This window comes from Podarcis erhardii (genome assembly GCF_964252035.2).
Source record: "Podarcis erhardii genome assembly, chromosome: 3".
In the NCBI taxonomy this organism is placed as follows: Eukaryota; Metazoa; Chordata; class Lepidosauria; order Squamata; family Lacertidae; genus Podarcis; species Podarcis erhardii.
The window spans coordinates 42,199,797-42,271,885 of record NC_138507.1 but is presented as its reverse complement, the minus strand read 5'-3'; the positions used below and the strand labels follow the sequence as shown (position 1 = coordinate 42,271,885).

The 72,089-nt window shown below is 44.3% G+C and overlaps 1 protein-coding gene across 1 annotated transcript; it reads left to right on the top strand.

Moving 5' to 3' along the window:
- Positions 1-12,045: 12,045 nt before the first annotated feature.
- On the top strand, positions 12,046-52,156 carry TBX18 (T-box transcription factor 18). Its single transcript, XM_081857120.1, has 8 exons — positions 12,046-12,774; positions 15,079-15,274; positions 18,481-18,582; positions 27,856-28,027; positions 39,055-39,222; positions 39,869-39,933; positions 41,979-42,073; positions 48,009-52,156. Exons 1-8 carry the CDS (start codon positions 12,480-12,482, stop codon positions 48,731-48,733), a joined length of 1,818 nt encoding a protein of 605 aa, XP_081713246.1. The 5' UTR covers positions 12,046-12,479; the 3' UTR covers positions 48,734-52,156.
- The last annotated feature ends 19,933 nt before the right edge of the window (positions 52,157-72,089 follow it).

Sequence of the window (72,089 nt, the reverse complement as noted above, 5' to 3'; positions counted from 1 at the left end):
CCTCATAGCTGAGGGGGGATTCGAACCCTCAAGTTCTAGTCCAACGTTCTAGCCAAACTGGTAGCATAAGGCGCATCACTTCGGCATACGGTCGACCACCCACAGCTCCTTCTGGGTGAAGGCTGGTCTTCCTGTCCCAGAGTCCTGCCTTGATAGGCAAGCTAATCCTAGATACGGCGGCTGACATCATTGCATTTAGAGGTACCGGCTTCCGTAATAATAATAATAATAATACCCGGATCCTAAAAATGGCACGGATCAGAGTGGAAATACCACCGCCTGAATAAGAATTAGAGTACAAGTTCACCTTTACCATGAGGGAGAATAAGAGTTATTATGGCCATACAGTAGTGAGTGGTTAGATAATCGTTTTCTTATCTAACTTTCTAAGCTATGGTTTTCCCAGTAGTGATGTATGGAAGTGAGAGCTGGACCATAAAAAAGGCTGATCGCATAAGAATTGATGCTATTGAATTATGGTGCTGGAGGAGACTTTTGAGAGTCCCATGGACTGAGAGAAGATCAAACCTATCCATTCTTAAGGAAATTAGCCCTGAGTGCTCACTGGAAGGACAGATTGTGAAGCTGAGGCTCCAATACTTTGGCCACCTCATGAGAAGAGAAGACTCCCTGGAAAAGACCCTGATGTTGGGAAAGATGGAGGGCACAAGGAGAAGGGGACGACAGAGGACGAGATGGTTGGACAGTGTTCTCGAAGCTACCAGCATGAGTTTGACCAAACTGCGGGAGGCAGTGGAAGACAGAAGTGCCTGGCGTGCTCCGCTCACGAAGAGTCGGACACGACTAAACGACTAAACAACAACAAAAAATCTAACTTTCTTATCTAAGTTTTCTTATCTATTTCAGTTTGTAAATGAAGTTATATCTGAGCTAGGGACTTTTCACCCACGAAAATCCTACCCATTCAGTGTGTACGTGTGTAAACGGAAGGAAGGTAGGACGGACGCCCAACTGTGCTCAGTGGTGTTCACCTGTTTGTGGATGGGTTTAGGATCGCAGCTTTTAGAAGATGCCACCACGAGGCGCTGGGATGTGACATCAAAAGCAGCAAGAAGCTCCGTTAAGAGGTGGTGATGAAGGAGAAGGAGAGGAAAAAGCAGCCTTTATTAGGAGCAACCAAAATTGTCCCGAAAACGTGGCAAGCTTTCGAGTTCTCCAAAGCTCTTCAGATGCTCCACCAAGCAGAGAGCGAGCTTGGGTGTGGTAGCTGGAAGGTCACTTCCAGGCACTGCAGCCCACTAACTCGGCTTCCTCCACTTTAGGCGTCCTTGGCTCCAGGAGTGCCAACTTGGATAAAATATGGGAGAGGGAGGGAGGAAGTAAGCCCCGACCAGCATAATTGATCCCAAGACCCATGCACACCGTTTGAATGGCAATGCCCGACAACCGAGAGGACGAAGGGACCTCGGCCCCTAGGAGTTGGCTCCTATGCTTGATTCTAATGTCCAGAAGTAATATTTAGAGTGGGTGCCGGTGGCTCTCCTTCGAAGCAAGCTCTTCTGGATCAACAGAGGTTTCGTTTAAGGAGGCGCATTTGATGTCAGGAGTGTTGAGCAGGAAGATATCCTGAATCCAAAACCTAGCGGAAGGGCCGGGTTTACACAGGAAGGCAAGATTTCACACAGGCGATAAAGGGAACTCTGTAAGGGAGAGGGTTGTTGCTGAGTACAGTATTCCCTAATCTAGATCTTAAAAGAGGAGGGCTCTTTGCTGAACCAGCGCTATTCACACAACCGGTGGTTCTCAGTCCTGGCCAGTGGCGTAGCGTGGGGGGTGCAGGGGGGGCCGGCCGCACCGGGTTAGGGTTAGGGGGCGCAAATCCATGGGTTAGGGGGCACAAATTACTTGCCTTGCCCCGGGTGCTGACAACCCACGCTACGCCACTGGTCCTGGCTACTAAGGAGCTTGAAAGCCGTTTTAATTTGTCACCTAAGGTCAGAACAAACCGGATCCCCTACTGAGACAACTTGTCCACAGCTTCCTTCGACTGGATTGCGGGCAGTGTCTCTAAAGAGTTTGGGGTTTGTCTGGTTGGTTCTTCTCCAGGGCAAATTTATCTTCTCAAGTGGGTCAGCCCACCCCTCCGGACCCTCAAGACAGGACTTTGGGGCAGAGGGCCAGGGCCCCTCTCAGCGGAAAAGGCAGCACTTGCGTTTTGAAGGCAGAGAAACGAATAACGCGCGATGCATTGCCAACTAAAGAGCGGAGGGCGTAAGACCGCGGACTCCAAATTTGCAAATGTCAGCGATTTCACCCTCTGTTAGAAATAAGAGATCGTATTTTGCCTTGATAGCCCTGGTGAGTTTCCACCGCCAGAAGCTCTATTAATTCCATTCCTCCAGAGTTTTTATCAGCCAGGAAATGCAGGCGAGAATAAAGAGTTTATTTCCATCCTACAACCTTATCCTGGTCGCTTTGATCCTTTCCCACGGAAGGACTCCCGCGGCGCGGACGGGTCTACTTTTTGAGCTCAGAGTGTCAGGGAGGCGGCAGCCGGCCCACCTTGCAGGGGTGTAGCCTCGGAAGTCAGTCCCGGAAATTGCGAGGCGTGTCCCCCCCTAAAAAAACAAGTGAGAAAATCTGCGTGACAGAAGATTGCTGCGCGGCAGAAGATAGCCCAAGCGGCCAAGCCCCATTGAAGCCAGGAGGGCTTAAACATTCCCACTCAAGAAGCAGGCTGGCTCAACCAACTGCAGCAACAAGGCACGATATTTCATATTTTTATTTTTATTTTTATTTTTATTTTTATTTTTATTTTTATTTTTATTTTTATTTTTATTTTTAATCTTGTTGTTGTTACACCGCTCATCGCCAAAGTAGGCTCCTAGCAGATTTACAAAATCGATCAAATCTCCTCCAAACTAAAGCGAGCTTCCTGTCACCCGGACCCCACGTCCATTCTCAACAATGCTCAGGCATACTGTATTTGCCTTTTGCACGGTGGGCCTCCGCTCGGTAGAGCAGGATGAATCCCACTAGCTTGGTGAAGGGGGTTGCTCCTAAGCAAGGGTAGGAGGAATTAGGAGTCCGGGCTGATTTTGAAAGCAAGGTTCAATCCTGGAAGACATGAAATAATAAATGAGTGGTCTCTGAGCATGTGCATGGTCTCAGCAGGCACTCCGCAATGAGTCCGCCCCTCCTCGCCCACTCCCCTGCTGCTGAAATGGGAGAAGGGCGGCAGGGCTTGCAGTTCATTCTTGGGGACATTCCTCGCCTCTCCTTCCTTCCTTCCTTCCTTCCTTCCTTCCTTCCTTCCTTCCTTCCTTCCTTCCTTCCATCATTAACGGCGAATCACCGTTTCACCTCGTTCATTTCAAGCGGAAATGGAATCTGGAGTCCGTGTGGCTCCAAAGGCCTTGCAGAGTTTGTGCCTGGTTTAGCAGCCACGTGGGGGGAGACACCTGTGCCCCTTCCCTCCGAGGTCTTTGCCCCAAGCCGCAGCCAGATCCGTGTTTAGGAGGAAGACGAGGGCGCGCTTCTCTCGCCCCTCCCTTCTTCCTGCCTCACGTCTGTTGGGACCTACACTGCACCCCGACTCCACAAAGAAGTTAAGGGTCTCTGTTGTTGTTTTAAAAAAACAAAACAGCAGAAAGATCCAGTAGCCCAGTTTGGGCACCAAATCCACCCGAAAAGCCTTCCCTCCCATTTGCTGTTGCAGTGTTTGCCATGACTTCGACGGGACGGGGCTGTGCTTTTGAGGACCGTGATGGCCTTCGCGGCAGCAGCGCCCGGTTGGACGCAGCCGCGGCCTTAAAACTCACCGGCGTCCCTCGCATAGCTGTCAACATGTTTCATTTTTTAAGGGAAATTCCCTTATTCCGAATAGGATTCCTCGGAAGAAAAGGGAAACGTTGACAGCTACGGTCCCTCGGAGCTCAGCGGGACGCAAACAGCTAGGTGAGAGAACCTGCTCATACACTTTCCATCATCCTTGCCTATCGGCCAGGCCGGCGGGGGCTGAGGGAGCTGGAGGGTCACAGCAGGGCTGGGGAGATTCCGGCACAAATCCATCCCTGCTCAGCCATGAAGCTCGTCTTGGCTTGGGGTCAACCACTGTCCGTTTCTCAGTCTAATCTACACTGCACGGTTGTTGCGATGATAAATTGCGGGGGGGGGAGGGAGGGCAAGAGAATTGCGTGCCTTGCTTTAAGCTCTGGGAGGGATTGAAAAATGTGATCAGATAAACATAATAATGAATCCATCGCAACCCGGTTTAATTGGCTTTGAGGGGTGCGAGTCAGGGTGATCCCTGTGCCCTGGGAAGGGATCCTTTGGCCAAACGTGAGCCCGGCTGAGCCCGGCTCTGCTTTAAAGCACCGGGATGCTAAGTAGCAAAACTCGCCGCCGCCCCCTTGCTGGTTGGGTGGAAGGAAGGATCTTCAGATCTTTGCGCGCGTTTCAAAGAGCTCCGGGGGTCTGCCAAGAGCGTCGCTCTCTGGCCCACCCGGGCAGAGAACGGCTGAACCCAAACAACCGCCTGGATCAGAAGGCGGGGCTCCTGCCAAGAGTTACTCATTAGCGTCGGCTGGTCAGGGGGCTCGGAAGTCCCTGCGGAAATCTGCGGGACGCACCTCCACTGGAGCGCAACCGGGAGGAAGCGAAGCGACTCCTCTCGGAATCCTGTTGCTAAGCACACACCGACCCCACACCCGCAGAGTGCACGCATAAGACGCGTTTTGGGCTTAGGCCCAGCGTCCTCAGGATTAGGGGCTGCCTAGGACAAAGGGCTGGGCGGAAAATCGCGCTGCTAAACATTGCCGGCCTTTCCATGGGGCTTGCGCAGGAAGACTGACCCCGCGTGCTTTGTGCAGCAGCAGTCGTAGGATCGTTTGTTTGGGAGGGAGGGTAAGGACGCCTAGGATCGCATTCATTCCACATCTTGCAGGGCAGTGAACCTCACTTCCAGTTGAGGCTGGGCCCTTGGAAACACACACACACACACACACACACACACACACACACACACACACCCTAGTACACCCTTAGCAAAGGGATGCGTACAAGCACTAGAGTGTCTTCTGCTTATTGGACGGAGCAGGCGGTCTAAAGTGATCCAGGATGATGATCCTGAACATGGACGTATCCAAGGGAGGGGGGAGGGAGGGGCAGCTCCCCTCCCCATCAATAAAAAAAATACACAGCAAACTGAGGTTCTGAATAAATGTATTGGAGGAACCAGATGTTGATTCCTCTTAAACCCGCGTATCTTATGGAGGAAACAAATCAGGGATGATACTCTTATTCCATTTACAACGGCGTTGTAGAAACTTTTCCGGGACCCTTTTGTTGTTCCCTAAACAAAAGGGACCTTTTAAACAATCTTTCGGCGTGCTTAGTATGAGTCCTTTATCTGATGCAGCCCGTGTATATAGTACTGTACTAGGAGATAAGCTGCTCGCACCACGAGTCCTGTCAAAGCCTCGGTGCTGACGCTGCTTGTACTGCCTGCGATGAACGCAGCCGAAAGTTGGTTGCTGCTGCGGTCCCGATGAATTCATCCTCGTACAGTTCTCAGATGAGACTGGAGGGGAGAAGACAAAGTTCGAGTTCACCTTTTCCTCCCAGTCATGGAAGTAAATTATATTTTATTCCAACAGATTTGTTTATTTAAAAAAAAACAAACCTCAAGTTCCAATGAACTCAAAGCGGTTTCAAAATATGCTCTCAGATCGGATGTCATTGACTCGACTGCAGGCGAGTGACAGGGGTTTGCAGATTGGGGCCTAACCCGCGGATGGGAAGTGTGCAACGGGACTTACTCGCGTGTAAAGCGGGTCCCGCTCAACGAGTGGGAATTAAGTCCGAGGGGGCGTCCTGCAGATGCACCCCCGTCCCTTGCCGGAGATGAAAAGCACTCGAGCGCATGTTAGATTTCACGCAGATCGCGAATCTGAAGGAGAGAGAGGGAGAGAGGGAGAGAGAGAGAGAGAGAGAGAGAGAGAGAGAGAGTCCTCAGAGGACAAATAGTCCACCAAGAGAAACCGACCCCTCCCCTTTTTAATTTTGATTTCCAATATGTTTCTTCCAGCCTCACGATCTTTGAAGTACCTTTTTAAAAAAATGTTAACGTTCTACCATTGCTTTGTTGGCTGATAGTGAACGTACAACAGGGGAAAGGAGGGAGGGAGTGGAGAAGGAGAGAGAAGCGCTACAGAAGCAAAGGGGAAGGAGGAGGCTTAAGATTCCTCCTTGTTCCAGAGTCTGATTTGGCCCGGGAAGGCGAAAAGGAGAAAGTGTCCTGTTTTCACAACGAGCCACGCCACGTCTCCTGTCCTCGGTTTTGCAGCAGTCTGCGCGCTGCAATGCTTGCTAGCCATGGTCTTACTCGGTCGTGAGCGCCACGGACTTCCATTGGACACACATGCTGGACACTTGCATACAGGATTGCAACCCAGATTTAGCTCCCCATGACAATAATTCCAAAGCAAGCTATAAAATAATAGCTTAACTCGTTCTCTCCCACTTTTACTTTTTTTTAGCTCACCACAAAATAGACAGTGCCCCTGGAAATATTTTGATTGATCTTCCATAATCAGCAGACGCTTTACCTGGGAAACACAGCAGGCAAACAAGGGGTTTGTTTTGGAACTCAGATTCCCCCCCCCCCCAGCCATTAAAAAAAATCTACGCGTGTATAAGATGTATAAATAACAGAGGTAATGTCTGTCGATGGATTTCAACAACATTTACTTCCCAGTCAGTATATTTAGGATGTCAGAAAAAGGCACGTGAACGGGAGATAACATAACATCCATTTTTTTGCGGAGGGGGAGATTTATTTCTTTTTACTAACAGGCTGGCTTCGGCTACAGTCTTGTGCCCCCTTACTTGGGACGTGACCCGAGCTGAATAAAGTGGGACTGGTAAAAACCGTAGGATCGCGAGCTACACGATGCCCTTATACCGATTCTAAGCTAAACGCGTTTAATAGGAGATTTACGGATAAATAGTATTAGTGATGGAATCCTGTTGATAAAAATGACTACCCTTCTTATCGAACTCATTGCAGTTCCCATCTCAGCATTTCATCTCAGTTGTTAAGACACTCGCATGAGGGGAACAGATGCAGCGTTCACAACATCTCATATCGGCGTCGCGCTGCAGTTTAAAGCGACGCGCGTCTCTGCAGGTTCGATCTGCATCAGCACCTTAAGAGACCAGCGGATGGGTCCTTAAAGGTATATTCGTCCCCATCCTCTATAGCAGCAGACTTTGCAAGACTCCTTTAAAACGATTTTTTGGAAACATTCTTTTTTGGCAGATCGTCTGCCTGAAACCATGAAGAGGAGAGTCCGGAGGAATGAATGACAACCTTGCGGGTACCTGCACAAATTGCTTGGCGCACTCTCCCAGCTTTTTTCTCAAAGGGATGCGGAGGCGGAATTCACCTTCCGTTGCACTTGTAGAAAGCCCGGCGAATCCAAGCATCTATTATCTATTATTTTAAAGACAAGCAGGACACTGACAGACAGCTGCGGAGCACCGGGTGGAAAATCTGGGCTCCGGGAGGGAGCAAGTGACTGAAAGATCCCAGCATTTTATTTTGGCGAAACGGGACTCTCTTTAGTGGTGACGAAAGATGAGCCAAGGTGCCTTTCGTAGCACCGCGCAGCCGGATCCTGTGAGTGTGGATTTGGAAGCAAGCCTCCCTGTGTCGGAGGAGGCTGACTCCCAAATAAGTGTGCGTGAGACTGCCTGCCCCCTCCCCCCCCCGCCACCTTTTCTGTCCAGGACCACAGCAGTGAGATGCTATGGTCTATTCTAAAGCCTTTTTCTCCTTCCTTTTTGCTCAGCGCAGTTTCCTTGAGATTCTCTAAGTTCTGTCACACTAACACGTCGCATTACACGCCGGGACACACTGACCTGCCTCGCTGAGTACAAGGTGCAGGGGGCCCTGCTATTTTTTTTGGGGGGGGAGGACGGTACCTCGAAGCCTCATATTTCGGAACAAGGCGCCTCTTCAGCCCTGGAGGGCAAAGTCGGTGAAGAAGCCAGTTCAGCCTTAGTTGTTGAACGGAAATTCGCTTTAATCGTGCCCTGTCAAATGCTTTGCCCCCCTAGTAACTACACACACACACACACACACACACACACAGTGGTACCTCGGGTTACATACGCTTCAGGTTACATACGCTTCAGGTTACCTATGCTTCAGGTTACACACTCCGCTAACCCAGAAATAGTGCTTCAGGTTAAGAACTTTGCTTCAGGGAAATCGTGCAGCGGCAGCGGGAGGCCCCGTTAGCTAAAGTGGTGCTTCAGGTTAAGAACAGTTTCAGGTTAAGAACGGACCTCCGGAACGAATTAAGTACTTAACCCGAGGTACCACTGTAACTATATATATATAAACACGGGAATACATTTGTTTCAAAGTTATTTATCTCCCACTTCCCTTTCTTCTCCTCTTCCCTTTCCTGTTAAGGGGTCTTGTTAAGTCAAACAACGAGAGAGAGAGAGAGAGAGAGAGAGAGAGAGAGAGAGAGAGAGAGAAAGAAAGTTGCGTTCAATTGACATTGCTTTCTGCCGATTGAATGTGTTTGTTACTCTTTGGGTCGATAGCTGAATGGTTAAACTTGTGGAGAATTTCTTAGATGCCCTTTAACACCAGCAAGAGAGACCCAGGACGGAAGGAAGGAAGGAAGGAAGGAAGGAAGGAAGGAAGGAAGGAAGGAAGGAAGGAAGGAAGGAAAGCTCAGAAGAAGTCTATTTTGTCTCTCTCTTCCTGCATAAAGCGAAGCGTTTCCTTGGCACACGTCTGTCTGCTTAAGAGTCACTTTGATTTGCTGCCAAGGAAGCGTGCACAGAACTGCAGCCTCTACAGATAAACTCTGTTGCTGATCCCCGCCCCCCCCCCGAACGACCCTTTATTTCTCCAAGAAAATACTAATAATGATCAACCCCCCGATTTACCCCTCTGGACACAAGACAAGACCGAGGAGGAAAAGTATTTCCCCCAGGAGACCCGTTGCTGCTTTAGGTTCCAGTGGAAAGGGCAGACCGCCATTGGCAACTGCTTGCCCGGGTGACCCCAGTCGAAAAGAGCCGCCCCACCGAGACCCACCAGCGACCTCTTTTCTCTAAGACTCTCGCAGGAGCTTTAAAGCTTAGCGCTCCTTGGGCGTCAGGGCCAAACCGGCTTAAATCAATGGGGCAGGGCTTGGAGCGTAGCTTTGTTGCTTGGCTAGCAGTATTAACAGCCCGATCCATAGCATAACGTGGAGGAAGCTCCGCGTTAAAAATCAGTGGCACTGACCTTTAACCAGGTTTGCTCAGGAGAGTAGTGATTATATATGCATGTGTGTATGTGTATAGATGGGGAGCGAATTATCACCGAAGCTTTTGAACTTCCAGAGTCCGCTTCTTGTAAACGCTGGCCTCTCCAACTGCCCCGGCCGCCAAGGAAGCGACAGATGGATTTACATTTTTTGTGACACGTTAAATTCCATCCTCCAAACGTTCCCATTCGCTCTGTTGCTCAGGCTCCAGAGATGCATCGTTTTAAGAGGAGAAAGGGCAACAATAAAAACAATATTATAAACGAACAGGAGGGAAACACACACGCGCGCATTCAACTTCAGACTCTCAAAAATGTGCTCGGGGAAAGGATTGCTCATCCAAAGAGAGTAAAATAAATAACTACATCGACACACTGTGTAAGAAAATTGCTGCTCCGCTGTGGCTTAAAAGTGGGACAAAAACTGAAACACGAATCCCTCTTAGATTAAACTATGCAGTTCATAATTCATTGTAGAATAAATTGAGTTAAAAACAACAACCCCAAAACCGACCTAGATTATTTCCATGGTGGGTTCCAACTGAGTGTGTTAGGCTGTGAGATTACCTGCTCCAGAGTAATCCCATTAACAACCCTGGGGCTCCTTCGGAATGATCACAGTATGCGAATGGCAAGTCACTGTGTCTGAATGCCTCTAGTTCCAGGCGACCAGTATTATAACCTGCTTAGTTAAAGAACAAAGATGTCCGCCCAACTGCAAAGGTAGCCTCATCTGTAAAAGGGAGAGGTGATATTTGCCCCTGTCTCGGTCTCCTTTGGGGGGAAGGGAGGGAGAGAAATCGAATAAAGGAATCACAATAGTAAATAACAACGTAAGGCCAAGCTGGCAGCGGGGCGGGGGAGCAATAAATAAATATTTAATAAATACAGTTTGGATCTGAAAATGATTACTGGTGAAATAAATCAGGTAACGATGCCACAACTCTGTCAGGGACAGCTCTCTCTCTCTCTGGTGTGATTATTGTACCTAGAAAAAGGCTCAGCTGAAATCAGCAGTATTTTCTTCTAAGAAAATGCATATAGGGGTGTAGAACTACCCGCCATCAAAGGCACACACGTTCACAAAGAGAGCAGAAGAGAGGAGAGAGAGATGGTTTTGAAGCCTGCTCGCAGTGTTGGGATGAAGCCCGCTTGTTGCTTATAAATTTAAGAATTTTAGTGACAAAATTAAATTGGTACTACAAACACCCAGAGCAAGAAAAGAACACACACACACACACATTCTAGGGCTGTTCACCCGACTGGCTTTCTCCAGAGGCAATAAACAAATAACTTTTTTAATGACCATATAACAAAAAAACTTATTTTATCTTCGCTTCTGAGAATGTTCGCAAAGATAGCGTACATAATTTTGAATAAGCATAACGAGGTCCACAGTTCAATTTGGAAAGTGTATACAGTGTGGTTAATTTGTATAATCTGCCCCAGGTTGTATGCTAATCGTTTGGGAAATTATCAATTGAATCGCAAAAAGGGGGGGGGGGTTTAAAACAGAAGAGGTGGTGCATGGATTAATATTTATTTACCAGGCACCATCAGAAACAAATTCATATGAGATTAAAATTATATTTTAACCTTGCAGTCGGTATATTATCCGATGAATTGTATCTATTATTTGATTAAAGCTTTCAGTCCTAGGTCATTAGTTAGACTCTAAGGAGGAATATGAGGGGAAGGGAGACAGTGGGTGGCACTATACCCGCATTGACTTTATGGGAGTCGCAGACTCCTGGGAATATAACTGATGGAAATAAAAGGATCCTGCTTTCACCGAGGAAAAAAAATCCTTATGTTCAATTCACATTTGAAAGAATATAGGAACAACGGTCTGTGCTCTTGCGCAGGAGAACTTCCCAGTAAATGGTGCGCTACGTCTTCAGTGCTCGGGTGCAGTTTTAAACATGTCTAAAGATCCCTCTGTATGGAGGATTAAATATGTAGCTCTTATTCTACACATGTGGTGTGTTTTTTTACTATTAATATTTTTAAAAACTAAACGTTCACTGCTCAGTTTATGCTGGAAAGGAACAAAACAATTGCCCTTAGGAAATATATCCATAAGAATGCATTAATTATTCTCTCCGCCTCTAAATAAAAAATTTGCCATACTTTAAATAAGTTTATATCTCAGTTTATTTATTGTTTATTTGGGGGTTGGGGAGCAAAGTGAAAAACGATTGCAAACGGCTTGCGCTATACCAGCCTGAGCTGTCTGTAATTTTGTAAAACATTCTGAGACTTCTCCTTCTGCAACATTTACACTGCTTGAGCACACATTACACAGTCGCGGTTATTTCCATTTTACGGATGGAGAACTGAGGCTGAAACACCAGGACTCTCCCAGAGCCACCCAACGGGTCTCCCCAAGGAGGTGGCACTAGAAACCAGCCCCCCCTTTCCTCCTGATACCAACCAGATCTGAATTTCTAGATTTAGTTGATTTTTGGTTAAATGCTAGATAAATCCAGCACCTTGCCTGGAGAAAGCAAAGGGCTGTAAGAATATGAAAGAGACGGGGTTACTTTGGGGTGCTAGGAACGGAAGAGAGGGTGGCAGGCACCCCTTAGATTGCTCCCCCGCTCCCCATCCACTTGCATAACCTTCTAAGGAAGAAGCAACCGGTTTTGGGGGGGGGGAGGGTGAGGGGACCCGTAATTTCTGATTGGCCGAGGGCACCTCCTGATTGACAGCCGTTCCGGTCCTTTGGGCTCCGCCCCGTCGCCGTCCCTTTATTGACACTAATGAGCAAGTTCTTCCCACCGGTCTCCTGCCTGGAAGTGCTGACAGATCAAGGCAACAAATTTCAATTACAAGCCCTAATTTGTGTCCGCAGAGCGTTTGTTACCCATGTCAGAGCTGTTTGGCCCCTCAGACGAAGCAGAGCTTGCAGGAAGAAGAAGAAGAGGAGGAGGAGGGGGGGGAGGAGGGAGAGGAGAAGAAGAGAAGCGCTGCTTTTCCAAAAAGGAATAGATCGGGCTTGGAAAGAAAAGAGAAGGGAAAGGGAGAAGAGGAGGAGGGGGGACACGAACCCCAAACCTCTTTGGGCTGCCTGAAGTCGGATGTAAAAGAGAAGGAGGCGACGCGAAGGCGGACGGCGCGGCCTGGAAGGAGGCGATCAGGCGCCCGGGAGAGAGTGGCGGAGGGCTCCCAGCCCGGCCCGGGCATGGCGGAGAAAAGGCGAGCGTCCCCGTGCGCCATGCTGAGCCTCAAGGCGCACGCCTTCTCGGTGGAAGCCCTCATCGGCGCCGAGAAGCAGCAGCAGCAGCAGCAGCAACAGGAGCAGCAGCAGCCGCCCAAGCGGAGGAAAGCGGCCGGGGAAGAGGCGCCACCGGCGGCCGCCGAAGGGGCGAGCAGCTGCGGGAAGGGCGCCGCCGAAGGCGCGGACGCTTTGGCGCCCAGCGCCGAGACGGGGCCGGCCGCGGCCGAGAGGAGCTGCGGCGTCCGGGCTCTGCCTCCCGGTGAGTGAGCGAGGTAGCGCCCCGGCCTGGGGGGTGGGGGGTGGGGGGTGGGGAATGCCCCTCTCGGGCTCCCCTCCTTTCCGTGAAAGCCCGTCTCCCCAGGCGCCCCGCTTCCGAAGGCTCCCCCCCACCCGGTGGGGGGCGATCGTACTTTCCTTGCACCCAAACCGAGTGGCCTCTCCGGGGACAGCTGTCATGGCCCAGAGTTTGCCCTGGGTCCCCTGCTAAGAACCAGGCGATCTTCCTTGTGCCCAAGTGTCCCCCCCCCCCGCAGCTTTCCCAGGTCTGAGTGGGTGGGCGAGTGGGGGAAAATGCAAGATCAACCCTCATCTGGTTGAGTTCAATGGGACTTGATCCCAAAGAAGTGCCCAAAGGCATGCGAACACAAGAGTCTTGTGACGCTAAACCAAACGGGTTACGGTACTTGGTTTCAGACAGTGGGCACAAAATCAGGCCTGCGTAAATCTTACTGGTACAGAAAGGAATTATATACATGAGGGGTTTATCTTTAAATTACTGGTTGTGATAGTACTATTAGATGTTCTTAATTTTATCAGATAATTGCAGATGGTTTAAACCCTTATTTAGCCTGACATATATAGCTCATCCTATTTTATTTTAGAGCTGAGTTAATAAATCATCTAGTTTATACAAAATCCAGTCTTAACGATTTCTAGCTGACATATTTTTTTTTTCTTAATAGGAATGCTCAAGCACACCCACTTATGTCTTAATTGTTCTGTTTAGGTGCCAAACTAATGAACAGATACTTAATAACATTCTCGGTCTTTTTTCCACACTGTTGTTTTCATATCTGCTTCAGCTTTAACTAATTAGAAACACAGAGGTTTTAAGTGCACCCAGAGTCAGAAGATGTTGGGTGTCTTTTATTAAATATCAAATAAACATATACGAATAATAATTATACGGAACAATACATTCCATATAATTTGTTTCTAGTCATTCATTTTTATTATTTTGGTGCCCTCCCACAAAAAAATGGAACTAAAATGACTAGTATATTATTTTAGGGATTTATTTGGCGAGAAAATGGATTAACATCCTTTATAAAAATAAAGAAACCAGTTCCTTTTATATTTAATCCATTTTATATTTAATCCATTTCAAATCCTTAGGATTTATTTTCAAATGTGTTTTGGATTGGAATGCTTGGCTTTCTATTTTAGACTGCAATCCTATGCCCACTTATCTGGGAGTAAATTATAATTGAACTCAGTGGGTCTTGCTCAGTAGCGTCTAGGGTCGCACGGGCAACCTAGGTGTAACCCACAGAAATCTTAAGAACGTCTCTACAGTACAGTTGTAACGCCGATTTTATTGCTACGATCATGTATACTTTTATAGCATTTGGGCCTGCGCAGTTTTGCACCTCATAATCCCCGAGAACTGTTGCAGAACCTGCCCAAAAGTTCCCCAGCGAAAAGGCATGTCGTTCAGCGAAGAAAATAGCCGTAGTTTATGAAAACTCATGCCATCATAAAGATGCTGCAAGACTCTAAATCTTGCAGAAAAACCGAGGATCTTAAAACTGCTGTTGCGCGGAGTTGCGCTATTATGGAGGAAAAGATGAACCTCGAGCTAGATTGGCAGCTCGATCCTGACCCTGGTTGGGGATTTCCACTGACACCGACGGGCCTTCCTCGAAGCGAAGGCCCTCGACCTCCCAGCAGACGGGCTCGAGGAGGCCGGCTTCCCTCAAGCCGCCCTTGTTGACCCCAATCGGGGATTCCTTCTGCTCGGAGGAAGGGCCACGTCTTTCGCAAGGACGCGCGCGCGCCTGCTACCGCCTCCCCCCGACCCCGGCCCCCTTCCGGGGCTCGTCTCCCTGGTGTGTCGGTGAGGGAAACGGGCACTTCTTCCCTTCCCGGCCTTTCTGCAAGCGAATCCCTTTCCCGGCCCTCTTCCTTGTGCGTTCTGGCCCCGCGCAGAGGAGCGCGCCAGGCTGCGCCGAAGCGAGCAAAAACGCGGCGCGGGGGAAGGCGCAGGACGCACGTGCCGCTGGGAGAAGGAAGGGGCCGCCGGCTTGGGCCTTTCTCGGCTTGGCCCCTGATCCCTAGAAGCGCCGGCCTTTCCCGAGAAGGCGCGCAAGGCAGCAGTGAGGGCACGTTGCGCCCCTCGCCTCTCGAGGTTTGGCGCCGGCCTTTCCCGAGTAGCCAAAGACGCGTTAAGGCAGCCATAAGGGCACATTGCGCCCCGCGCCTCTCGAGGTTTGGCGCCTCCGGGCCTCGCGTTTCTTTGCCCGGCGCGCTCTCTAATCCGTCGCCCGCTTTCCCCCTCCTGCAGGTGGCTGCGAGGACAGCTTCCTGAGCGCTACGTCGCCGCCGCTGTCCCCCGGAGGCCCCGCCAAGGCCAAAGGCTCCTCCCGGCCTGCTTCTCCCTTGCTGGCCCCGCCGGTGCCTCGCGTCGACCTGCAGGGCGCCGAGCTCTGGAAGCGCTTTCACGAGATCGGCACCGAGATGATCATCACCAAGGCGGGGAGGTAAGGAACGAAACGCGAAACAACACGAGCAAAGCAAGGCCTCCCGGACCCAGCCAGCCAGGCAGGCAGCCATAGGAAAGAGCGGCCGAAACACTTTGGAAAGAGCGGCAGGCCCGCAGCGCCCTTAGGCGCCTTTCCCGCTTGCGCCAAGGGCGCTGCGCCGCTTGGAGAAGGGCCGAGGTTTTGTGTTTCCTCTCCTGGCAGGGATTTGCCTCCCCGCGAAATTCCGTTGCGAATCCCATGCATCCATTTTGCGCACTCTTGACAGTTCTCTCCCTCACATTCAGCCGGAGGGAGTTGCCTCAAAACAGTACCATTCATCTCTTAATAGCCTTAGTTTATCTGCTTAACAATCCTAAAAGGTGTTTTATTTCCAAGCGGCATTCTGTTACTCTAAACTACTTGTGAGCAGGTCTTTGTAAACTGTTGAATTCTGTGTCCTTTGTTTAAGGTTTGGTTATTAGATAGGTCATTCTGCCCCTGACCTAGAGATACTGATTTTAAAGTAAGTGGCAATAAGGCTTTGCAAACTAACAGCCTGATCTGGAGTACTTGAAATAAAATCACTTGATTTAAAATTGAATTGTTTACAAGTGATGGGGTCATTTTAGAAGTGAGCCATCTGCCTCTTAAGAAGTCTGTATTGACTCTGTAGAAATATATATAAGACATGTGTATAATTACAGTGGTACCTCGGGTTAAGAACTTACTTTGTTCTGGAGGTCCGTTCGTAACCTGAAACTGTTCTTAACCTGAAGCACCACTTTAGCTAATAGGGCCTCCTGCTGCCGCTGCAAGATTTTGTTCTCATCCTGAGGTAATATTTCTGGATTAGCAGAGTCTGTAACCTGAAGTGTATGTAACCTGAGGTACCACTGTACAGTGCCTGACATTTTTAGCATGATTAAAATTCTACTAGATGTTTTCTGAGTAGATTATTGCGGAAGATCAAGTCAAATCCATAAATACAGGAGAACCCACTGATCTCTCTTGGTTTTGCAATGTGGATGGCTTAAGATGTTATATGTTGCAGCATGTTGTTTCACAAGATAGCTTTCTCCACCATCTTAATTAAATACAAAGTCTTTATGCTGCAGAAGCTGGATGTTTAAATTGCCTCTTAATTTCTGTAATGCTTAAAGTTGAGAATACGATCCCAAATCTGTCAATATGTCCTAATGAATTAAGCAAATTGATTTATAAAGCTGGATAGGCCACAGTCATTTCAGATGATATAGAAATATGTGGACTTCTAGGTTTCCTGTTCATTATGTTAAAGGGCATGAATGCTAGGTTCTTAAAATAACTTTTTTTCTTCCCTTTCCAAAGGATACACATGGTAAAAACCTGCACAGTATAAAAGTATCTGAACTTATTAGAAATTACAGAAACATATTTTATTGAATCCATATGTTACCTTCTACATTTTCAGAGGGGCTTTATTAATGATTGAAGTGCAGTCTTAAACAGCACAAGGCAACATTTGTCTTAAAAGTTGTCCTGTCAAAATTTTTCTTTTTTATCTTACAGGTGCACTGAAATAACAGCAAGAACTAGTTAGCAGCAGCTAGTTTTGCCCTCTTTTTTAGTTAGCCATGATGTCAATAACTCCTTTCCCCCTTCCAAAATCTAACTTTGATTTCATGCATTTCCAACAACATCAGTAATACAAGAAAATAGCATTGAGCGTTCATTTGTATAGAAAGAAAAATATAGCATGCCTTTGTGAAAAATATCCTTCAAAACAGATGAATAGAGACAGGTATCGGGTATATGTTAATTTGAAAATAAAATGTATTTTAAACTTCTACAACCTATAACCACTTCAGTGTGATTCTAGCAAAGCTTCACATGTGCACCTTTGTATTAGTGTAGATTTGATATCAATTCCTGTCCCTAAGAAAATGAACTTTATAATATCTAAAAATGAAGATTTTACATATCTTCTGAATTCATAGAACACATCCCTTGGCTTAAACAATCCCTCTGCAAGCCCAATTGACATGAATGGGAGCTGTGCTCTTTGATTGTACTTTGTCTATACTAGTATAATAAATCCTATGGCATTGTCATGATTCTATATTTAGACTGTCATTCCATAGAATTCCATTATAGAATTGCTAATTGTTTGATATTGTTAAATAATAAAAAGGCTGCAGTCCCAAGCATATTTATGCAATCCGAAGAGAAACCAGAGTATATTTATTAGAGAGTAAGTTCCTTTGAAGTTAGTTGGATTTCTTATAAGAAAACAGGTTAGGATTGCACCTCAAGTAACTAATTCACCTTCTAGTGAAATCCTATTCATGTCTACACAGAAGTAAACCCCGTTGAGTTTAATGGGATTTACTCCCAGTTAAGTTTGTATAGGACTGCAACCTTAGACTTAAATTGTAGCCCAATCCTGATTGCATTTCTGCAGAAGCAAATCCCATTCATTTGAATGGGACTTGTTTCTAATGTCATCTTAAGCATATAAGGAAAGTCCCGCTGGATCCGACCATAGACCATTTAGTCCAGCCTTCTGTTTCCCCGCTGGGCAACTAGATGCCATTGGGAAACCCCTGAGCAGGCAGTGGTCACAATGACACTCTCCCTGATTCATGGTTAATACTCTCTTAAAAATATTTTTGATGTGATCTAGGTAATCAGTACAAGCCTCCACTGGAAATAAGAACCAAGCATCACACGTGGTCCTGCTCATGATTTCAATACACAGTTGTGTACATGGGGAAGATGCTCATTGCATACAAAGCCAGTGCTGGATGCAATGATCTATGTGGCTTAGAAATTACTTCAATTTGCTTAGAATCCAAACTTCAGTCTCTGAAAAATCTGTTCTTTTGTGAATTACAGTTACAAATTAAGCACATGTTTTCTTAGAATTACCTTTTTTTAAAAAAAAAAACTGCTAAAAGAAAATCTCCATTAAAAAATGCTTAACAATTGCATCTGAATGATTTGGCAGTTTGCTCTTTGAAGAAATTTCAGGGGAAAAACACAAGTGTTGTTCAGCAAAAAAAATTAAATCCATGGAGGCATGTGCCGTAAGTCTATTTTGTGAATGAGTATAATTATTTAAAAAGAGAAGCTTCCGACAAATAACTTTAAATGAAAAAGAGTTGGAGGTAGATTCCACAAACATGTTGCTGTTTCTGTATTCCGTGTCTGTTTTTTATTAAATGCTCTTTTTTTTCTGTGTTCAGACGGATGTTTCCTGCAATGAGAGTGAAAATTTCAGGCCTAGACCCTCATCAGCAATACTATATTGCCATGGACATTGTCCCTGTGGATAACAAAAGATACAGGTAATTGCAGTATATAAGACTTTGGGATATCAGGAACTGCAAAAGAATATTGCTAGTTTGGAAATTAACAGAAGGTTGTGCTTAACTCCCAAATTCCTATCTTCATCTCCCTGCATGAAAAATAAGTGCCTTGTGCCAAGCGTGTGAGAACAATCAAGGCTTGTTTTATTGAACTGCTTTGTTCATTGGCTCATATTTTGAACACATTCTACATTATCCAAATTGTATCCCCCCCCATCACAAGCTGCTGTTCTTGAGCCCCCTTACTTTGGGAATACTTATTGAAGCTGGGAAGACTGGGGTGGATTGTCCATAACCTGTATAAACCACTATTCTAACCCAGTTAAAGAACAGCACTATGAGAGAATATTGCATATTTTCAGTGGCTATTCAGATAGCAGTTCTCTGCATAAGGTTATTAAACATTGATAAGTAAGTGCAAAAAAACTTAAATTCTGTGCTAAACATATAACTTACTTGAACTATCAAATTATTTCAAGAGAGTGCTTGTACGAGGCACAGGTTCGAGTATAATTGCAGAATAGCACTTTCGGTGGCTTTCTTTGTTTAGTTATTTAACAGCATTTCTGTCTGTGCAGCCATTTGCAATAATTGGCTAGTAGCTATCAGTAATCACTCCTTAAATGCTTTAACATAAGGTCTTGATCATGTAGACCTCGACCAAGGCAATGCACATCTAAGTAATCATTTCCCTCTAGAACTCCTGGCATGAATTTGTAGGAATGGGAACACAGTGACTTCTTTTAGCAATTTAAGAGATGACAGATCTGCATCCCAAGTATATTTGCTGTTGCATTAAAGAAGGGTTGCCCAAATGGTTCTCCCTGTTCTTGCCTATTAGCACTTTTAATGATACCATCATTAGAACAGTTTTTTTTAATTCTTTCGTTAAGAAGCCCAAGTTATCAAACTTAAGGAAGATAGCTTCCTTATGCTTAACTTTCCTACTCCCAGTCCTCTCAGTCTTTGTTGTATAAATAGGTTCAGTCATGCCTTGTATATGGTCTGAAGTTTTTGCTCCTTTTTTAAACCAGTCATCTTACTGTACAGTACGTATTATGTGCCGTTATTATTTCTGTTTTACGTTTAACAAGTTTCTCAGCAAATTGACATTTTAAAAATGAGGGCAAACTTGCAGTTCTGTTATAGACTGAATGATATTAAGGAACAGAGAATGCTTTTTGGTCCAGGCTCTGATATGGACATGGAATTTTGTATAAGCAAAGCCTGTGTCCATTTTTTTTCCTGGCAAAGAATGTTGTGTACGCTCATACCTCATGGGTTTATGGAGCATTTACCACAAGTGTTGTGAAAACTGGGATGATTTCTTTTGTTGTTGATGACTTTCTTATCTGCCCTTCAACATAAGTGAGCTATGGCAATTTTAAAAAGCAACATTAAAACAGTTTAAAGCAAATTACTGTTATAAGAATAGGGTAGGTACTGAAAATATCTCAGGTGTCATAGGCCAAGATGAAGAAATGTGTCTTGAGCATGTGACAGATGCAAAATGAAGGTGCTATGTGAGCCTTTGCATTGACACAGAGCTCTCTGTACACTCATTGGAGAGTGTTACCATTTTTTGCTTGTAGCCATTTCATGAAAGTACCCATGAGACATGCTTCCAACATAATTTACTCATGGTTGTAATACCAGGCTGTGACTCCAGCATTAATTTGGGGAAAGAATCTATGCAGCTTTCTGATACTTTCTTAATATATGGAATATTGCTGCTTTCAGGTGGTCTACGTTTTGACAGAATATATGGATTTAAATGGTTAATTTAACTGTGTCAGAATAATTAGGATCATTACGGTTTTACTTTATTTCATCTAGGTTGTGCCTTGCACTAGCAGGAGCATGGCATAATTACGCTTGCCTTGTGGGATAGTTGAATTTGTTTGCCCTTGCCACATTGTTATTAAATTTCCATCAAATATTTGTCCCTGTATATAAAAGGAAAACACTGGATACACTGTTTAGCGAGTCTTAAAATTGTATAACTGGCTGGATTGTAGTCAGTAATCTTTCCTTTGGCTCAACATAAATTAGAATGTTTTTTAAAGATCAGTGTCTTGGGTCTGAATTGGAATCAGATAACATTTGATGAGTTAGTCTAAGCGTACAAACCTAAATAAGGCTTTCTTCAGAGGAGATCCCATTGAACTTGATAAGTATTCGTGAACGCTCATACATTTGGCATATTTTTTGCAACGGCATATCTCTAAAGTTAGCAACAACATATTTCAAGATTGAAATTAGTAATGAAATTAAATCACCAGTAGATTGATTTGACTGAATTTTATGTCCGCGATTCACACACGCAGATGATTTTGTTGTACATTTCCGTCTTTCTATATGTCAGACGGCATACTCATTTCCTCCCCCCCTTTCCTCTTGAACTGAGGTAGAAAGCTTTTGATATAATGGATTTAATTAAAATTAAAATGACTAATATTATTTTAAATGGCTTAAATGGGACCAGCGCTTTGTAGATTGTGTCCCTAGGATCAGATTCCGAGTTCTTGTGAGCAGAACATGGGACATTTCCTCTGTCTGTGGCGTGTGTGTGTGTGTGTGTGAGAGAGAGAGAGAGAGAGAGGGGTGTTTTTCACTGATTTCTCCCTTTTTCCTGCTATCCCCTTCACCTCCTGAACATCTGCTCTATGGGATAGGGGGCCATCTGGAATAGGTAGTGGTGGAGCTGGATCTGCAAAGGGAAGGGAAATTGATGAATCAGCCAGCAGGAGTGTTTGCTAGGACTACAACCTTTCAGCAAATGGTATGAGCCTTTCCATTTGAAGAAGGGACACTTGGAATTCAAGCCAATGATCCCAGTTCTGCTTCTCTTGATGTCAAGGCCATTATTCAACTATAAACAGTTTAAAATAAATTTCTGATATTTAATAATTAATTATTTAAGCCCCGTTAATGTTTAATGCTGTTGTAAATATAAGAAATGAAATGTTGAGATAGGACCATAGTACAGTATAGTTTGCAAATAGAAAAATGACAGTGATTTTAAAAAAAGTTTCTGTAATAAAATAGATTAGGTTATGACTGCATCACTGCAATAGATCTCCCCATTCCAGTAATTGTGAGGCTCCAGTGCCCAGTTCCAGTGCCCTGAACTGTTTTAATATTCACTGCAGCCCAGCACATAATTCCAGCCTACTTGCAAGAGTTCTGAGTTTGCAGTTGCATATAGATGGGCCTTTGGCTTGTGTATAGGTGTAAGAAGGCATCAATTTCCATTCCGACCTGTGTTTGCTGGGGGCAGTGCTGTTTCCAGTCTGCTGCAGTTCGGCTTCTGACAAAAGCTTCATTATTTGTCTTGCTTTCTTCTGTCACAGAATTTTACATAGATAATTATGCAATTAATTTCGTAATTGCGTTATGTTTACATTACTCTGAACCGTTCATTTCAGTGCAAATGAAACACAGTGCAAATGAGATGAGGGGAGTTATCAATTACGTATCATTTTCAGACTGAAAACAAGAGTGATAGTGAATACTGATAATTATTGCTGGATTGATTTTTGTTCCAGTCATGGGATGAATAAGTGAGCACTGCCAAGTTCTCCCATTTCTGTCGGAATTCTCCGACATCCTTAGTGTTAAGTTGTGGGTTGACATAGCCGACGACACAGCGATTTCTCCAAGTAGCTCTTTATTTCGTAAGCTGGAATAGAACTGACTGCAAACAGCTCAGCCGGCCTGCTTTTATAGGCAGCCGGCTGTCAACATTGTAACAACAACAGCCCAGAGTTCCCGCCTAAAATAACTGACGCGGACCTGAGGGAAAACTATGTACAGTATCCCCCTGTTGGCCCAGGGTGAAACTTCACTACATAACACCCCTCCCCACCGAGATAAGGCGTTAGTTACAATCGTAATGGTTTCCTTATATACAGCACTACGCGTAATGGTTCAATTAGGCACAAAAGCATATCGGTTACATTTCCCATACTTAGACCAACAGTGATACCTGTCCAACAACATAGTCCTTTAAATAAGTTGGGCGCTTGGGAACTCTGCCAGACCGCCGGGGACTGGTAGCCAAGTCCGGAGGGCCACACAGTTCTTGCTGAGGCTGTGGTGCGACCCTAGGTGGCGTTGGAACCAAATCCCCTGAATCCGCTGCTGTGGGTGGAGCCTCCGCAAGTGGAGTGGTCTGAGTCTGTGGTAAGTCTGGCAGACCCTCTGAAGCGGCTTGGTTCGGCTCCACGCTGGCAGTTTGCGAGGGAGGTGTAGGTGGGGCCTCGCCATCTGTACGTGTCTCTTCTGGAGCCGCAAGCGCAGTTGGGGGCACCTCGGTAGTGTCCAAGTCCCCAACCCTGCGCCTAAGCTGGTCTATGTGCCGTCGCCACAAGCGTCCGTCTTCGAGTGCCACCTGGTACGAGCGAGGTCCAGTGACTCCCACTACTGTGGCTGGCACCCAAGGAATGTCCCCCACATAGTTCCGGGCAAAGACCTGGTTTCCTGGGACAAATGACCGTGGCGCGTTGGCACAGCCTGGGGGTTCAGCCACGGCAAAGTCCGGGTGTAGCCGGTCGAGCGGTGACCTGAGGCGGCGGCCCATAAGCAGTTCAGCAGGACTCCTCCCTGTGACCGCATGAGGGGTGATGTGTTGCACGAACAAGTATTCGGCGACCCGCTCATGCCAGTCTCCCCGGTCCAGGCGCGCCAGTGCCTCTTTTGCTGAGCGCACCATTCTTTCCGCTTGCCCGTTGCTGGATGGATGAAAGGGTGCCGTTAGGGCATGGCGGATGCCCAGTCCCAAAAGATACCGCTCAAACGTGCCTGACGTGAACTGTGGTCCGTTGTCAGAGACAAGGACATCAGGACACCCATGCGTTGCAAACAGGCCTCGCAGCACCCGGATGACAGCTTCGGTAGTGGTGGAGGGCATCAGGGCGACCTCCAGCCATTTGGAATAGGCGTCCACCACTACCATAAAGGTCCGGCCGTGAAAGGGGCCAGCCAGATCGATGTGCACCCTCGACCAGGGCGTCTTTGGCGTCTCCCAGGTGTGTCCCTTAGCTGCCGGTGGTGCAGGCCTCGACTCTTGGCACGCTTGACAGGCGGACACCCAGGCAGTGATGGCATCGTCCATATTAGGCCACCAGACATAACACCGAGCCAACGCCTTCATTTTGACAATTCCCGGGTGGCCAACGTGCAGAGCCTCCAGGACGCGCTGACGGAGTCCCTGGGGAATCACGACGCGGTCTCCCCACAGCAGACAGCCGCGATGAGCTGAGAGTTCATGTTGTCTGGTTGCGAAGGGCTGGAACTCCGATGCAAAAGGCCCTTGTGGCCACCCCCTCCACACCCAGTTGAGCACCCGGCTGATGGTGCGATCCTGGGCAGACGCGGAGGCCACAGTGGCAGCTGATACAGGCGCTGCCGGAAGATCCTCAATCAGAAGGAGCGATGAAGCTGGAGCCGGGTCTTCCACAAATGCTGGAAGAGGGCAACGGCTGAGGGCGTCGGCATGGCCCATCGATTTCCCCGGGCGATGGATGAGCCGGTAGTAGTAGGCAGCCAGGAAAACAGTCCATCGCAGCATGCGTGGCGAGAGGACCGGTGGAGTTGGACGATCACCGGCGAGGAGGCCCAGGAGTGGCTTGTGGTCAGTGATGAGGTCAAAAGTCCTGCCATAGAGGTATTCATGGAACCTCTTCACTCCAGCCACAAGTGCCAATGCCTCCTTGTCGAGCTGGCTGTAATTCCGTTCCGTCAGAGATAGTGTCCTGGAAAAGTAGGCGAGTGGTGCTTCTCTTCCATCTGGAAAACGGTGACTAAGGACAGCACCGATGCCAAAAGGTGAGGCGTCGCAGGCAAGGACCAGCGGCCTGGATTCACTGTACTGTACCAGCACACTGTCTGATGAAAGGAGAGCCTTAACCGCGTTGAAGGCCGCCGTCTCCCGATGACCCCAGGCCCAAGGCGTCTTTGTACTAAGGAGTCGGTGAAGAGGCTCAGCCACTGTGGCTTTGTGGGGCAGGAACATGTTATAAAAGTTCAGCAGCCCCAGGAATGCCTGCAACTCCGTCTTGTTCTTTGGGGTGGGGGCCTGCTGGATAGCGCGGATCTTGGATGTGGTCGGGTGAAGGCCGGAGGCATCGATAAGATAGCCCAGGAACTCTACCTGTGGAACGGCGATCTGGCACTTCTCCCTCTTTACCTTGAGCCCGGCCTCTTGGAACCTGGTCAGCACGGCACGGAGGCGCTCGAACAGCTGCTGGTGTGAGTCTGCAGACACCAAGACGTCATCAAAATATGGTACCACGCCCGGAAGCCCTTGCAGGAGACGCTCCATAAGGCTTTGGAAAATGCCAGGAGCCACACTCACCCCGAACTGCAACCGGCGGCAACGGAATGCCCCCCGGTGGGTGACGATCGTCTGAGCTTCAGCAGTGGCATCATCGACTGGCAGTTGTTGATAGGCTTGGGCAAGGTCCAGCTTAGCGAAGACCTTACCCTCACCCAGGGAATGCAGCAGGTGTTGGACAACAGGAACCGGATAAGCGTGCTGCTGAAGTGCCTTGTTGATCGTGCACTTGTAATCAGCGCAGATTCTCACCGACCCATCTGGCTTGACAGGCGTGACGATGGGGGTTTCCCACTTGGCGTGGTCAACCGGCTCCAAAACTCCTTGGGCGATCAGTTTGTCCAGTTGTTCGTCCACCTTAGCCTTGAGAGCAAAGGGAACCCGGCGTGGCTTTAGCTTGATGGGGGCGACTTGTGGATCAAGGCTAAAGGAGATGGGCGTACCTGTATATTGCCCCAAGGTGCCGTCAAAAACCTCGGCAAAGTCTTTGACCAGACCCTCAGTCTCTGCGTTAGAGATGCAGTTGATGCCGGTGACTTCCAGGCCGAGGGCATCAAACCAGTCTAGCCCTAGGAGGCTTGGCCGCTGACCTTCGACCACCACCAACCGGAGCAGGCCCGAAAAATCCTTGAAGGCGATCCGGAACCGGCCAACGCCTACCACGGGAATGTCATTTCCCTGGTAGTCTCTCAGGTGTACGCGGTGAGAGTCGAGTTGCCTTTTGGACACTCTGGGTACCAGTCTTTTGATGGTGCTCCACGACACGATGGACAGGGCAGACCCGGTGTCGATCTCCATGTCACATGGAGCTCCTTCAATGAGCACCGTGACGTTCAGCTTGCGTCGCGTAGGCGAGTCGGTTTGGCCAATCGTGGTTCCAGACGGGCAGCGGCAGTTGGTGAGAGCGAAACAACTTTCCTTGGCAGACTGGAGTGAAGGCTTGGACTTGTGAGTCGATGAAGGGGGGGTGTCAGACGGAGCCGATCGGCAGACCTTAGCGATGTGGCCCCTTCTGGAACACTTCCTACAGATGGCGTCTCTGAATCGACACTTGGCACGGGAATGGTTGCCTCCGCAGCCGGCACATTCCGGTTGGCCCTTGGACTTCTGTTGGAACTTCCTGTGCTCCCGCTTTGTCTGGTGCACGTCATCGCCTTCACTGGAGGATGCCTCATGACTGCTGGCCTCTTCATGATGCACCGGAACTGGCTCCCTAGCAAGACGCGGGCTGCTGCACTTGCGGATCTCCTGGGCGGAGCGTTCAGCAGCTTCTGAGGCCACAGCCTCCTCAATGGCTTTCTGCAGCGTGAGGTCTGGCTTGGCGAGGAGACGCCGTTGCAGATGGATGTCCCGGACCCCGCAGACGATTCGATCCATCAGGGCATCGTCTAAGTCTCGGAACTCACAGTGCATTGCAGCCTGTCGCAGGGCGGTGGTGTAGTTGTTGATTGACTCCCCCTCTGCCTGGTTCCGGTGGTAGAACGCATGGCGGGCAGCAATCTTGGACGGCTTTGGTGCGTAGTGGTTGCGGAGCTTCTCTTGGATCGTGTCCCATGGTGTTGCCTGGACTGCTTCGGGCGCAACCAATGCTCGGGCCGTCTCAAACACCTCAGGCCCACAGAGGCTGAGGAATAGGCCCCGCTTACGATCCTTTGATACTGCTGTCAGCTCGTTGGCTTGGAGGTAGCAGTCGAACTGAGCGAGGTAGGAATCCCATGATTCAGAGGCTGGCGCAAACGGCGGTAGAGGCACAAGTGCAGCCATGATTCCGATGCCGGCGTGAAGGGCGATGGATGGAACACAGTGCTCTAGCCAGAACAGTCAGCTCTGAATTGGTTCTGTCCAGTGATTTCGCTCAGTGATTTCGCTCTGTGATTCAGCTCAGTTCAGAGGCTGGCCGCATCTGGCTGTGCTCTGATGTCCATCCATCCCATCCTCGTCGCCAGTGTTAAGTTGTGGGTTGACATAGCCGACGACACAGCGATTTCTCCAAGTAGCTCTTTATTTCGTAAGCTGGAATAGAACTGACTGCAAACAGCTCAGCCGGCCTGCTTTTATAGGCAGCCGGCTGTCAACATTGTAACAACAACAGCCCAGAGTTCCCGCCTAAAATAACTGACGCGGACCTGAGGGAAAACTATGTACAGTATCCCCCTGTTGGCCCAGGGTGAAACTTCACTACATAACACCTAGATTTTAAAAATACTTTTATAAGACAAAATGTCCATTTTGTCTTGATTGTGTCAGCTGTGATTACTTGTGCCACATTACAATTAAACAGTGTATATTTTCAGTGTGAGAGCAAATAGCCCTTACGATGTTTACTCCCTTTTAGAACTGAATGTCCTAAAATTAAAACACACACAAAGAAGCTAAGGCTGTTTTAGAATGCTTTAAAAAGTTTCACCTTACAGAGGTTTTTTATAACGGCTGAAAATACTTCATAAATATATTCATTGGCTCAGTTTTCAATAAATTATTTTAAATGGATTGACCTATAAGTGAAAATATTATTCTGGTTATAAGATAAAGCTTAGAATTATTGTAATTTTGTGGCCTTTAAAAGATATCTTCCTAGAATTTTGTTTTCAGTTGAAACAATCCATTTGTAATGTTAAATATTAGGCTACAACTTTTCCTGAATTCCTCCTGATATTTAGCTAATTTGTGCAACCCCCAGTTGAAGATTTTCAACAGCTAGTTTAATTTGGGGAAAAGGGCTGAATAAAACAAAAATAGTCCGTACCAAACTGTTTTTCTCCTTTATAAATAAATACTGCTGCCTAGAAGTGAGTCGCTCTTTCTCCTTCCCCCATCTGTTTTTTCTCCCTCCTCTTGCTTCTCCACAACGATTAAGCAATGCTACCACATTATTTCCATTCTTAATCTCATGCATATTGGGTTTCTTTCTACAGGTATGTTTATCACAGCTCCAAATGGATGGTAGCTGGGAATGCTGATTCGCCGGTTCCTCCCCGTGTGTACATCCACCCAGATTCACCCGCCTCAGGAGAGACTTGGATGAGGCAGGTGATTAGCTTTGACAAACTGAAACTTACAAACAATGAACTGGATGACCAGGGACACGTGAGTATATTATTTTCTACAGTGCGCATTTAACCATCAATTGTATTTAAAAAACAACAACAGTTCTTTTTGACCTACACTCTCACATTAGCAAAAACTGATTGATTTTGTGAAGCTTAGGGCAGGTTAGATACAGACATGTTTCCCTTCCCCGCCACAACAATTCATCCGTAACTGTGTGTCATTTCCCCTCGTAGAATGATTTGGACTGTTGGAGAAGCAGAACTGAGCTTCCTAAGTAAGGGCTCATCTGTACTTCTGCTTTTCCAGCTGCCTTTCCCCTTTAGCGCTCAATCAGAACAAATGAAATTGGGTTTTCAGCGGGTTTCTGTTTGTTCTGATTTAAAGCTAAAGAGCGGGTTTTCCCTGGGAAAGGAACAGGGCAAGGGAGAAACTGCTTGGATTCTTGCCTAGAAAACCGCTTGGATCTGTGCTTCCTACAAGCAGAAGTATGGATAGGCCCTAAATTAACTTAACTGAAAGTGCAGATCTACCTGAACACATTGGTATTGTATACATAGTCTTCAGACCCCCCTCTGTAAGGTGAAACAATATGTCTGTACTTAATGTGAACATCTTTGATATCTAGCAGCCTTAACTGGGCAAAATAAAATTCAATTAATGATTTTTTAGAAATAAAATCATTTGTGCGAAAGCCTCGTGAGGTGTTAATAACAGTATTTAAAAGGAGCAACACGAGAGCTACGTTTCCTCTGATAGTGATTTATTACCTACCTTATGGAGCAAGACCTTTTCACAGCTGAAGCTCATTACGTCTGCAACACTGGCGGGGAATTGTGCAGTTAAGTGTTCTGTTTGCAGGCTCCAGATTGTTTAGCTATGACAACACCTCACATGACAAAATACACTATGGTAATATTTCATTTTCTCTTGAGATGGAAGATAGACAGGTGAATTAATACCTTTCAGTTAATCCTTAAAATATCCTGCCTTGGTAAAAAATTATATAAAATGGTTTTGAGACGGGACTCTTTGAGCATTTTGAAAATTCGTTAATAAAGGAATAAATTAACCTCTTTTAAAGAGAACACTGAGGTGGATTTCTAAAAACTGAGGGATGTGATGGCCATCCTAATCTTCCTACAGACATGACCACACTTGTGAGAACACTTCCCTCTTGGGCGCATGAGGGAAGGATTTGCATGCTATGACTTCTTCAAGGCCACCTCTGCCTGTTTTGTAGCCCTGATCCATACTGAATACTCTAAGCACTTTTAGAGTCTGTAATTTTGTTTAATGAAGTTATGAATGAATCTGCTACTTCTTCTTCCACGAGCAAGTTGTTAGCCAAATTGTTGGGAATTACTTGTACAAAATCAGCTTCTTTTGAGTTCTAAGGAAGGATGGAATTTCAAGGTAAATGGTCAGTTGTTTTAGAATGTCTGGGAATACAGCGGTGCTGACTTTAGTTCAGTTAAGGCTGTATGGAATTTTGACGCACATAACTGTTTTGCACTTTGCCTGAGTCTCTCCCCCCCCCCCCCCCGAATTCCACGAGTAACATTTCAGAGATAGGAGTTGGAAATTGGAATGCCTGGCCAATTGTTTTGTAAACGTCAATATGATGTTTTAGAAAATAAACGAACCATCCCATAATACATTTTTGTAAGCCAGCTGAAAGCTAATTTTAACTTTTTGTCTCTGTAACTTTGAGCACTCGTTTGTCTCTAGATTGCTGGGGTTTGATTCTGCAATCATCAGGTGAATTAGATGGAAGAGGAATATTTATTTATTTAAAAATTATATGTATCCTGTTCTTCCTCACTAAGGAGATCGGAACACTGTAAAGTAAAAACAGTAAAATATAACAGGCTATATATATATATATATATATATATATATATATATATATATAAATAAAAAAAACCCAGCAGACTATTTCAGTTTCAGTTCAGCGAGCCAAAATATCTGAGAGAGCATATTAAAAAGAGAGGCTTTAATTTCTCTCCTGAATATAATCGGCAAGGATCGGAATGAATTTCCTTGGGGTGGGATGAGAGAGTTTCAGAAGGGAGGTTTGCTTTTTTCTGCATGGTCACCTTAATACCTGTAGGGACTGGAACTGTCTGGAATGCTTTAGTTCTAGGTCAGAATTATATAGAGAAAGACATTCAGACAAATTGGTTTCCAGCCACTTAGAGCTTTTTAGAACTCACACTTCAGATCGTATCCAGAAATTAATAGGAAGCCAAGGTAGTTAGTACAAAAGTGGTGCTTGGAGTGGGAAAAACATGAACCCTATATTTCACCTCCAAATCAAGTCTGGTTGTTGCATTCTGAACGAGTTCACATTTCTTAACTGCGTTCAAAGGCAGAGCGTCGTGTAGAAATCAAGATATGAGAGGTGACTAAGACACAGATCACCATAGCAAGTTTGAAAAGAGATGCAGCTGGCATGTCAATCTTAATTCTGCAAAGGTGCTTCTGACCGAAGCCTGACAACCCAGGTCCAAAGCTGGGTCCAAACACATTCTCAAGCTACAAGGCTGTGTTAGCAGAGGGAGTGTAGCCTCTTTTATGGCACCAGTTGGATACTGAAACTGATACCTTTTGTACTGAAGAACCTCTGTTTTGCCCAGATTTAGTTTGTTAGTCCTCATCCTGCCCATAACTGACATCTGAGCTAGCACTGATCTAGAACATCTACAACCTCAATGGTATCATTAGAAAGAGAGATGTAAAGCTGAGCAATAGATACAGGTGAATTAACTCTATTTCAGGAGCACTGTTGCATACCTACGGCTACTATGTATACTACTATGAGTGGTATCTCAGGTTACAGACGCTTCAGGTTACAGATTCCGTTAACCCAGAAATAGTACCTTGGGTTAAGAACTATGCTTCAGGATGAGAACATAAATCGTGCTCTGGCGGCGCGGCAGCAGCAGGAGGCCCCATTAGCTAAAGTGGTGCTTCAGGTTAAGTACAGTTTCAGGTTAAGTACGGACCTCCGGAACGAATTAAGTACTTAACCTGAGGTACCACTGCAATAGGATTGGATATTAAATAATAAGGCCACTTGTAAAGAAAGAAAGTAGGGTATAGGGTGCAGTATATCAGGCCCCATCAGTTTAAATAACCTTTAAGAGCCAAACATGGGAGACTCCAAAAATTGAGTTTTATTCAGCAAAGGTTCTGGCGTCTGCAGCTGACCATGCATGAATTGATTGCTTATAATCATTATTTTCATTGGACGCAGCAGGTAGACAAACCTCTGTGAGTTAGATAATGGTAGTCTACAAACAAAGTCTCAGGATGGAAAGAGCAAGTTTCCATATTGTGTGATAATGAGGTTTAACTTCTTTCCCCTCTAAATTGAAAACTCTATCGTGGTTGGAATTATTTGAGCACTCCACTTTAATGAGTACTTCAGCTTGGAGGAAAGTCAAGTAGCTTTTTCCTAGAGTATTTCAAAATACACATTGAACTGATTCAGTCCCAAAATGTGCCTTGAAAATTAAAATATAGGTTTTGGAGACAAAAGATTTTATAAGAAATTCATCTTTCTAAAATTGGAAAGTTTGCAAAGAATGTCATTTATTGTTACCAGAAAATGCAGAAATATAAACCAGAGAACTGGCTGTTCCAACGTGTATACTTTCATTCTTTTGCTTTACAGCAGAATGAAAAAGTGTTTTGAGATGGCTGAAAGATTGCCCATGTAGAAACACACAGGGGAAATTTTTTCTTCTATAAATGCAGGGAGGAAAGTTGGAGGTAGAGTTATACAAGCTGGTATTCAGAACTGTTATACTCTTGCAAAATAAATTACTGAAACATTCTTAGCTCAGCGCTTATTCCCAGTTGAACCAATGATGAGTAAGGATGCATAAATATTTTGTGGATGGCACCCTGCTTGCTCACATTTGGATGAGACAAAGAATATCGCCATACTTACCTTACTCATTACTACAGTTGCTCCTTTCCCTAATTTAGTACAGAAACAGAGATGCAGAATACAGATAATTTAGTCTTTTTGATACAAAAGGTGCCTCCAGTTTTCATTATTATTTTTTCTTCTTGCTTTTTTTAAAAAAGGCAGATCTGTGGCACAAACAGTCCCTCAAATAAGTAATCAATTTGTTAAGTATTACTCTTCTCTGTATTGTTCTTTGAACCAGACATAGCGTAGGAACATATATGCCTGAGTGGTGGGCGTGCCCAACTTACAGGAATTCTGAACTGGTTTTTAGGGGAATGCAATTAATAGTGAATAAAAAAAAATATCAAAATAATGCAGCAGTTAGCCCTTCTTAATATAGTCACTGATGAAAATAAAGCTCTGCAAAACAAAGATTTAGTTTGTATCCACAGCAGTTAATAGGCAACAATGCTAGCACGGACTCTGAACAATTTAGAGGGGCTTAGCAAAGAAAAGTAGTATACTCTAATCTGGCCTTATTTGAAAAATTGACAGAAAAGCGCTGACTAGCAACCACTCAAAACAAACACATAGATATCTGTTTGGTATAACTTTATTGCTTACACAAATCAGCAGCAAGTTGCCTGAAGAAGCCCATCGATTATATACGTCCGTCCACTTACAGATGATATAGCAGCATCACGGAACACAGGGAAGATGAGGTTATTTTGCAAAAGGGAAATAGGGAAAGTTAAAATTTAGATTTAAGACTTTAAATTCAACATTTGAAGGTCACAGATGCTCTAATACAGGCACCCCCAAACTCGGCCCTCCAGCTGTTTTGGGACTACAACTCCCACCGTCCCTAGCTAACAGGACCAGTGGTCAGGGATGATGGTAATTGTAGTCCCAAAACATCTGGAGACCCGAGTTTGGGGATGCCTGCTCTAATATTAAACTCCACTATGTATTGGTCCAATATTTTCACAAGCATTACACACTTTTAAGACTGTTACTTAGGTATTATTTTCTGTTGCTGACTACCTGTTGTGTGTTTTCTTGTTATTTAAAACCAAGGGCAGAATGGGAAGCTTGTATGCCTATATTTTATTTACAGATTTGGAATTTAGGTGGAGGGTTGGTTGCTATATTTGTTAGTTTTCTTTTTCTTTTTAAGACAGTTTTATGGATAAGATAATAAATAAATACAGGGAATTATGTTAATTTTATTGATACTATCTCTGTACGTATAGTATGTATACTTTATCATGTCGTTTAATAAAAGAAAGTTTGAGAACTTCAAAAGAAAACATTTTTATATATTGTATCTGCACTTGTTCCAAGAATTTCAACAGTATTCTAAAATAGCCTCTTTTTGTCATGCTTATGAAATTACAGCTAGGAAGCATGAAAGCATCACTAAATAGAACACAAAAAATCCTGCCAACATATTTGCATTTTTAAAATCTTGCAATATCTTAAGTCTGTGATCCAGCACAAAACTAGTCAGGCTAAGCTTACTAATCTGTTGCCTCAGCTTTTAAGTGGCTAAAAATATAAACTGACAACATTTGATGATAGCAACACCTGTTGGTTGTCATTGACTCCAGCTGGTTGGATATATAGGTGAATGTTCCAGGTGCAACTGGGGTTCTAAATGTGGATTAACTGTTAATGATCCATCAGGTTTTTCATGTGCGGAGGCTACAACATGGGGGTGAAATTATGGCCAGGATCAAAAGATTACCATAACTCCTGCATGGGAAAGCTGGCAACTGTAACTGGAGTTAACTGTTTTCTATTTCAAGACATAAACAGAGATCCCCTTCTATATATCTTGCACAAGACATACCCACAATTTAGCTGAAGCAGAGCAATGAGAGCAGTATTTTTCTGCATGTAATCCTCTCGATCTTGACCACAAATTATAGAGCTGTAAAGTGCAATTTTGACCATCTACTGTTGCAAAGCTAAATGTTTGTGGGTGATGGATATTTTGGGTACATTTTGCAGAATATCTATAGTAATCTGTAACCACACCACTGGATTGGCTAGGTTTTAGCTGATTCAGGTTACAATCCTGTTCTCGTTCACCTTGGAGTAAAACTTGGTGAACTCAATGTAGCTTCCTTCTGAGTGGGAACATACAGATTGGCACTAGCAGACCCACTGATTTCAAAGCTTTCTTTACAGTAAGGGTGCATCTCTATGCTACAAGACAGGAACACTGGAATGAGAAGTAGAAGAGGGAACACAAAGTTTCACAATATATTTCTCTCTTGTCTTTGTTGCTAATCCAAAATTATCGTGTGTGTGTGTGTATGTGTCTGTGTGCACATTTCTGTGTACTCAAATCTGAAGTTTACTAAAGATTGCCTGTCTGTAAAACTGTAGGTGTGGGGGACTGGTTCTTGATGCTATGAAAGTGATGGTGAAATCTAGCTTTACAGGTGCTTTACAAACACTTTAAAAATGTTGTATGCTTTAATAGAAGCTCTTTGTAATTTCGGATTTGGAATCCATCAGGCCATGCACAGCTGATTTTCTAATCTTGCATTATATCATTTATATCATGTATCAGTGTAAGAAAAAAATCAGTGTGTTCGGTAAGGATTATTTCCACGTAAACATGTATGGAGTTGCAACCTCAGTCAGGGAATTCATCTTCCATTGCTGAATTTCATAGTGAAGATAAAAGCTATCTGCTCTCCACTTCCCTGAGCAGTGAGAAATTCCAGAGATGCAACGTTTTCCTAGGTTTGGCGTTGTTTCAAAATAATTTGCTATACGTTTTTTAGTATTTGAGTTCATTTGCAAATATGCATAGGAGAGTGGTGGGTGGTGGAGGATGGTGTGCTGTCACCAGCCATGGGACCTTTGGTCAGTCATGTTGTTGCTGCTTCCCAGGAGAGGGAGGGACAGCACATTGGGGAGGTTGGCATGGTGCTAACACACTGGCCAAGTCAATTGGGCACTCCTGCCAGTCCATTTGCACCGTAACAACCTCCCTGCTGCCTTGCCCTTCCATCTCCTGGCAAGCAGCAGTGATACGACCAGCGAGAGGTCAGGTGAGTGGCAGTGATGCACCACACTGTCCTTTATCGTAGGTGAGGTAGAAAGCAACAGTGCCCCACAGCCCCATAGAAGCTATCCAGAGAGAGACAGCTCCCGAAGCAATGTACAGTGGTACCTCAGTTTACGAACTTAATCCGTTCTGGAAGTCTGTTCTTAAACTGAAACCATTCTTAAACTGAGGCACACTTTCCCTAATGAGGCCTCCCGCCGCTGGTGCCCTTCCACCGTTCAGCTTCCGTTCTAAGACCGAGGTAAAGTTTGCAAACTGGGACACTACTTCCGGTTTTGCGGAGTTCATAAACCAAATAGTTCATAAACAGGTCTGTTCTTAAACCAAGGTACCACTGTATTCATCTGTCTCTCACTCTCACCTGCTTCTCTCCATGTCGTGTTTCCTTCTCTCTCCCCGCTACATACACTTACTTAGATGATATCATCCTTTGGGGAAAAGGAATGGGATATATATATATATATATCCCCTGCCCCCTTCTTGGACTAGTTTTTTTCTTATTCAAAAAATGCCAAAGAGGTCCTGTGTCGACAAGCAATATGATCCGTGTTCATCCATGAAGGTCATTGGGTGACGTTGGGCTGGTCACTGCCTCTCAGCCCAACCTTGAGGCCACCTTGAGCTTCTTGGGGGGCAAAAGTGGGATATAAATGATAATAATTATAAGAATAATAATATGCATGGTGTGAATGTGACTATACACAAAAAGGCATGCTGGGTCGAAGCCAGTGTGTTCAGGACTGCAGCATAATTTCTTACTTTTCAGGGTCCTTTAACAAAGCATAACGTAAAGATTAAAACCTTTCTCGAAATGTAATATTTAACCCAGCAGAAAGCTTTCTTGTATCTTGCTCTATATTAGGGCAGAAGTTGGGAGATCTTACCTAAGCATGCTTTTTGGTTTTCTTCTGATGTAATGGTCTGACTTCAGTCTAGCGAAAGTTCAAGTATCCAGAAAGTTGCTTATCCAAAACAGTGTCGTGTTCCCCAGTGAGGAATTAATTCATATAAAAGCATCTCAGATAGACAATACCTCATTTTTTTTTCTTTTATTTGGGTAATTAGGTTTCATGGTATTTGGCGTCCAGTGTGATGCCAAAAAAGGAGGGCAGTGGGAAGGATGACATACGCTTCTGAATTTAGTATTCTGTGGCTAATAATGAAACAGGAAATTAAAAAATTCCCTCCTTTTTAATTAGATTTTCTATCGCCTGGTGCCCATGGAACTGTTTATATATAATCTCCCCATGGGCTTCCAAAAGTAATAGTTAATGTTTTTGATACTGAACTATTCACAGTCAATTCATATGCAACATAGAATGAACGCAAAGCTTTCTCAAAGTGAGTTTGAAAATCATGATTCATGCAGCATTATTTAGGCATTTGCTTCATTGCACGTGACTCGTTTTGAATTGGAGAAGGAAAGAGTGGAAGTTGCTAATTCAGGAATGAGAGAGGAGACCTCACAGATTCACTGGAAATGTTTTATATAGTCCAAAGCATTTCCAGTTTTAATTATTTCTTTCAGGACTCTGGTTAACCAAAACTGTCTTCTGTACAGTGTCAGTGTAAAAGTTTCTGATCCTCTTTGAGATCTTCTCTTGCTCTTTCTACTTCCAGTTTTAAACAAGGTAACTAAGCATTTTTTGGGCCATTTAGCTAGCTTTTGTTCTGTTCAGCCTCAGTGATTATCACCCTATGCCTACATATAGACGAACCCACATATACAAATGAACAATGGCCGTTCTTCATTCTCTGGGTGGAATCCAGTGTTCCTTCTACTTACACAATAGGATGCCACCTTCCTCTCATTTCCTCCCTTGTCCTGCATAATCTGCTCAAGAGGGTCCCCCAACCATTTGGAGCAGAATTTGAGGGTGTTCAGAAGGTTTGCTGGAAGGAGAGGACAAAAAGGCCTGTTGCACAAGTGAAAGTTCTTTCTGCTTGCTCTCTAGAATGAGGTATGTCTTAAGTTTAATCCTATAGTGCAGCTGAACTTGGTGGGGAGCTTTAGGATTTGGCAAAATCCCCACTCGACCAGCAAAGCACCAGTTACATCATTTGCCACGACACCTTATACTGCCCTAGCCTATCAGGTGAACTTGGGTGGTGCGGATTGGTCCTGTGGGTTCCTAGGGAGAAACTACTTGGGTCCTGAGGTGATTGTGGTCAACAGCATTGTGTTTTCCTTTCCTTTTCCTTTTGGTTTATTGTGTTTAGCAAGCAGCCATTACACACTAATAATAATAATAATAATAATAATAATAATAATAATAATAATATTAACAGGAATACTGCTACTAATCACAGTTGACATTTCTACTCCCCGACCCCTAGTGGATAAATCATTTCCCGTTCCCCCCTCGAGTTTTATTAAGGCTTTACAGATTTGTGTAACAAGAAATTTAGATGTTCTAAAGCAGGGGTAGGCAACCTAATCACCTTCTCAGTCCAGCCTGCGGATGGTCCGGGAATCAGTGTGTATTTACATGAGTAGAATGTGTCCTTTTGTTTAAAATGCATCTCTGGGTTATTTGTGGGGCATAGAAATTCGTTCATTCCCCCCCCCCCCAATATAGTCTGGCCCACCACATGGTCTGAGGGACGGTGGACTGGCCCACAACTGAAAAAGGTTGCTGACCCCTGTTCTAAAGGGTATATCTCTCTCAACATCGGACAGCAAAAAACAAGAGACAACCTTCCCTTCTGTGATCTTAGCAATGGGTGGATATAATTCTTTCTGAAATCGTCATAGAAAGGGCACATAAAAGGAGTATATGAGTTATGTCTTCTATTGATATAGAGTTGCAGCTGCAAACTCTATCCTTCTTAGGAACTCCTTTATGTCGGCCTGTCCAGTCTGCTAATGAAAGGACGTTTAGTCTTGCCTGTGTAAAGGCTATCCTCATTTTAGCATTTGGTAAATCTACCACATATCTTGGCAGGGATAATGGGATAAAAGGAGCATACAATTTATTAGATTGATGGATGTTGGTCTCGGCCACTTGTGATTGCATCTCAGTGTCTCTCAGCCTTTGCAGTATTCATTCTTTAGCTCTCTCAAAACCCTGCATCACAAGAAGGGAGGCAGAGAGTCCTGAGCTCATGGCAAGCATTGTGTTTGGGGACTTGAATCTTTTTCCTGTAGGGAAAGCTGTGCACTTGCTTCTGTGCTGTGGTGGTTTGGGGGCCAGTCGTGGTGGGTTGGCTCGGTTCCTTTCATTTCTGTGCAGTTGGCGGGTGTTATCTCTGCCCCATCCTGGGAACTGGCAGCCATCGGTGGAGTTGCCAAGGACACCGGGGTGTGACTGGCATTTTTCAGGTCTTTTAAAATGTTTCTATCATGTTTCCCATTCCCCTTCTTGGCTGAGCTCATATTGGATACAGCAGCTATTGGGCCTACATAGTGATGGTGTATCCCCGTCGCCCCTTGCTAGTTGGTATAATTGTAGTATAGGATTGCTCTGTCCATAGCTAGTGTTTGGCTTCCCTTCTGTAAATATATCCATGCTGCATATTTCAATAATAACCGTAGTAAGAATTTAAATAGAAAAATTATAATATTGTGTACATGCAATACATGAAAAACAAAACGTAACTAATATTCTTTGTAACTATTTATATGTTGGGCGTATTCAGCGGTTGAGTTTTCACATTTCTTCATGATTCAAGAAACAGAAAGTTCCAGAGTACTTTTTAAAGGCTTTGGACAGATCTGGAGGGAATCCATCTGCAATCTGGCCACATAAGTTCCCCTTTAGCCTCTGGTAACATGGTTATAAAACTATCTCTCATGGGCACTTTGTTGAACTGAAGCCAGGCTAATTTTGAGGTTGCTTATTTATTTCTTTAAAGCATTTCCCCCTAGCTCTTTTGCCGAAAAAGGCTCCAAGAGTAGCTGACGAATATCAGGTATAAGACCAGTTTTGAGATGTGTTACATTGCCTTTAGTTAGTCCTCAGACAGAACAAAACAGGAAGTGTTTAAAATACTGGCATAGAAGAAACAGGGAGTCTTTTCTTGCAAAAACCATTCTTTCTCTCTTTCTTTTTGATGTAGATTATCCTCCATTCTATGCACAAATATCAGCCACGTGTCCATGTCATTCGGAAGGACTGTGGGGATGACCTCTCCCCAGTCAAACCCATTCCTTCGGGAGAAGGAGTGAAGGCATTCTCCTTTCCTGAAACTGTTTTCACAACTGTCACGGCATACCAGAACCAACAGGTAACTTTTGCTCTCCTTCCTTTTTAATGCTCCTGATTTACTGGATTTTCATTTAATTACAAGCAAATGGCTGGGGAAGAAGGAACCTCTGTCTTGATACTAGGTGAGAAAGAAAACCATCTAATGTCTATTAAGCTAGTAGGTCCCAAACCATTTCCCCCTCACAGACCACTTCAGAATTACTGATGTTCTTGGCAGATGATTTTGCCAAGATGACTTGATGATTTTTTCTGCCTGTTGTAGCAATTATAACATGCCGTACTAGGCATGGTATTATTTTAATTGTATTTTTTTTTTTTTTGCTGCTCCTTTTATTTCTTATATTGCTTTTTATTGTATTACAATTAGCATATCATAGAATGCAAATTGTAATGTAAAAATAAATTATAAAAATACAAGAGTCAATACAAATACGATTAAATAACAATATGAGTATTTAATGCAGACATGCCATGGACCCTTGGTGGTCCTATGGGCCAGACTGTGGGAACCCCTGTTTCAAATTATTTAATGGCATCTTAGGGCTTTGAAATATAGTTGTGATTTAGCAATGCAGCAGACATTCAGTATTAACAGAGTGGCTTCTAAGATGTACTTGTTTATATCTCTGGACCTTCGTCATCAGCATATTCTGTTGCCCTTACAGATTACCCGACTGAAGATTGATAGGAATCCATTTGCCAAAGGATTTAGAGATTCTGGACGCAACAGGTGAGCTTTGGAACACCTTGCAATTTATAGAACTCTTGCTGTTGATGATGGGGCTAAACTGTTTTAAATGCTTTAGAGAAGTTTCACCGAATACTTCGTACTCCCTTTTGTATAGTGCCTTGCTTATGACTGGAGAGAGTGCTGTGTGCATTAGGGTTTTTTTTGCATGTGCTTTTGTTGCATTGCTTTCATGAGATTTTATGAGATTTGGAACATAAAATCTACAATGCAAATTTGAATCACTTTTGTATCACAGGTTTGCTAACCCAAAGCAAATGCTGGCTTTAAAATAAATTGTTTTGTAAGAGAAACGATGGCTTTGTGCTTTAAAAGCTCTCTCTTACTGTTGAACACTTGCAAAGTTAGAATTTATATTCTAGATTCTTCACATAGGTCATAGAAAACGATCCTATAAAAATCTTTACTTGGGGGATATGAACATTTCTCTTTCTTAAGTACTTCAGGAGAAAAATAAGATTGCTTTAGTTAAAGAAAATTGGCCATTTGGTAATATGAATTGGAATGGCGGTAAAATGTGAAAATGATTGAAAGCATCTTGTATAAATTATCACCTTGGCTACGCTCCTCCAGGAGGTGGGCTTTTATCTCTACTTTAACTACAAATGAAAAGCCTCCATTAGCATGGGGCGGGGGCAGACTATTTTTTAAATCCACATTTAGCTAATACTTCTGTAACTCCTGCAAAATTTATTCAATGTTTCTGGCAACAAAACCTTAGAGAAGCAGCATCATTGAACTGCTTTCAACTGCTGTGCTGAAATGCAATTCCCATCTTGATTTAACTTTCCAAAGAAAGCAAATCCCATAAGTTAATTGTGCATTGTATGAAGAAGTGTTGTGTTTTGTCTTGGCTGTCCAATGTCTACTGCCAATCAGTTTAATTGAGAGAGCCCCAAGCTGCAGGTGTATTAGAGAAATTGAACAATATGTCTGTTATCACATCACACATAATTTTCTAAACCTCTATCATGCCTGTCCTGCCATCATCTTTATATCAGACTAAAACTCCTTTAACTTCTTCTCATAGGAAATGTGCTCCAAGTAACCATTTATCATTTTGGTTGCCACTTTTCTGGACTTCCCCAGCTCTATAAAATTCAAAAATAGTTTAAAACTTGTATACTTAACTCACATGTGCCATCTGTGCAGGCTTTTAAGTGGGCTTTAAAAATTATTTAATTACTACTCCTTTTAATAATGGTAAGTATTTTAATTGGGCTGCGGTTATTCTGATTTTGCTCTTTTTATGATTTTATAGTTTTATGGATTGCACTGTTAAAAAGGATATTTATTGCTGGGTGTAGTTGTTTTGTGTTGTGGTTTTATGCTTCTGGTTTTAAATACATTGGTTATTATATTATTATTCATCTGTTTTCAAAGAGAGCCTACTTGGAATGAAAGTTTCCCTCAAAGGCAGGGTATAAATTTATTTATTAAATAATTGTAAATGTTTGGGTTTGGGGAAGCATATGCTGGCCAAGAGAAAATGTTTGTATCAAATTTATAAAGAATGTGTCTGAGAACTCTCAGCATGCCTGTCCATAGTTCTCAAAAAAGATCTAGGTCCCATTCTTTTCTATGACTATGTTGATCTATTGAGTTGGGAAAACTGTTGTTGTTGTTGTTTGCCTCTATGCAAAAGATAGCAGATGGACATTCTGGCAATTTCAACAAGTGCTTACATAAAGACACAACATTAGGGAAGAATTTAATGTATTTTTAGCTTTTAAAATATTTGATTTTAGCAGCACCAACAAGGAAGAAAGCCAAAATCATGTGTCTTTGGCATATTCTTTGCGGGTCACAAGCAAGTTTATTGCAAATGGCTGTGAGGTCCAAACAACCACAGCTTGGCTGCTGTTTGATTGAAAATATTGTCTTGAAACCAGATTGTTTTCATGTAATCCTTCTACTATATGTGTGTGTGTGAGAGAGAGAGAGACAGAGACAGAGAGCAATCATAAAGTACTGTGAAATATAATAAGAAATTATTATTCAACTCATGATTTTGTTTTGTTGTTTAGGATGGGATTAGAAGCTTTGGTAGAGTCTTATGCATTCTGGAGACCTTCACTGAGGACACTTACATTTGAAGATATACCTGGGATCGCAAAACAAGGTATGAATCTCACTTGGGAACCTGAAGAATGCTAACGATTACTCACTGAGGGTGCAGTCTTCCTCCCATTTTGGTCACTGGAAAAAATTACATTGATTTGAACGGATTTCACCTTTAATCGCACAATGGCACAATAATACAGTACTCAGCAATTCCAGCAATTTCATACATGAAAAAAAAATCTGTGATGTGCATCCTCGGAAGTAAACTCCATAGAGTGTAGTGGGGTTTTCTCCTAGGCAAGTGTGTATAGGACTTCAGCCTAAATATAATAACACTGTTATGGGCATAAATATAGCTTGTACTCTTATAATTTAATTTCAAAATTATTAATCCATGTTGCGGGGCTTTTTAACTGATGTGCTCGTGCATCACTCTTGACATGTGGGCCAAACTAGAGTCAACCAGTCACATTCTGTAAGCGGCAGCTGGTGAAAATGTTTCTTGAAATGCAAATAGTACCTTCTAGGAGCGGACTTTTCTCTGGACTGTGGCAGGAAGAGAACTTCTCCCTTTCCTGGCCACCTCATACATCTCTGAGGTTTGCATGCTTTTCCTTAGCGGCTGTTTAAGCCACCAAAAAATGGTCCATGCCAATTGCATTTTCCACATAACCTCATCTCAAGCCATGGCTAGCTTAGCTGCAAGTCAAATAAACGTAAGGCTACAGTTATGGCGATAATCAGAAACAGCATGACTTGCAGTGTGTCCCATCTACTTCAGGGGTAGGGTACCAGAAGTGGCCAACCCTCCATGGGCCACTTTGGCAATTGGGTGTCCTCATCCACATGTCAGTCACCTGACATATGATATTACGAGATTTAAAATACAAGCTGCAGTTGCAAAGGAAGAATTGGGAGCGCACTTCAGCTGCACTCCTGATTCTTCTTTTGCAAGTAACAAATTTTCCTGGGCCTGACAGCATATGATGCCAGGCATGGAAAAGTTGGTGCAAGTCATTCAGAACAGCCCGGAAAGCTAGCCACTGAAGCCTTGTGGACTTACTTACACCTGATGCAAGAAGTCTCTCTCTGCCCTGCACCATGGATCTAGTATGTCAGGGTTTCTTCCACCTCTGTCTTGCAATTGCCTCTTCAATTGATACTTGCAGCTACAGCTACAGCTGTGGTGGTACAAGAAAGCCAGGTATATGCAACTTAATCCCAGGCTTCATTGCTCCATTGTAAAATGCTAAGCACCTCACACTTCTGGGGGGCGGGGGTGGGATCTATACTTTTACTTACTTATATACTAGTAAGGTAAAGGTAAAGGGACCCCTGACCATTAGGTCCAGTCGTGGCCGACTCTGGGGTTGCAGCGCTCATCTCGCTATATTGGCCGAGGGAGCTGGCGTACAGCTTCCGGGTCATGTGGCCAGCATGACTAAGCCGCTTCTGGTGAACCAAAGCAGCACATGGAAACACTGTTTACCTTCCCACTGGAGCGGTACCTATTTATCTACTTGCACTTTGACGTGCTTTCAAACTGCTAGGTTGGCAGGAGCAGGGACCGAAGAACGGGAGCTCACCCTGTCGCAGGGATTCGAACCGCCGACCTTCTGATCGGCAAGTCCTAGGCTCTGTGGTTTAACCCACAGCGCCACTCATGTCCCATATATACTAGTACTCTACAATAAATAATTCAGGTCTCTGCCCAAAAGCAGTTTTTAATCTGAAACTAAACAGAAAGAAGGTAAAAGGGACAGTAGGTAATTGGGACCAGTTATATACAGATGTGGTTCACCCAATTTGTGATGCTAGTGCTGAACTTGGGGAGATGCAGGTTCAAACCTCTCCTTACGGGGTGAGCCTGGCCAGTTGCTCGCTCTCTTTTACCATAACCTCTGTCAACTGTCCTCAGGGTTTTTGTAAGAACTAAAAGGCGGCAGTGGGGGTGGGGAGAGACACATTTACCAGTCTGAGCTTTCTTAGATGGAAGGGTAGAATAAAAACACAAATAAATTAACCATGGATTTCCAATCTCCATTTGTATATTTTGAGAGCCTCTTCAGTTAAACAAAACAGTGAAAAAGCTAAACTGGCCCTAAGCAAATGGTATGTTCAGAGTTCATTAGAGGCACCCCCGGATTAATGTTCAGAACATGATGAGATGAGCAGGAAAAATTGCTGTCCATACCAAATGCTGAAAATTGATCTGGGAGCAGTCAGAGCACTGCTTCACTGCACTGGTAACTTGTACCGTGCCTGGAGTTTTCCATGTGCTTTGGGTTAGTTTTTTTGTCATGGGTGTCAGCCTTTAGTCATATTGAGCCACTTACCTCCCACAAGAAGGGGAAGATATAAGGTTACCTTTATTTTGCCAGCAGTTGACTCAAGATGCAAACAAAACAATTCCTGATTGATATTTTAATTTTTATTGTTGCATTTATGATTAGGTGTCAGAGTCAGTATTATTTCACTCTGGTTTTAACATTCTCAATTTAGTATGTCCTGCTTAGCTTGCTGGCTAGTGGAACAAATTATGAAACTTTGCCAATTCTAAGCCTGAATTGCTACATAATTCAGACATTACACATTGACTTAAAAAATGGGTCTGAGCTGAAAGTTCAACTTTAGTAAATGTGTCTTCAGTAAACTGCAAAAACTGATGTATTGCAAATCTTATAAAGCCCTTTCTATGAATTTTGCAGTGCAGTTCTCCAGTCAAGTAATGTGTAGAAAAACGTATATACATGGGTAAAGTGTCCATAAAAATGTACCTATTTGTGAAATAACATACCAGAATGCAATATTTTAAGGGTACCTGCCTGGCAAAAATGTGACTATTGGGCAGAATTAGTACTATAATGCTGATAAATATTCATGTGGATTTTATTTCATATAAAAGAGCCACAATTTGTTAAAAACTGAAGATGGGGAAACGTGAAACAGAGAGAAACCAAAATTGGCATATTCACCCAACCCTACATGCAACAAATGTTGCATTAACCTAGCATACATTCATACATCCTCATCAAAATTAATGTGACTTGAAAATGGTAACTTTGGCTGGACATTTTTGTTGATAGCTGTTTTGGCACCAGACATTTTTGTTGATAGCATGTCTTTCCCAGAGCATACCAAGATAATTTGTGGTATACACACCCACACCCACATATATACATACATATACTCTTTAGCCCTGTAACAACCCTCCCAACACCTTTTAAAGACTCTAGTCTTTAACATAACCAGAACTCCAATCTTCTGTTTTCCATGCTAAGTCATTTCAGAGTTATTTTCAACAACAGCAAAATAATAGACAATAAGGCAAGAAGTTATTTTCTTCTTCTAAAATCATTTGCTTCAGAATTTCCATAAAAATCCTGCACTAGAATATAAGCATAGGCAAAAACTCCAGGGTGATTTAATTTTGTGAAAACTATGTGAGGAAAATGAGTGTGCCAGAAGTATTTTTTTGATAGGAAGTTAGTTTTGGATCTGAAATCTGCATTATAGAGATACTGATGTAGACGTCCCTTAGGACTTTGCTTGGTGTTTTTCATTCCATATTAATTGCCAGGGATTATGGTGATGTAAAATGAATACCCCTCCTAAATACTTAAAGGAGCAGAGTTAGAAGAGAGATACCATTTTAATAAGTTTCCTACTAACTATGTATGGCTTTGTGAAAAAGAATCTTCTCTGTATTTCCTCCTTTTGCTCAGGGCCACACAAGCTGGTGTTAGCAGGTGTTTAGCATTAGAAAGAGAGCCCAAGAAAACTCTTCCATATGATACACTTCCCCATCTTCTTGGCTTGACATCCCCTTTAGAGAGTGTCCTGTGGTCTTTAAAAGAAATAGGAAAAAAAATTCTAATTGCCCAGGCATTGGGACTTGGGAAAAGACCTTTGACTCCTCCTTATGAGATGCACTGATCCGGATTCCAAAATTAATGAGAAAAACATGTTCATGTAATTAGTTCTAAGTGCTTCATGTGACTTTGCATAGCTGATACAAAGTGTAGCCTAAGGCAGGTGTGGACAGATGCAAGTGGAGTTAAGGCTTTTAAAAAGTAAATTAAAACAAAAAAGTACCCGCCACTGCCGTAGGAAGTATCCCCCTCTGAATAATTTCTGCCACCTCCCAAAACCACTGGATTCCCCTCTCCCAAAAAGAACTGACCTTAGCAACAATAAATGTGTGGCCTGTGAATGGGCACTCCGTGTTGAACTTCGAAATCCACCAGCTGAGGCCAGGTAAAATTGAGCTGATTGGGCTGGAAGAAGACTCAGAAAGTTTGCTCAAGGGCAGGTTACCTAGCAGAACCCATGTAAACACACCTAGGTATGAATTACACGTGTGAGCTAAAAATAGATATCAGAGTGGCTACAGATTGGAGTCAGCACAGAGCTCCAAAACTGGTCAGCTGTACTGCACAAGGGGAGGAGACTGACAACAGCTTGCTAATGACTTGTATACCAATCTAAAGGCAATGTAGCCAGTGGACTGCAGTCAGTTTCTGTTTAGTGGAAGCTTCCCCCCCTCCCCCCGTCCAATCACGTGTGTGTGTGTGTGTGTGTGTGTGTGTGTGTGTGTGTGTGTGTAGGATTGTGCTGAGAAGCACCATGAAATCCACTCAACCCTATAAATGCATCATAGTTGCAGCAGTGTGAAATGGTGTGACTAGCAAGAGTTGGGCAGCTCCGTGACCCTACTAGACAAACACTCCAGCCTCAGGATTGATTGATTGATTGATTGATTGATTGATTGATTTATGACATTTGTGTACCACTTAATCATTAGAATTTCTAAGTGGTGTACCTAAATAGTAATAATTTTTAAAATCTGCTGGATTTGCTATTTGGATTAATGGATATTTCTATATGTATATATTTTTTTAAATGCATGCTACCCTTGGGGGAAAAGCTTCTACTAAACAAAAACTTACTGCAGTCCACTGGCCACTTTGCCTTTAGTGGACTTAAAGCGGTGTATAAAATTATGTATTGTATGAACAGAGAGGTTTTCTCCCCCTCTCATAGTACCTGAGATGCTGAATCCAGGAAGGTTCGGGGCACACAGAACTTTTTCCATTTTTAAACTATGGAATTTGCTCCTACAAGACGTAGCGACGGCCATCATCTTGGATGACGTTCAGAGGGAGTTAGATATGTTCATGGATAAGGCTAACCATATCTGTGAGAAAGGCCAGAGGCACTATGCCTCCGAATACCAATTTCTGGGACCCATAGGTTGTCCTCCTTGTGGCCTTGCCAGAGACCTCTGGTTGGCCACTGTGAGAAGATGCTGAAGTAGATTGGTGTGATCCAGCAGGACCCTGCTTCCGTTGTTTATTATCAGTCATCTTGCTTGGAGCTTCAGTATTGCTCTTTAAGATTTGCATTGTAGAAATATCTGGGTCTGCAGGGGGAGCGGAATGGGCTGTCTTCAACAAAAGTACCTGTAACTAATACTTGTGTGCTAAAGTATAGTTGTACTGTAGATGTACCATTTGAAGGGGGGAAATCTGGGTTCAAATCCATCCTTAGCCAGGAAGTTTGATGGGTTACTTCGACAGATCTATATCAGTCTAACTTACCTTACAGGGGTATTGCCAAAAGAATAGAGTGTACAGTCATACCTCGGGTTACAGACGATTCAGGTTGTGTTTTTTCAGGTTGCGGACTGCCGAAACCCGGAAGTACCGGAACCGATTACTTCCGTGTTTTGGCGGCCATGCATGCACAGAAGCACTAAATCGCGCTTTGCACGTGTGCAGAAGCACCAAATCACAACCCATGCATGTGCAGATGCGCTGCTGCGGGTTGCGAACGCTGCAGGTTGTGAACGTGCATTCCGCACGGATCACGTTCGCAACCCGAGCGTCCACTGTAATCCTATTTAAGCCACCTTGAGGGTCGAATACGTATGTAATAAATAATTCTCTTTTCCTAGGATGCCATTTTATACTTGGATATTTTTCTTCTTCTAGGAAACGCTGGCTCTTCTACTTTGCTCCAGGGAACTGGAAATGGAGTACCAACCACTCACCCCCACCTGCTCCCGGGGTCCCCTTGTTCTTCTCCTGCCTTCCACCTTGCTCCCAACACTAGCCAGCTCTGCAGCCTCGCTCCAGCTGACTACACAGCTTGTGCCCGTTCCGGTCTAGCCCTTAACAGATACAGCACTTCCTTGGCCGAAACCTACAACAGGCTTACAAACCAATCCAGCGAGACCTTTGCAACCCCAAGGACTCCCTCCTATGTTGGTGTGTCGGGCAGTTCGACTGTGAACATGCCTGTGGCAGGCAGCGACGGCGATGCGTTCGGCTGCCCTCAGACAGGCTTATCGATGCAGATTTCAGGGATGTCTCCGCAGCTGCAGTATATCATGCCCTCGCCGTCAGGCAACGCCTTCGCTGCAAATCAAACCCACCAGAGTTCCTACAACACTTTCAGGCTGCACAGCCCCTGTGCTCTGTACGGATATAACTTCTCCACATCCCCCAAACTGGCTGCCAGTCCTGAGAAAATCGTTTCTTCCCAAGGAAGTTTCTTGGGGTCGTCGCCAAGTGGAACCATGACCGATCGGCAGATGTTGCCCCCTGTAGAAGGAGTGCACTTACTTAGCAGCGGGGGGCAGCAGAATTTCTTTGACTCCAGGAGCCTAGGAAGCTTAACGCTGTCATCATCTCAAGTATCTGCACATATGGTTTGATAAAGCCTTTTTAAAACAAAAGTACATTGGTTTCTACAATGTATTTCCTTTTTGGGATTATGCTAAGGTGATTAATGTGCCTAGTAAGGTGTTTATGCTTTAAAAAAAAAGTCATCAAGGGAAGTTTGACTTAATCTTTTGACTTGTCTATCAGCAGATATTTGAATATGTGCTCGTGTTCAGAGTTAAGCCGAGTTTGTTTGCAGAGCAGCCCATTTAGTTTCCTGGTAGCAATAGACTTCATTTATAACACGTTTGGCCATATGCAACAAATTAAGAAGGGCTTCCTGCAGCACTCTTTCCCCCCACATCTTTCCCTCTTTAAAGAACAAAACAACACTCAGGTCTGATTTAGATGAAACAAAAAACACTTTTAAAATATATATAACTACCATTTTGTAACAGCTGTCCTTAAAGCGTTCTTACCACAACGTGCTGGTGCCACAATGCACACATTACTTCTCTGTTGTAAGAGAGATAATCAACATATGTGGGCTTGCATTAGGCTTAGTTCAGAAGCCTATCAGATTTTCTAAATAAAGGGACAGGATGATCTCCCTTCTCAATCTTTGTGGTGTATCTGGCTTTTCATTGGCACACCATTGCTTTGCGAACACATAGGAGCACTATGAAGAGACAACGACCTAAATTAAGCATTGGAACAGGCGACACGGCCTATTTTTCTGTACAGAATGAATTTAAAGGAGGCTTGCTCTATGTGAAGAGAGTATAAAGATGATAGAGATTTTTATATTTTAAAATATTAAATATATGTTTGCAAATATAAAAGACAAGGCAGGACTTCTACGTATTTCCATAAGCTTTCTATTTAAGAATGGTATTAGGAACGGTAGCCGAATGGTGGAGAGGGGCAGTGGCACTTGCCTGAGCTGGCAGGTTGGTCACTGTTGCTTATGAGGAAGGAGAAGCGGAGGGGCAAGGTGCTAAGCAGGTTGGCACTCTGCAGTTTGCATCAGCAGGAACACCACATTGGCTCCACCAATACATTTGCCCAGTGACCTGCCTGCTGCCTTGCCCCTCCGTCCTGGTAAGCAGCAATGATCTGCCTGCTGGGGCGTCAAGTAAGCATCGCTACTATTTCCCACCATCCACTCCAGGGTAGGGTGCTGTGGAAAATCACCCTTTCTGTTTCTGTAGTTCTACAAATCATTTGCTCACACACCTTTGTCACAGTATAGCTAAGGCTGCAATCCTATGTGGTACACCCTTTTCTACAAGGAAGCCCCACGGCACAGTGGTGCTTACCTCTGAGTAGACATGCACGATATCACACTGTGAACCGTACTGCTAGCTTGTTTTGAGTGTGTTCCCAAGAGCAGAAGAACATGTTGCGTAGGTTTGGATCATCTGAAGCCTCTTCTTTCCAGGGACAGTGCCCTGCAGTGTGTTGACAGACTTCTGCCACATCTTGTGGTGACACTGGCAACTGGTGTAATGCAAGGAGCTTCAGTCAGAATGGGAAAATGGCCATGCTGCAGTAGATGTGCAGAAGCGGCAGTGTACATTTCTTATAACCTCTTCGAAACCCTACAAGTATGATGTTTCTAGTTGCGGGGTAAGAAACCTAAACTGTACACATTTTCTGCTTGCACCACCACGGGCAAAAGTTGTTCCCCTTCAATACACAAAACTTTAGCATTTCCCTGCCCCCATCCCAACAAACACTTGATTATAATTTTTTTCTCCTGATTGTTTTCTGAATATTTGTTTTGCCCGTAGACCTTAAAAGGAAGAAAAACATCAATGAGACACAATTAAAATAACTATACCGCTGTGCTATGTAGAGTACTAGAACTGCAACTGCAGAATAAACTGTTTGTTATCCTTTTAGCAATCTTACATCTGCAGAGCAGTGAAACGAGAGTAGAAGTATTCAGGTCCAGAAATATTGTGTCTGGCTATTCCAATTGCAGGTAGAATTTGTTCAGACTTCAGCAGCGGCTCTTGTCAGATAAGTTCTGAGAAGTTCTTGTATCCGTTATACCTGGTATTTTGAATTTGAGTGCCCAATTTTAAACTTGAGCCACATTCTGGTATAAGAGGTTGGGATCCAAAAAGCCTTGTGAATGAAGAGGGAGTGTTCCCACAGGTGCATAGGGCTGGTGTCAAGAGTTTCCTTTCAGCAGCATCTTTTCACACCACTTTGGACCCTACTCTGGGGAGACCACAAGCTTCCAAGATTGGCTTTCTGAAGGCTGTGAGTGGCTACAGTGGAAAGGGCAGGAAATATGCACAGTGTTCTATGCACGGCTCTTTGGATCCTGGCCAATATTGTATGGTTTCTTAAACCTGTAACATCAACCTTGCTTGTGAAGGTTTATGTTTCATGCATTAGAAGTATACTTGGCTAACCTGCATAACTGTAAATCTTGAAGTATATTGTGTGAATACTCAACAAGCACAATGCCATAAAAGCACATTAGGTTTATAGTTCTGGACCCTCTTACTGTAGCAGCAAACCCTTGTTTCAGTAGGATTTCCTACTGAAGATGCAGGATCGTAGTTCTAAAAGTGTTGGCATGACAAAAATGGTTGTGCCAATAAGTGGAAGCAAATACGGCACCGCAAATAATGTTAAACATGTATCTGAATTACAAAATTTGAATTTAGGATTCTGGATGAGATTCTCCTTGAGTTTGGATGTCTCATATCAGTGTCTCACACATTTCTAATCTAAGGTTGTCAGATATCCTGAACAATTGTTTTATTTGTTGCATGAATGCTGTTACAAAGGCAGTCAAGTTTCAAATAACAAAAATATATTAAATAAGATCCCTGCATTGCAGGGGCTTGGATTAGATGATCAGCTCTACAATTCCATGATTCCAACACAGTTACAAGGAATCCTGCTATAATTGAAAACATTAATATTTAAGTTACACGAAATCTTAAATGGACATAATGCTATATTTAATTTTTTAACGCAAATGAATTATATGCTGCCACCTTAAAGGAAACTATGCTAAGAAGTGATGGGGCAAAATGGACCATGAAGGTCAAGGTCATGCTGTCTTGTAGCAAAAAAATGCAGCACAACTGAACCCCCTGGGTATGTATGCACAATTATAACAGTATCTGCTTTGTAATTTCTATTGGATTTCCATTATCCTGCCTTTTTTGCAACATTTTCCCCCCTCATATATTAATAAAGCCATTGTATTATAATTGAAACACCTTTTCTCTTAAAATGCAGTTGCTGCTGTACATAGTAAATGGTGTATGATTACAAAGTCCAGCTTTTCATGGAATATAATGAATGCCAAATATGCAGTATATCTGTAATTATATATAGCTGTATTTTGTTTTTTAAAGCCACAGAAATGATATTAAAGTGTGTACCTAAAAACACTTTTTATTAAATTTTGAAAATAAAAATCCTTTAAAACCAACAACAGCCCTAAACCTACAGCCATCCTCTTCAGAAAGGTGTCGTGCATTTTGACTGCGTGTTACATTTCTTCTTGAGGAACTCTCAGTGTGATATATCTTCCTGTCACTTTCCCCCTGCAGGGTGTTAACATTTTAATATGGTAAACGTAATACAGGAGTAGAACTGCCCGCCTCCTTAGCTATCTTTAACATAGCGTGAAACAAGAAAACCTTAAGCACCTGGTACAAGCTTACCTTCGGAGGTGGCAATCGGAACTCATAACAGGAATTCTGTACAAGGAAATCGTGGTCTGACTCTACAGCCTTCTAGGCATGGGCAGTGGAAAATCCTGGTGTAAAGAGAAACCATGCAGCAAACCATGGGAGAGAATTTTTTTCATAATCCGGTCTCAATATGCTACTAAAATTAGGGTATAAACGCAACCAGCTGCAAGCTGCAGAGAGATGGGGGTTTGCAGTCACACAAGACAGGAAAACCCTCATGTTGCTGTAGAATATGTAATGGCTGCATTATTAAAGGCCTCATCACAATCCATTTCCCTCAAAACACTTGTCTCAGGTGTAAAAGTTGAGGAAATAAGTACTACTTGGATGTCATTAGGCACACAGTCGGTAGGCTTGCGGAGCAAGAAATATATGTGGAGTTCTTTTATGTGCTTAAATTTAAACCTGTTGCTATCTGTCCCCTCTTGTCATTTGAAGGTGAAGGTTGTGATAAATGTTGAGCACATGAAGAGTCTAATGCAGGCAGCCAACCAGCGACGTTTTTATTTTGGAACACAGGAATGAACGGCTTGCCGAGCTGAACTAGCCCCCGACAGACCCTTGCTATTTTGCCACATGCCTGAACTCATTCCAAAAGATGTGACGATAGGATGAGAGCTGTTTATCAGCCAGATCTAGAAAATTAACACTCACATGCATGTTCCACTTGGCTTCTCCCCCACTTTGCACCCCCCAAGTATATGGTCTGTTCTTGCTGCCTGATAAAAGGAGGGAAAGATACTACACTGCTCTCCAGATGTTTTAGACCACAGCTCACATCAGGCCAAGAACATGGTCAATGGTGGTGGGAGTTGTCCTCAACATCTGGAGGGCACCGTGTTGGCTACCCTTGACTTAAATGTTGCAGAATATATTGATTCACTGGCAAATGTAAGCAATGGATGATTGCACCACACTCAAGGAAGTGAGGAGGTAGAAAATGGCATGGTGGCAACCAGATTAGCATTATCTGCTATAATATGCGTGGTCCTTGGAAACCCCTTGAAAACACAGCTATTGCTTCACCTGGCTAAACCAGGTGGGGGTAGCCAATGGGTCTCAAATTCTCAGTGACTTAGGGACTTAGGATAGGTTCCCATGGATTGAGCAGATGAAACCAATAGTGGGCCCAACACTCCAGAAGGCGGTTTCTTTACATGCTGTAGAGGGAAGTGAGGGGCACATGGGGCTCGTCAACCTGGAGAAGGAAAGCTCTGATCCTTCTGTTGTCATGCGGAATATCTTCAGGAGAAGAAAAGGCTAAGGCGTAAACCCTTCACTATATATAGCTCTCCTGAAATCTGGCAAGATTCAACCCCCCGCCCCCAATCAGGCAGGCTGAATATGCCTGAAAATTTCAAACAAGTCTGCCAAAAATAAAGGTATACAGGTAGATTGTTCCGCTATATCTAATCTCAAACTTTTTCACAGCACAGCACAAAAAAAAGCCTGGACCTATTTGCTTGTAATTTTGTAGGCTTTATCCTACCTACTTGATGACCTGCAAATTTCATTTACTTCTGCAAAAAAACCCCACCAAATACTGAAAGTGAGGATGAAACTTCATCCCCCCCCCAAATTGGCCTTGGCCCCCAAGCCAATTTTTCCAGCCTCCAAAGTACTCAATATCAAGGTGAGCCATTTACAAAAGTGCTGAATCAAGATATTGTGGTCTCTAGTGTAATATACAGCACACAACTTCTGGGCTTTTGATGACACATCTTTCCATTTAGTTTTTTGTGTCTGATACTACTGAGTTATAATATTAGACTGTAGATTTCAAATTGTATTTTATTTTATAGTAAGCTGCTTTGGACATTTCGGGGGGGGGGTGTATCTAAATAATTTAACAAATTAGTAGCTAGTAGAGGTATCCCACATTGGGTAAATAGGCCTGATGCTGATAGGAATTTCTACACATGATCATGTGTCTCATAGAAGGCAACCAGCAAATCTCAGAGATCACTTTGCTCTGACAAAATTTCCTCAAATCTTTTACTGCTTAGCACTGTTTCTTACATAATCATTATATATGTGTGTAGGTGCACTACCTTGGGGGCCAAAGTGCCTTTTGGTCAAAAGGCAGGCGTAGAAATAAACTACCTATCTGTATCATCCATGGTAGCTGTTCTGAGTCTGCCCTGTATCACCAAGTCCTTAATATACTATGTGTCATATGCTGCAGCACTCCATTCCCTGCTTCACGAGTGTATGGGATGGATAGTGTGTATTATTGACTGTCGCAGAAAATGGAAGGTTTCCTTGAAGTTGCTTTGGCCTATGCAATAGGAAAAGAGACATCAGGGTGGCGAGAGTCCACTCTAAGAGTTCAGCAAATTGGCCTATTACTTTATTTCCCTTTCAAACATTAACATTTTTTGCCCAGGTTTGGTAAAGCAGCTTAAGAGGAAGTGGTGCACAAATAAACAGATTTGTGGACATACCACGTTTTGCACTATTATTGTGGTAGTTCTTGTAGACTATGGTAATTGGGAGATCTACACAGTCACAACAGAGGGGGCAGAGCACACTAAATGGTTCTCTTCAGTAGGTTTCACCATCCTGGTGCACCCCTGATGTCATGGACTGCAACTGTCTGACCATTGGCCATGCTGTCTGGGGCTGATGAGAACCGTAGTCCAAAGCATCTGCAATAGAAGGGCAACTGGAGAAACCCTAGTGTGTTGCACCTGCTTTATGAAGTGATCCATGTAGGATTGCATGAGGCAGCTACACTCATAGTCCTTGCTGTGTTTCTTGTGCTTGTGAAGTGAAGAACTGGGAAGAGAGCATACTGTCTAAATTTTCCACAACCGTGCTCCAATGGACTGTGCTTCTGGCAAGCTTGCTTTGAGCCAATGGACTCCAATGTGATGATTTCCTCATGCTCAGATAACCCCTGAGTTGGTGGTTGCAGCTACTTTTCCTATGCTGCTGACTGTGGCGTAGGCTTACAGTAGGTGAGTACAGCAGTGGAGCACCAGGAATGGATTCTGGACAGCTTTCTTGGCCTGTTAATGGTTGGCAGAGTATTTGATGACAGTTGCAAGAATCCGATGCACAGCAGTATCCTTTACAGCAGTTTAATCTTTGTCATCAAATCCTCCAGCAGCCATGATTAATAGCAGCACTTGAGCCTAGTTTGAAAGTTGTATATTTGGCAGCTATGAACTTTGATCTATGGTTTCACTTTAAAGAATCATTATGACACAAACGTCTCCTGTGATCCTTCCCTCTAATTAAACCACACACAAATACAACATGGAGAAATCCGATGCTATTGATATAAGCTCTGTGTTTATTACGATATTTTAGGCACTTTATTAAAGTGGACTGTCCTTCCCAGCAAGATAGTAGATAAGCTCCCTAAGAACAATAATATCAACCAGAAGCATCACAAAAAGGAATTTCCCAAGGCCAGAGTTGGCTTGAAATTGGCTCTGTTGGTTTATACAGCACCCAAAGCTCAGTTAAAGGCTCAGGCTTTTTAACCCAAGCTGACATTAGTTTAATTCAATGATCCCAGCTCTTGGGCAGGCTTTTCCACAAACCATTTCCCTTTCCCTGACTGACACACAGTAGCTACCCACAGAAAGCAGAACTGTGGGAGGGACAAATGTATAAATGCATCCAGCACCAAGCTACAAAATGGCTGCTCACAGGAGTGGCCTTGCAAATACGGCAACTATTCACAGCAGCTGCCCACTCGATAATGCAAAAGAGAGGCCCACAGAAATGAACCATTTTGTCGGTCACACACTGCAACTGCTCACCAGCCTGGAGCCTGCACAACACAGTTTTGCAGAGACGCAAGCACCGACATGCATACAGCACCTACATGCAGAGGTGTGCACAGAAACAGACTGCATATATGTGCACACAAAATGCCCACACCTATTTCAACCAACCACAGCATGCTGCTCAGCACAGCATCCATGATAGACAGCTGCACAAACATGCTTGGCAGCCAGCTGGACAGATGCACACAGCAGCTGCCCCCCCCCCCCAAGGTGTGCAGCAGCAGCCCAGAAACATCCACAGAGTGACCCACAAGCATCTACCCACCTACAGTAGTTGCCTGCAAAAGCAGGCACAGCAGTTGCCCATGCACACATCTACAACAGTGGCTCAAATAAATGCACAACTCCATGCGGCATCTGCCTGCACTACTGCACTCTGCGGCTGCCCATAGTAGCTCCCCACACAGATATGTACAGCAGCAAACAAATGCATCTGGCTTGGCTGTCAGAAAGCATGGTCCACCCATATAAAATGCTAGGCTCTCCCATTCCCCCCCTCCTTTTAACATTTAATAATTAATTAAAGTGTCTGTTCCTAACTGGCCTGCTTCTTTAAGAAGACAACAGAAGGGCATGCTCTGGATTTATTAACCACATTAAGATGCTTGCTATTTTATCTTCAACTCCACTATAATTATTCTAGACTCTGAGTTGCTTCCTCCTCCACCACTATGGAGAGAGAAAAAGCTGGCGTACAGCTTCCGGGTCATGTGGCCAGCATGACTAAGCCACTTCTGGCGAACCAGAGCAGCGCACGGAAACGCCGTTTACCTTCCCGCCAGAGCGGTACCTATTTATCTACTTGCACTTTGATGTGCTTTCAAACTGCTAGGTTGGCAGGAGCAGGGACTGAGCAATGGGAGCTCACCCCGTCGAGGGGATTCGAACCACCGACCTTCTGATTGGCAAGTCCTAAGCTCTGTGGTTTAACCCACAGTGCCACCCACATCTGCATGTTTAGTTGGATGCAAATCCCACTGTGTTCAACTGGGCTTACTTCCAGGGAGTGTGTATACCTCAGACCTGGGGCCAAAAGCAGCCCTCCAGACCTCCATATCTGAACTTCAGGACTCTCTCTTGGCCACATGCCCCTCTCCCAGGCTACAGATTCTACTGGTCTGTTCTGCATTGTCCTTGAGTGCCTCTGGCTGGCTGGGATGTGTCTCGTTGAGCTTTGTCAATGCCTTTTGTTTGCCTGGATGTAGAGGTGTGTATATGGGATTTTTTTAAAAAACCTACGACTTTTGCATGGCCTTACTGTAGAAAGGTAAGAGTCACATCTGTTTCTCCACCCACTTTCGTCTTTGGCTCCACGCAATATTGGCATTTAGCCCTCAGAAGACTGACTGGCCATGAGGAATTCAGCCCCTGTTCTGAGATAAGATTCACTGCTCCATATATGTATTACTGAAGTCACATAGCAACTGGCCTAAGGTCACCCAGATTGCGAATTATGTGGGGCCTCACGCCATCCATTTATTTACTCTATAACATTATCTGGACAGTGTCCATGTGACAAGAGAAGGATGAAATTACAGGTACACATAAGTAATACAAATTACTGATAAGCCCCCTCTCCCAGTCAACAAGTTCAGCAAAGGTGCAGAAGTTCAATTCACCTTTTTCTTTGACAGAATGACCGCTCCCCACTTAAAACGGGGGGCGCCTTTTGCGTGGACGCGTGCAGCCCTGGATCTGGAGTGGCCCCATCAGCATAGGCTTTGCCTTCCCTCAGGTGGGATACCTGGAGGTCCCCGCCTACCCCAGCGAGTTGTCCAATCCCACCTGGGGGAAGTGTTGCCAGGGAAACCAGGCCAGGTAAGGGGAGGGATTACCTGCCCACACAATAGAGGGTGGATCTTATTTTACCATTGTCTAGTCTGTTTTTTTTATTTGAGCATAGCTTTTGTATCATTACTATTTAAAGTTATAAGTCAGTCTTTAAAAAAGAAAAGAAAAGTATCTTAAAGCAACTTACAGCAATATAGCACAAAACAGAACAGAAACCCCCCCAAACATTTTACATAACAGGGTGATTTTAATTTAGAAGAAAGGCACATGCAGCTTTACAGGATATTTTCTTTGTTGCAAGTAAATTGTTATGTTACAGTTTGACCTTGTCTGGCAAAGGAATGGAAGTTCTGGCAAAAAGAGGCTTCCTGTGACTTTCCCCACATATCTGAAACTCGATCCATTTGGTCCAGGACCAATCAAACCCACAGATTTTCTCCAGTGACCTCAGTGAAGGGTAAATTAATTGCGCTCATTGGTGCCCATAAGTGGTGTGTGTGCCGTAGGTGCCTCTTCAATCACCAAAATGACAACATATGCACGGCATGAACGCAGCCTTTTTCTTTTCCGACACCTCTGTAAAATCAAAGTTTGAAATCCGGCTGGAGCTCCTTTAAGACATCCTGGCCCCAGTGCTGTCAGCCATATGTTTCTCCATCAACTGGAACTACAAACCCCTGTAACTCTATGACTTACACTGCACTCCGATGTAGCCTGTTCTGCGTTGGCTTTGACTGACAATCTTTGGTCATTGCTACAGATGCCAGAATTTATTTCTTTGAAGTCTTGTGTATTTGGGGCTTGGGGGGGGGCGGAGGTGGGGGAGGGGAGGGGAGGTGCTTTCAAAGACGTGGCCCAATGTTATGTTTTGCATAAGCAGGTTTTGCGCAACATCTGTCACAGCTGTGGCTGATGCACTGATGTCCACTTTCCGTTGTAGTCTATCTTGCTAAATTAAAATCAGTGATGAGGTAACTGAATACACAAATCATGCATCACAGTTGTACTGACCTGGAACTTTTTGTGGCTGGCTTCAGTAAATGCAGCAGGAGGAAACGTCAATGTCCGGACCTCTGGATTTTGGGTCAGCAGATGGTTCTGTCACTTCAAGGAGGAAATACAGGATGTTGCAGGGCATGGCTGGCATTCTGCCACTCACTGTAGCAATGGCTTTATAAGAGGGTTAGAAAAATTCATGGAGGATAAAGCTATCAATGGCTTCTAGTCACAATGGCTGTACATAAACCTCAAGAATCAGATATGGTATGCCCATGAATACAAATTGATGGGGAACAAGAGTAGCAGCAGTAGTAGTAGTAGTAGTAATTTATTATTTATACCCCGCCCATCTGGCTGGGTTTCCTCAGCCACTCTGGGCAGCTTCCAACAAAATATTAAAAATACAATAAAACATCAAACGTTAAAAGCCTCCCTAAACCGGGCTGTCTTCAGATGTCTTCCAAAAGTAAGATAGTGAGGGAGAGTGCTATTGCCCTCATATTCTGCTTGTGGTCTTCCAATAAGCAATGGCTGGCCACTGTGGGGAAAAAGAAGCTGGATTAGATGGGCGTTTCCTCTGTTCCAGCATAGTTCTTTTTATGGTGAACCATGGCCGCCTTCTTTAAAGTGGTCTAGTGGCAACACACAAGCACACACACACCATTGTAGCAGCATCATTTGAAACATATTTTTGCACTCAGAACTTTCCAGAGAGATGTCTTATCATTTCCTGGCCATTAAGCTCCATCAGAAAGCCAACCACTCACCAGCACTGGTTTGGCCAATCCCAGCATTGTTTCAAGGCAATATTTTGTGGCAGCTGCAAAGCAATGGCTTTGGTTCACCATTCTGGGATGCTATTCTGTTCTCATGCTTCTGTGTCCAATGACTTGGGATAGGAGACTAATTCAATTCATTTCACTTTTAGAGGTGACTCTATCTAATTTGCCCTTGCACCATTGCACTTGATTCTTGCATTGTTTCCTGAAGCAGACACTCGCAAGTACAACAGGACCTCTGTAAAAATTCTATTACCGTCCCAGGGTCAAAATTATGTAAAACTGAATACCAATTAACCACTCTTCTGATTTCTTCTCAAAATCATCCCCCAAGCTGCCAAAACCCTGCAAGGGTTCCAGATGTTTGTTTGCAATGTCAGGTGTGATTTTCTTGGGGGGAGGGATTACCAGCAGGAAAAAGGTTAAGACACTTTTCCACTACTGCACTTCAACTGAAATCCATAGTCTTCTAGTGTGCTTTTTGATGTAAAAAACAAACAAACCAACCCAAAACTGATGGGACTTTAATACATGCATGCATGTAAAGGGCAATTTACATCTTAGGGCCAAAAGAGAGAAAATGACAGGAAATCTATTATCATGCCTCCCACTTTTATTTAGAGGGCAGATAGTACTCACAGGGTGTGGGCATTGATTTGGATCTGGAAAACCAGAAGGAGAAACATATTAACCTTCCCCCAGCAGCACAACCCTGATCCAAATCGCACCTTGCCCTTTTGAAAAAAAATGTGTGAACTCCCACTGTCTTATCTAGTTACACCCTTAACATACTTCACTGAAAGGAAATATCAGAGTTGACCTTTTTGTTAATTAAGCTTCGGCAGGACAATCCTGCAAATGTCTGCACAGCTCACCTACCAATGGTTGTGTACATATTACTGACTTAAAATTCAGCTAGAGCATTCTTTCTATCAACCTGGATCAGAACAGGTTTGAGAGGGAGTGCGTCAAAATGCGATATTTCATATAAAAACACTTGGACAGATAAAGGGAAGAAATGAATTGTGACTAACATTGTGTATGTACACCACTTCCTAAATCAGTGTCAGGAGCACACTGGAGTAAATAGGAATGTGTACTCAGCCTGTGTGTGTTCTAACCAAGACACCAAACTGAAAACGGTGCACTTTGATAGCACTGACAGAATCCTTGAAATTTACTATGTACATGGAAGTCACTCACACATAATGACCACAACACTTCATGAGAGAGTTTCCATGCTGGAGAATAAGCACAAAGCTACTTTTTGGTGTTAGCTTGCTGGCAATTGTTCCACTGTTTACAACAACGCAACTTGATTGTTCATGTGGTTGTGGTATAAAATAGATGTGTGGACTTATAAAAATGGTGATAGTCATATTGGAACTGCAAGAGTTGCTCTAAATTTGAGACACCGAGGCTAAACTTGAACCTTTAATGAGTTGGGAAGGGCTGGACAGAGTTGTATAGTTATATGCCGTATGCCAGAACATCACCTCATACCATTTGTTGTTAAAAATTAAGGGCCATAGTCTGCAGCAATGGACACCCTTGTTCAACCTAATAGCCTTGAGTATTACATATGAAGCACAAAATTGATTATGTCCCACTTCAGAGTGGCAAAAGACCTCATAAGTCATAGATGTGATGAACAGAGAGGGAAAGGCATGTGCCTCTGGCTGTTCCTGGGTTACTAACTAGAGCTGAATTGGATTCCACTTACGACACAAGGGGGATTCTCCCACCCAGTCCTATGAGCTGCTTGTGAAAGTGGAGTGCCTAAAAGACTTGGGGTTTTGGAGAGACTGACACTTAAGTAAGAATAGCTTGGCCATGCTCCAGAGTTTGCAACAAAAGGCAACAGCAACGCGCTATGCTGTCTGACAGAAGTAAGAAAGCAGAGCTGTTGAAATGACAGACATGATTGCTAAAGTCTGCTAAAGAGATAACAACACTTCCACATGAGAAGGAGGGTGAGGAGAGAGAGAGAGAGAGAGAGAGAGAAAAGAAAGAAACCCAGAGCAGCTGTTAGACACAAAAGGATCTTTGGCTGTGATAAAGAATTTCTCAGCAGGCGGATAATTAGACAGAATCCAGGCACCAGTCAGCAATCAATGCCACATTACATGAATAGAAAATAAAGAAAACCTAAGAAGAACCTGTTTTCTTATTTTAATTTATTGCCCACCCTTCACCTTAAGGGCCTAGGGTGGATTACAGCAATTTAAAATACAACACAGAAGGGACATGAATGTTTCCCCCCATAAATACAGTTCACGTCATAGTACAAAGCATGTTTGCTATGGCTGCATGTTCTTCTGTATCTTGGTTATACTGAAGTAAATGTTATGTGTGGCTTCATAGATACACATAAGATGATGGCTGTGTGCATGGGATGTGCAAAAGGTGTGCACATTTGCACCATCCTTCTTGCTACCTTATTACACCTATGCAGTCACAGGAATCTAAAGATCTCCGCAAGTATCACAAGGGGCTTGTTTGCCTTCATTGAGAGCACATTTATTTCATGAATGGGCGAATTCTTAAGGCCACAGTCTTTCAAAAACTGTCAGACATTTTAACCATCAAAAGATGTGGGAGAAAGATTGCTGCTGCTGGCATCTGTCTGTCTTGAAAGACAATGGAGTGTGCCTCTGGGGGTGAAGCCAAACTGTTGCGTTGGCAGCGCCAAAGTGACCTCTCCGGGGTGCAAGCCTGGGTAATGTGTATGGAGGTCCTGGCTACCCAAACAAGACTCCTCTCTCGGCCTTGCTGCTGTGGTCCAAAGGACAGTAGAAAAATATGTCTGGCACAAGCTTGGCTGCAGGAGCTGCTGGAGTACAAGGTGCCATCCAACCACCTTAGAAACTCCACTATGGATTTGTGTAGAGTTTATTCCTTAGCCTTTTCTTCTACCAAAGATAGCCCACAAGGCAGTGAAGGATAAGGTCAGGATTTTCCTTCTCCTAGATGGGCTACCTTTCCAGGTTGATGAGCCCCATCTGCCCCTCACTTCCCTCTACAGCATGTAAAGAAACTGCCTTAATGACCATTGGACTCACTATTGGTCTCATCTGCTCAATCTGCCAGAGCCTATCTTTGCATGCAGGGAAATGCAAGGGTTTGAGACCCATTGGCTCCCTCATCTGGTGCAGTTGGCCAGTCGGAGTCATCTCCCAGGGTGCAGCTGCTGTTGCATGCTAACAACTTCTAGGAGCCACAGTAGATTCTTAGGAGCATGCTTTCTTACAATCTAAGCCAATTATGCTTAACACATCTACATGGAACAAGAGGCACTGAAATCAGTGGCTCTGGCTTCCTGGTACATTGGTTCATTTCAGAACTCTGAATGTTCCTGTGCAGATAATGTCTCTGTCTCTCTCATATAACTCGTGTCTGCATATGTATTTGACAACATCTCATCAACCTTTGGAGAGAGATCATGTTCATACTGAGATTAGGATGCGCTGTCCCTGCCTGGAATGTCACTTGATAGGTTCCAGCAATGCTCTTCCCTGCCCTGCTTCAAGCACTTCGACATTTGCTGATGACTCTGTGGATAACTGGCATGATTTGCGATGTGCTTCTTAGCAAGCTGAGCAGCAGAATACACTAATGTGGAGAGATTTGTCGCCACCAGAAATAGAAACTTCTGCAGACAGCCCACTCATCTTGCTGCAGTTCCCTTGCCTTTTGACTTCAGCACAACTCACTTGGTGTTAGATGAATGTGTAAAGATACAGTGAAGATTTCATGATTCAGTTGAAAGATTCCATTTTGACACTATCTTTCGGCAATTTGTTTCAGAGTGACACCCAGTATTGCTTGTTAACAGCATGTATTGTTAAGAAGCATATCTCAAGAGAGGTGTCCATTTCCTTGCTCAAACAGCTTTTGAGTATTTTGGAGCATCTAGGGACCCCTGCAGACTGGTGTTTTGGTGGGTGCATTCTGCAACAGGGCACAGATACAACAGTGCAATTGTGGTGGATTTATACTGGATCATTCAAATGTCAATATGCTTTATTAGTTGCATTAGCGATGCTCCCCCAGCTTTGCCACATTATTGGAACCAGGACGGTCAACAAACGCAGAGGGGGAAACAAAAAATCCAGAATGCTTGTGGTATAAACAGTTACAGGATTTCAGCAGGAACATAGGGAATGTAGTATATCCACCCTCCAACTTTTGCAAGCACAAACAGTATTGAAAGTAGGGTAGTGCTTAACCTTTCTAAAGATATAACTACCATTATGAGTACAAATACAGTGGTACCTCAGGTTACAGACGCTTCAGGTTACAGACTCCACTAACCGAGAAATAGTACCTCGGGTTAAGAACATTGCTTCAGGATGAGAACAGAAATCGCGTGGTGGCAGTGGGAGGCACCATTAGCTAAAGTCGTACCTTAGGTTAAGAACGGACCTCCAGAATGAATTAAGTTCTTAACCCAAGGTACCACTGCAATCATGAACCCACAATAAAAAGGTGTCCGGAGAGGGTGGTTGTAGCTCAGGAAAAGAGCTTTTAGCTCAATCCTGAAGCCTGTGTTGGCATGCAAAAGTCCTAGCATAAGGTAAAAGATAAAGGACCCCAGACAGTTAAGTCCAGTCAAAGGCTGCTATGGGGTTGTGGCACTATCTCACTGTCAGGCCAAGGGAGCTGGTGTTTGTCCACAGACAGCTTTCCGGGACATGTGGCCAGCCTGACTAAACCACTTCTGGCGCAATGGAACACCGTGATGGAAGCTAGAGCGCATGGAAACGCCATTTACCTTCCCGCCAGAGCGGTACCTATTTATCTGCTTGCACTGGCATGCTTTCGAATTACTAGGTTGGCAGGAGCTGGGACTGAGCAACAGGAGCTCACCCCATTGCGGGAGTTTGAACCGCCGACCTTCTGATTGGCAAGCCCAAGAGGCTCAGTGGTTTAGACCACAGCGCCACCTGCATCCAGGTCCCAGCACAGAGCTGGGAGAAACCCCTAGAGAACCACTGCCACTCAGTGTTTGTGGACAAGGCTGACCTTAGATGGACCATTAGCCTGACTTGGTATAATGTAGCACACTATGGGGAGATTATCCAAAGCATGGACAGATAGGCATTTTCCTGCAGGGCTGTGCTTCCTCGAAGGAGCTCCAGAAGCAGCAAGTCACTCCTGCTTTTTCCATTGCAGCTTTGGCAAAGTGTCCACGCAAGATACATGCAATCCCAGATGGCATATTGAAGTGGCCCTGAAGTTAGTTCTGGTTGCCTAATGAATTACTGACAGCACAATGCCTACTATTCTGAAATTAAGAGATCAGTGAGCCTTGCTCCCAAAGAAGTGGAGCTAGGATTGTATGATAAAATGGTGCATAAGCTAAGAAAACCCTAAAGACCAAAATGGTAGAGCCTAAGCCTTTTACACTTGTGAATGCCATTTCCTTTTAAGGGTTGCAGAACACACAAGAGCTCTGTCAGAAAGAAAGAGTTGCCAGTTAAGGTGATAAAACTCTTAATTAGGTTGGCAGAAAAAGGGTGGGGGTGGTCTACAAGACAGTGGAGTTTCGTTCTTCGAATCAACTCTTTCTTTCTTTCTTTCTTTCTTTCTTTCTTTCTTTCTTTCTTTCTTTCTTTCTCATTCTTAGCTTACTGTTTTCTTATGGGAAAAATTGACATTAAAAAAAACTGAATACAGTAGATTGTGGGTATTTTACACTCATAGATGTCAGAGCTCTGGATGACTTTGTCCTGTCAAGCTATGCAGCAGCAGCGATTCCAGAGCTGCTGCAGCACCACCTTCTCCTTTTGGAAAAGGATAATCAATACCCCCCTCTACCTCCCCCCATATCCTTTTTAAATATCCAAAGGGCCACCCATGTAGGCAGCTACCATGTTTGGCTGTCAATCAGAGACATAAAATCTGAGCCAGAACAGGATAGAAATCCTTTGCAGGTTGTGTAGAGACAACTAATTTTAGCCTTGGGATGATATGAAGAATGATTGGGCCAGGCACTTGGCCAAATAACAGCAAGGGTTGTGGCAGCATGATGACCAACAACTGCATAAATACGAGATGGGCCACGGCTGTGGGAAGAGTTACCACAAATTATCTGAAGCGAGAAGTTACCTCCTCTCTCTCTCTTTATTTTTCCAGCTCTTTGGTCTAAGACTATTGAAATGTGGTGCTTGCTGTCAGTTGCTTCCATGTCTGGAGTGATTTTTACAAGCACCTCTTTTTCAGCATCAACACGATGAGGATATGGTCGTTACTTTTTGCAGGGTTACTATTATTTTAGTAAAATATGTTCAATGCAGCTAGTGCTGGATCCTGCACTAGATGGGACATGCCTGATCCAGCAAGCCCTTTTTATGTTCTTATTTTCTAAGTGAAATGGCTACATTTGGAAATATTGTAAATTGCTCTGTGATTAAAAAAGTAGAGCATTTGGAAATATTGTAAATTGCTCTGCGGTTAAAAAATTAGAGCCTTCCTATAAAATAATCAACCGAGACTCTGAAGATCAAGGCTTTTTTTTTTTTTTTGCCAGAGCTCATTGGAGCTCAACTCTGGCACCTCTCAGGTGGGCACAATTGCCATTCAAAGAAAACAAGGGAGAAGTTCATTGTGAGCTCCAGCACCATTTCCCCCTAGAAAAATAGCACTGCTGAAGATCAAGATGGCAATTAATGGGTCATGTTCAAGGTTCTCCAGTCCTGAGTAAAAACTGCATTTTAAAATAGCACTAAAACGGACTCTACCTCTTCATTATTCCAAGCACGGTACCTATTGTTTACAGGAACTTCATTATATCTGCCCTCTTAAAGGTTTAAGGATAAGGCATTAAAGCACCCAAGGAAGAAACTTCCCTGTATTTTGGAACAGATATCCAGTTTAAATAAGGCGTCCCATTCTTAGAATTAAGACACAGCAAACCTAGTGACCCAGAGGAACAAGATCCCTGGGCTGTCACATACAGCTGTTGTAGGTTGATATCTACCCATCTCTGTTTACCAATGTGGTAAGGCAGAGTACAGAAGAACTGCTGAACTGTGGACTTCATCTTTCAAGTGGGGGTGCAGTTCTGTATAAGACCACAAGTAAATCACCATTTGCTTTCCCAACTCACAGCGCTCTGAACTCAGTTTTTTCATCCTCATCCACTCCAGAACCACCCTACTTTAGCTCAGAGAATGAAAATGAGACATAGAGTAGAAATCTCAACTGTAATGAATTCAAACAATTTCCATCACCCCAAACCACCCAAAGCTGAGGGAAGCTACCACCTGCTCCAGCACTCTGCTCTTAAATGGCAGATGTGAAACTAGGCAGAAGCAGAGTCTACTTCAGCATCATTCCCACGGGTAATTCCACTGTGCAGCTCCTGAGGCTCAGCAAGTACAAAGCATTTTTGTTAAGAAAGCCATGTTGTCTTCAAGATAAGTCTACCTCCCAAAATGAATTCAACCTTGGAGGATATTTTCATTCAACACTGAAAAGAAATGACAAGTCTGGGTTAAATGCTTTGGCCCAATCCTCAGTGCTTAATGACCAATGGCATGGAGAGTGGTTTCATGGGATATATTAAAGTTTTCAAATACTCAAGCACTTCCCCCCTCACACCTGAAAAGGAATGAAAGATCCTGGATGACCAGCCAAGGTGGAGGATGGTTTCATGAGCTGTATCAAAACACCCGAATACTGAGGCAATTGATAACTCCCTCACCCCAAAAATGAAAAAGTCTGGGCTGAGTACACTGGCCAAATACTAACCAACCAAGGTCAAGGAAGGGTGGTTTCATGAGATATATTAAAGCACCCAAATACTGAGGCAATTTATGTGTCACTCACAAGGGTGGTGAAAGGAATGCCATCATTCTCCTGGGCTGTCATCGAAACATGGCAGCCTGTCTCCATAAGCCAAGTGTCCACATGCCCCCTGATGTGGGTCAGGAAGCCTGTTGTGCTTAACTCCTTGCGCTGCCAGTTCCCCTACACACCAGTCAAGATAGAATAACAGCTGATTCACGCATCACTGTCTTGCTTGTACAAGATCTAATCCTGATAAACTTTTGTTACTCCGGTTCATGTGCTGGGCAGAAAAAGTATGGAATCCAACAATTATTTAGAGCTCTCAACAGGCTCCCCACCTTTCTACTTGTCAGTCATATTTGACATGCATGAAATTTGGGAAGTGGGCCTAAAATCAGCACAATGGATGTTTTTGTTTGACAATTCCTTTATGAAAGATTACAGGTTTAAGTGCTTGCTTTCATTTCATGCAATACTGGCAGCAGATGGAGACATACAAAGAAATCAATTTCAGCTTACTAGCTCTGGTTATTTGGATCTCTTCCCAACTCACTGTTATACTCCAGAAGCCTAAGGAAAGAAGGAAGAAACAAGATGTATCACTGCTCTGCGATCCCTAAGTACTGTCTTGGATCTTAGTGACCAGAATTCCAGCTTGCTCACAGCTCATTGACATTTGACGCAAAGCTGATAATTTAGAAACTAGCAACTGAATGACTATGTTACTTCATCTATTGAAGGCACGTCCAACTGATTCTATTGGTATCAGTTTAAGCTTGCCTCGAGGGGCCAAAAAAATGTTATTTAAATTCAAGAATTCCCCAAGTTCACCTGGTATATAAATCTAAGCAGTTCATCTGTTTGGGGTGGAGATGTTGTAGTTTTGACACATACAAGAACCCCAATGAAAAAGGTTGCGAGAAAAATTTGTGATATGGTGAGGGAAGGAGTGAAAAGAGTTGCAAACAGAAAGGGGCTGTAATTTCTATCATCCAAGGGAATCATTCCAAAAAGGCTTCTGGGTGTGCTAGAAATAGTGTGCATCAATTCCCTGCACAGCAGGAAACCTGGGTTCAATCTGTGACTAGGAAAGAGTAAGCCCTTGAGTGTAATTATAGCAAAGTGGAACAAAAATGTATTACCGTTTTCAACAAGCAGCCCTCTGGAGGTAAAGAAAGAGCACTCTTAAAATTATGCTGGGCAGAGCCTATACCCTGCACATATTTCCTCTTTGTCTGTGCCTGGGTCCCAGGGATGAAGCGCTGACTCAGGCTTCCATGTGCTCATAGGTTCTGCTCCCAGGTCTGCACTCAGCAGAGATAGGTAGGTTCATAAAATACTTTCCTTTGCATTAGAAACAATCGAGTCTTACTGCAGGAACAGAGCAACACATACGGCGATCCCTTCACTCTCATATGCACACAAAGGAAGGCCAAATAAAAGCCACACTCACTCAGTCAGACTAAGATGTGTAACTAGACAGTTCCATTAAAGGTAAAGGGACCCCTGACCACTAGGTCCAGTCGTGGCCGACTCTGGGGTTGCAGCGCTCATCTCGCTTTATTGGCTGAGGGAGCCAGCATGCAGCTTCCAGGCCATGTGGCCAGCATGACTAAGCCACTTCTGGCGAAACCAGAGCAGCGCACGGAAACGCTGTTTACCTTCCCACTGGAGCAGTACCTGTTTATCTACTTGCACTTTGATGGGCTTTTGAACTGCTAGGTTGGCAGGAGCAGGGACCGAGCAATGGGAGCTCACCCCGTCGCAGGGATTCAAACCGCTGACCTTCTGATTGGCAAGTCCTAGGCTCTGTGGTTTAACCCACAGCGCCACCCGCGTCCCTCAGACGGTTCCATTACAGGCCCCTAAAAGGCACATTTGAGATATATCACACAATGCATGGGTACTCCTCTCAGAGCACAGAAACTAGCTTGGCTTTCATTGCTGTAATAAGCAAATCAGAGTGTAAAGGAGAACATGAAGATGTCTGCTGGAGGCCAGCAGAGGCTGGTCCTTTAGGGTGAAAGAGGTATTGCCCCACCAAATTCATCTTTACTTCACCTGCGTACCTTTCCCCTTACAACCAGTCCAGAGAGTGATGCTGCCTATCATTAGCTCTGGCTCCACCCACTGTTGAGTGGGGCCAGTCCGTGGGAGCACATACATTTAAAGATCAGATTTGGGGACTGTTTATGGCCTTCTGGCAATGAGCTGCAGTCTGATCCTGGGTATCCCATGTTTCCATCACAGAATATAATGGAAATGCTCAGGCTCTGCACTCACAGAGATCCCTGAGAAAAAAATGGCCCCTCGCTGGTAGGCCATGAAGTCCTGGCCCAAAGTGGGGGAGAAAATGCCACCCAGGGTTTATTTTTAGGTTGGAGCATAGATAGTGCTTTGGAAATCCAGGCATTCCTCCTAATGTTGTGCTTGCTACATCCTTGATCTTTGAGAGCATATATGGTAAGGTTGCAAATTTTGAGCACCAAAGAACCACATTTTTCCATAGATAAGAAAGATGCTCTCTGGCAGTCATTATATCTGTGATTTACAAGGAACATACAGATCTACATTACCAGTGTCAAAGTCCACCAATACAAAGCCAGCAAATGGGATTTTTTTTATCTTTCAGCACAGTGCATAGTGGATACATATGATACATTTCTTGGTCTGCATGTAATCAATCTAATGCAAACCATCAACTTCAGGACAGGAGGCTACACTTAAACTGCTTTTGCACGGGCTGGTATCTTAAATATGTTTGACAGTCACAGTTCCCATGATCTTTTGCAAGCTGCGCATGACCACAGCAATATGTTTGTCTCTCTGTAGCATGAAACAGTAACCCGATGGGGGAAAGGGAATGTACTTCCAGTGAGCATGCTGACAGGCCTAGGAGTGAACACTTAGCAAATATCAAAGTGCCTTTTTAGTGTGCATCAAAACTGGTTTCAGAACTCTTCAAAGATGAGAAAAATATGTCCAGAACCAAATCCTCAGGTTGAGAATAAATTGCTGTTGAGCCACTGGAAATATCATAAGACAACAAATAGAGCCTGCTGGATGAGGATCCAAAAAATAGCCAGATGCGTATGGAAAGCCCAAAAGCAGGATCTGGGCATAAAAACACTCTTCCCTCCTGCAGTTTCCAGCAACCAGCAGTCAGAATCATACAGTCTCCAGAAGCTTATCTGTCAGGGGCTCAGGCGCTGAGGCACAGGGAAGATGGGAGATGGAGAGCGAGGGGGAGGAATCCGAAGGGAGCGTAGGAGGGGACAGTGGTCCGAGGGATTCCATGAGCCTCTCCAGCGAATCGGAAGATTCACAGAGGGGAGCGCCAGTGGCCAGGGGCAGGGGGGTCCCAAGGGGAACGCCCCAGGAGCAAGGGGGCAGCAGGGACTCCCAGAGCAGTAGTTGGAAATCAGGACCAGCTTACCCACCAGAGCAGAGTGGGGGGGAAGAGTCCCAGGCATCGGGGCCAGTGCTTTCCCCACCAGGGAGAGGAGACGAGGCAGAGCCTACCACGCCTCCCTCGGAGAGTCGGACAACGGAAGGGAGGTCAGATCCGGCCAGTGTCACAGAAGAGGGAAGCAGTGATAGAAGTAGTGTAACAGTTAGGAGAAAGGTCACTGGGTTGGCGCGAGAAGCAAGTTCAAATGTACAGGAGCGCGGGACAGCAGAGAGTGAGGATTGGGAACCGGGTCCTAAAGCACGCCGGAGGCAGGGGGAGGAGCTAAGCGACTCAGCGTCGGAAGAGTCCAGAAAGGGCAATGCCCCAGAGGGCAGGAGGACCCAGAGGAGAAGAGAGCAGCGCAGGAGGTGGAGCAGGGCTAGGATCTTAAACTGGTGTGGAAGGGGCGGAGACTCAGACGGGACTTCGCCGATCTAGAGTTTAGACGTAGGGCTGCACGCTCTGGCTTTGAAATGGAAATTAAACTTCAATAAAGACTTTTGTACATAACATCAGCCTGGCGTTGGTCCTCTGTGAGCTGGGACCTAGAGGCAGCTCTGACAGTATCCATCAAGCTTGGTTGCCACTGATAGCACCAACCTCCATGAATTTGTCTAATCCTCCTTTAAAGAGCCACCCAAGCTAAACAATGCACCTTTTCATATTTGTAATAATCTTGCTTTTGTCCTCTGGAAAGAAGTGTTTAGATAGATCTGGCTTTTGGCTTTTCATTGCTTAGTCGTTGAAGGAAGGGTCACTTCTATGTATGTAAAAATCCACCATCTTCTTTCATTAGCACTGATAATATCCCGAAGGAAATTTAGGTTAAAAATTCATTAAAAGGAAAAATTTGGAAGGTTCAATGCTTCAAGACTGGAATTATGCATTACACTAGCAAATATCTGTTTCACAAAAAGGTAACAGTAATGTGGACCAAGGGATATTTGTGGGAGAGTATTACCAGTGAGGGATGGCAATGAAAACTTCCCCTACCGGTCATTCCACTGCCGCCCCCCTGCAATTCTTTGATGTAGCCTGACCCCCATTGCCAATTCCCCAGTTGGGTA

Coding starts and splice junctions, on each gene's coding strand:
- TBX18 (XM_081857120.1), top strand. CDS start 12,480: ATGGCGGAGAAAAGGCGAGCGTCCCCGTGCGCCATGCTGAGCCTCAAG. Junction 15,275..18,480: donor ATCATCACCAAGGCGGGGAG/GTAAGGAACGAA, acceptor TTCTGTGTTCAG/ACGGATGTTTCCTGCAATGA. Junction 42,074..48,008: donor ACCTGGGATCGCAAAACAAG/GTATGAATCTCA, acceptor TTCTTCTTCTAG/GAAACGCTGGCTCTTCTACT.